Source organism: Gouania willdenowi, chromosome 10 (genome assembly GCF_900634775.1).
Source record: "Gouania willdenowi chromosome 10, fGouWil2.1, whole genome shotgun sequence".
NCBI classification, from domain to species: domain Eukaryota; kingdom Metazoa; phylum Chordata; class Actinopteri; order Blenniiformes; family Gobiesocidae; genus Gouania; species Gouania willdenowi.
The window spans coordinates 2,391,936-2,450,319 of NC_041053.1; the positions used below are offsets into that span (position 1 = coordinate 2,391,936).

Below are 58,384 nucleotides of genomic sequence, written 5' to 3' on the forward strand. Positions count from 1 at the left end.
TCATTTGTAAAAGTGTTGTTGCCATTTGCACCTGGTTTACTGCCCTTTATTTCAGATCTTAGTGAGTCCGCCCCTGAGAGTGGTGTGGGAGCTGTGTGTCAAATAGAGAAGGATGTACATTTAGAACACATCATCAGTGGTGTTCTTTTGAATCAGGAGGTGTTTTGGCCTTTTTAACAATAGTCATCCTCAACAAAGGTGGCCAGCTACAGGGTTATCAAGCTTGAGCTTGCGCCCCATAACTGTTCTCCACTCTCTACTATGTGCAGCTTTGGGCCACTTCACTCTTCTTCTTTCTTGGTCATTGGCGTGTTGTAACCAACTTGAATATGTGCATATCGCCACTTACTGTACATGTTTTATTTAATTAATGAGGATGCATTGGCATCCTCACTAATTAAATAAATATATATCGTAATCGTTAAACTTTATAATAATAATAATAATAATAATTATTATTATTATTATTATTATTATTATTATTATTATTATTATTATTATTATTATTATAGTAGTAGTTATTATTCTGCCAGTGCAAGTAACTCCAACAGTTTTCAACCGATTTTAAACAAGTTTGGTGTCAAAATGTTCAGCTACTTTTTCTGTTTCAACTTTTTTGTAACTTTTTCACTTTGTAAACAATTGAACTTCTTCACTTTTCACCTTCCCATTCACTTTTGAGAAAACTCAACTTTCAACCCTCCAACTTTGAAGTTCCACTGTTCAGCCATTCTTCAACCGATTTAAACCATTCAACTTCTAAAATGTTCACAAATCTGTTGTCTTTTAATTTCTATCTTCACATTTTCTCTATCTTTAACTGTTTTTGACCAATGAAGCTTCAAGCACAACCATTAAATCTTCATGTTCCTCAAATTAGAGTGGAGTACTCGTGAACTAAGAGTGTCTCAAAATTGTCAAACAAATTGTCATAACTTCCAAAATATTGAACACAGAGACCTAATTTTCTCAAAAGTAGTAGATGTGTGTTTAGCTGCTCACAATATTACATTTTTAGTAAAAGGTTTATCAGTTTTTGATTTATCAAGCCTGAAGTGGACATAATCCCACAAATCTACAGGGTTGTTTCCATTGGGGAATCATCAAGTCACTGCTTAAAATCCATGGTTTTTCTCTCGTCCTCCTGGGCACACCTTTTGCCTTAAAAACATGAAATTTAACTCATTTGTAGTCTAAAGCCTTGTGATTCTCACAAACTGCCCAGTTTTTCTGTAAATGATTTAGTTTTCTATTTGTGATGTGTTTTACACAAGTTCCTCCTGGCTGTAACAGGCTAAATTCTGCTTGTCATCCTGTACACAACCTCCCACAGGTGCATGTGATCACTGCAGTTACCATGGTAACTAATTAGCTCGGATGACATTATTTAACCTTTCACCTATGACTTCATCTTTTAAATCTATCTTTCTGTGTGATTTACATGTTCTCTCCACCTTTTCTCCCTTTATAGGAACTTTTAACCCTTTCAGCCATTTTGTAACTGATTTAAACCAACCTTTAACATGTTCAGTTACTACCTGCAACCCATTACAACTTCTTTTTTTCAACTTTTTAACATTTTTCAACTTTTTAAAAACTTTTTTAAAACCTATTTAAACTTTTTCAACCAATTTTAACTTTTTTTTTTTAACCAAATTGTTAATATTAAGCTATTGCTAGGTTATTGCTATTGTTAGGTGAATGCTAATGATTTTTTCAACCTTTTTTTCAACTTTTTTAACCCATTTCTTTTTTTTTCAACCTAATTGCTAATATTAAGCTACAACCTGGCAGGTTATTGCTGTTGCAAAGAAAACATCACACACAATATATATAAACTACAAATGGTGGTGCATCTGTTCTATGTTTTTTTCCTATATATATATATATATATATATATATATATATATATATATATATATATATATATATTTAGAACATTTTGTTTCTGAAAAAAGTAACTTGAATGTAATGATTTATGTTGGGAATACAAACATTTTACTTTTGCCTGTTTCGGTCTTGTCTATGTTTGAAGATTTGGTAACACAAACCATTTTATAATATTTCATTATTTACAGATACTTAGTAGTAAGAAAAACTCCAAAAAGGAACAGGTCACCTGATTGGCTGAGGAGGTTTTAATGAGCTGCAGGTGCAGCTGGGAGGGGCTTAGCTTTCCCACAGGGTCAGAGTGAGGTCACCCAGCTGGGAGGGGCTTAGCTTTCCCACAGGGTCAGAGTGAGGTCACCCAGCTGGGAGGGGCTTAGCTTTCCCACAGGGTCAGAGTGAGGTCACCCCTACACAGCCAGCAGCATCTCTCTCTGAATTTAAAATGAAACATTGCCAGCACAGAAACGGTTTTTCTTTTCCACTTTGATTTTTATTTCTGACTTACCTTTCACTTATTATTATTAATAATTAGATAACTGTTTATTAAATAATATGTGGACTGTGGGAGGACCAAACCTTTCCATTGTTTGGATGATGGCTAAAAGAAAATCTGCATTAAAATGTGACAAAATATGAATTTACCAGAGAACAGACCAACTGGTCAGTTTTATTTTATTACAACACAGACGTGTTTCTATTCAGTCTGTGTCACTAACAGCTCAGTAAAGCCTTCCCACCACAACCCACAGTGTTTATTTCTATACACACAATTTATCCTACTTCTCCGTATGTTTCCATCACCATCAAGCTACCTCAAACGCCAAACAGGAAACAATGTTATCAAAATAAAAGCATGATTTATTTAACCAGTGTCACGGTCTGAGTTTACCTCCGTACTGAGATTCTAACCCTAATCCTAACATAATCCAATGAACAAATAAAACACGTGTCCGTTCACTTTGAAAAAAATAAACAAAAATTTATAAATTTTTCGTTAGTGTGCATGTCCATATTAGGGCTGAATGATTTTGGAAAATAATCTAATTGCAATTTTTTTCCTCAATATTGCAATTTAGATTTAAAATGCGATTATTTTTTCAAGGGCCTCGTCATGTATTTTTCAATGAACACAAGCAATAAATCAATCTGGTTCATAATAAACAATTTCAGATTTATTTAAACTGATCCACTTCATAACTTGGTCCTGACCAGGTTAAGTGTTGCTGAAGTTTAAAACTATGAATAATTAAAATCCATAATTCAGACCAAAAACAACACTGTTGTTACAGAAAAGGCAGGAATGAAAAAACCCAGACAAGAAGCTGCTGACACTGTTAAAGCATAAAGGTGTTATATTATTTATCATATAAATCCATTGTGTTTAGTTCAGTGTTAAATAGCATACCTTTAAACAGATCTCAAGGACAACCTTCTTCCACCTCCGTAATATCTCTAAAATCAGGAATATCTTGGCCCAGAGTGATGCTGAAAAACTATGCATGTATGTGTTACATCTAGACTAAATTATTGTAACTCTACTGTCAGGATGTCCTAGTAACTCACTAAAAAGTCTCCAGTTAATTCAGAATGCTGCAGCTAGAATACTAACAGGTACTAACAGGAGACAGCCTATTTCTACAGTATTGGCTTCCCTTCATTGGCTTCCTGTAAAATCTAGAATAGAGTTTAAAATCCTCCTGTTAGCATACAAAGCTCTACATGATCTAGCTCCTGTATATCTATAGAGACCTGTTAGTGCCCTATTGTCCGGGCAGATCACTCCGCTCTCAGTTTGCTGGTCTTCTGGAAGTTCCTAACGTGTCAAAAAGTAGAACAGGAGGCAGAGCATTCAGCTACCGGGCTCCTCACCTTTGGACCCAGCTTCCAGTCTTAGTACGGGAGGCTGCTACTCTCTCCACCTTTAAGGCTGAACTCAAAACCTACTTACATGCTGAAGCGTATACCGTATAATAGCATTAACGTAACCAATAGAGCGGACATGGGCTCGTTGCATTTTACAGTCCTTGGAGTCGCTGTTAGATTTCAAATAAACGGGAAGAGATTAAAATTCTGATGTAGCTGGTTATGTTATTTACAGTCCGTATAAACAGGACTGAATCATAATATAATCTAATCGCTAGAGCAGACATGGGTTCGTCTGTAAACAGTCGCATTTACAGACCTTGGAGTCGTTGTTAGCTTACCAATAAATAGGAGAATATTCATCACCTTTATAATAAGTGCTGACTAGGCCACTAGGAGTGAGGCCCAAGGCCAAGATAGGCTGACTTGATATTAATGTATCATGTTTTTCTGCAGTCAGTGTCTTCTCCTCGTCCTTCTCTCTCTGCTCTGTTACAGGTGTTGTGAAGCTGATGATAGCAGTTCCTGATCTGTGGTTCACGGCTCAACTAGTCTGAGACACTCTGATGTTCTATCTCTCTGTCCTGTTCTGTTGGTCCTTCTGTCCACTAACCTCAACCAGTCCACGCAGATGGCTGCCACCTCTGAACCTGGTTCTAACGGAGATTTCTTCCTGTTAAAAGGGAGTTGTTTCTTCCCACTGTCACTAAATAGTTGTTCATGTGGATCTTGTTGGGTTTTTACTTTCTTATTATGAATTTTATATTTTGATAAGCGCATTGAGATGACTTTGTTGTAAATTGCGCTATACAAATAAAGTTGAATTGAATTGAAATTACTCTACCAGCTTCTTCCCGGCCGCTCCTTTCACTCTTCCCTCTGTCTTTCTTTTGTCATTATCCTCTTCAAAAGCTCCATACATGAGGCACCAACTATTTAGTCCTCTGTCTTAAGGCTCAAACATACTCAGGCGGACTCCGCGCTCAACGGACTCTCATCTGACCTCAAATACTCGAGCAGACTTGGAGCGGAACGTCACATAGTGGTTGCCTGTGAAATTTCTTTAAAATCCTACATTTCCCAGACGCTTTCCCCACAATCCTACAGTTCCCACAATCCTTTGCACACTGTTTACCTTTTTAGTCATGGCGTCCTATACTGACGATGAGGAAGAGGAGCTGCTTTGGAGCGTATTTGGTCAAATTTGCTCAATCTTTTCTCTGTCCGGGAGCGTGAAACAATTAACTGTGGCTGAGCTGAACACTCCGGAACTGTGAATTACCCGCAGAGCACACATTGTGTTGCAGAGAAGGGTGATGTGTTGACGGAAAACCGTCGTAGGGGCGGAAAACTTTAAACCCTGTGCTATAAGCAACAGCAGGTTTTGCAATGCCACAGTCAGGAAATGTCTTTGCTCCGCTGATGCTGATGGAGGCTTCACGTAGTTCCAGTGTGGTCTGCCTCTGCAGCTTCATCTTCAACTGTCTTGTAGTTGCTTCACAGCAGTCGTTGAGTATGACATGGGACTCCAGTTTAATTCAACAATCTGCAACGTTTATTTGACCAATCACTCAAAAATGGCATACAGCTTATAATTATTCTGTTCAGGTCACACACACTCCCTCACTCTGCGCACTGGTCGAGCGACCAGCGCATTCATTCGCAGTTAAAGGGCCACGCACCCACACACTCACACTGACAATAAATGTTATGTTCAGGTCCTGCATGGAAATTCTTCAATTCTTCCAATTAAAAATACTGAACGCTGGAAAGTTTACACAAAGGACCAGTATGTTTTAATATTCAAAATCAGTTTCATTGTCAAGTAGAGTTTTTAGACAATTTTGACAAGTTTGGTGTCAATCGGCTGAATAATCCATAATATTTCAAATTCTGTTCTTTCTTTCAGTTCTCTCTTTCAAGTTCTCCGAGGCACCGAAAAAAATCTTTCTTTTTCATTACTCTAAACCTAGGTTAGTGCTATATGGGGTGATTGGACGGGGGTCTTGGGTTCCGTTGGGGGGGCTTGCCATCAATGCTGCCTCAGGGTCAGTTGCTTCTGGGTAATTGGCCAGGGTTCTTGGGTGCCGGTGAGGGGGTGTTGCCACCAATGCTACCTCAGGATCAGTTGCTTCTGGAGTGATTGGCCAGGGTTCTTGGGTACCGGTGGAGGGGCTTGCCACCGGTGTTGCCTCAAGATCAGTTGCTTCTGGGGTGATTGGACGAGGTTCTTGGGTGCCGGTGGGGGGGTTTGCCACCAATGCTTCCTCAGGATAAGTTGCTTCTGGAGTGATTGGCCAGGATTCGTGGGTGCCGGTTAGGGGGCTTGCAACCGGTGCTGCCTTGGGATCAGTTGCTTCTGGGCCTAGGGTCTTGCGTCTGCTGGCTCTGGACCTGGCCACTGGAGGGTGCTCGCTGGTTTTTCCCTGGGCGTGGATCTTGGCCCTTCTGCTGGGGCCTTGGATGGAGGGCTCCCTGGGCCCTCTTCGGGGGTTGGGTGTTGGGGCAAGGATAGGTTTGGAAGGATGGCTGCAAGCAGGGGTTCTCGTAGCGGGTGTTCGGGGCGGCAGCGGGGTGTGTTGGGTCTTGGTCCTTCTGCTGGAGTCTCGAATGGGGGGCTCCCTCGGCCCTCCCTGGGGGTTGGATGTTGGGGCATGAATAAGTTTGAGAGGGCGGGTGCTAACAGGATTCTTCGTAGTGGGTGTTCGGGGCGGCAGCGGGGTGTGTTGGGTTTTGGCTCTTCTGCTGATCCCTCCCCGGGGGTTGGGTGTTGGGTCATGAAAAGGTTTGGGAAGTTGGGTGCAAGCAGGGGTTCTAGTGGCGGGTGTTCGGGGAGGCAGCGGGGTGTGTTGGGTCTTGGCCGTTCTGAGGCGGTTGGCTGAAGCCTCTTGGATGTAGCTTTTTATGGAATTGATCAGTTTCCTCTGAGCTGAACCAGGCTCAGCATCCATCTCCTGTATTTTACTTAACCCACCACTCATCACAAACTCTTGGCAAGCTTCACTGTCATGATGCATAACCTTGCTGAACTGGCCAAGCACATGATTTAAGATGTTGCTGGGAGCGTTGCTGAGGAGAGGCTCTAAACTGGGCAGGTGAGTGCACTTCAGCAGGATGTTCTTCAGAGCCTTCTTACTTTTGAGCCGCAGGTCCTCCAAACTGCTTGCTCCCGTGTAAAACTGCAGTAATTTAGGCAGTAGGCCTGCAGTGGCTACAGTGTTGGCGTGCTCTGGTGTGTGATGTCCGATCTGACCAATGGACCATACAGTGGCCTCCTTTATGTGATCCTCATCCTCCTCGGACAGACAGATGGCCAGCTGTTGCAACCCCTTGGAGAGGATGACGGCCATAGCGAGATTTTCACTATGAGAAGCGACGTATCCCAGCATCATGATCCCGGGAAGTCTCATGCTTCCACGGCTTTTATCCAGGTAGTCCACCACCTCCACTAAACCATCACAGTTCACAATCACCTGAGATAACTGTGCACTGTGTTTGACCACCTCCCACATCAAGGTGATGACATCTTTCTTTACATATTCATCCGGGTCCTGGAGGCAGATCATGACATCTGGCAAAATGTACGCCGCGATCACCATCTCAGCCAGTTCTACTGAGTGTTTACTGATCTGAATGAGAGTGAACAGCACCTGCCTTTTCAGTTTGACATCAGGGCTGCGGATCATCTGTTTCAGGAGTGCGATGGTGCCAGTGTTGACCTCCTCCCGATCCAGGTCATTTGTGTGCAGGGACAACAGCAGAGAGGCTGCACCTGCATCCACCACAGCCTGAGAAAGCATTGTATTTTGTTGTGCGATGTAGGCCAGGGCCCAGGCGGCAGCCTCTTTTACCTCAGGGTCAACAGCTCCCAAACAGGAGACCAAAATATCCAACCCACCACTGTCAACCACAGCCTGGGAGAGCTCAGGGGAGTGTTTGGCCACAGCATGCAGCACAAACACTGTAGCTTTCTTATAATGATGAGGCTGTGAAGGAATAGACCAGATCAACTGATGCAGGATGTCTTTCTTCACCACAATCCTAGCCAGCTCTTCACTGTGTTCTACCAGACGGCCCAGAGCCAAAACTGCATTGTGCTGGATGCTGGGATCCTCATCCAACATGAAAAGACGCAACTGGGAAATCATTTTTTCCTTTTGGTGGACCTTCATGTTCTCAGAGTTGATTGACAAATCAGCAACCATCTGCTTAAATTTCATCCTTAATGTCTGGGACTGATCATAGGCTTCAATCATCTGTTGCTGAATCATGGTGGGTTTGTCAGAAGATGACTCCATATCAAGTGTTTGGTTGAAGAGAGTGCTCTCCATTTTGTCTCAAAATTTGTTCCTGTAATTCCTTGTTGAAGTAATGAACTTTTTCTTCTTTCGTTGTTATTGGTGTGATGATGAGTGGCTACTCGAAAGGATCCTGTGACATTAAAAGAACCTATGAAAAAGGAGCTTTCTTTGATTTTGAGAGAACCTGTGACATCATCAACAGCAAAGAAACATGCTGACTCCTGATTGACTGCAGACGACAAGTTGTGACATCATCAAGAGCAGAGGAAAATGCTGACTCCTGATTGGCTGCTGAATAAGATACGTTAGTTCGCACGAGGATGATGCTGGCTGCCCCTTGGTCTCTGCCCATCTGCTGGGGTCTCGGGTGGGGGGGTTCCCTGGACCCAAACCCAGGGCGTTGGGCGTGGGCGGGTGTGTGCTCACGGGGGCCCTCAGGATGAGGTGGCGGCTGTGTGCGTTTGTGCTCCCTGGAGTGCTCAGGTGTGGGAGATGCCGCTTTTTCAGAATCAGAATTCCTTTATTAATCACAGATGGAAATTACTTATGTTACAGCCACAGAAACAAAATCACAAATAAAAGAATAAAACATTTAACAAAGATAAAAGAAAGACGTTCTGCAGCGTCACACACACTTTTCTGACTCAAAATCACAATAGCTGCTTAAACAGCTTTGTTTTACTGTAATGTGCAGTTTTTTGGCTGAAAACAATAATAAATGTGTCGATAGCATTTACAGACGCCTACTCATGAAGTGAGGCGAGCACTGTCTACAGTAGCCCCTCCCATCAGTCAGCTCCGCATGTGGGACGGACAGGCAGCACGACAGTATCAATGCTTGTCTGAGGATTAACGCCACCTTAATAATACCGGTTACAGGGCTGATAAGGATGTAGCTTGTCTGTCCAAAAAAAAAAAAAAAATGATCGCAGCCTTTGCGAGAATAACGCAAATGCGATTAATCGTTCAGCCTTAGTCCATAAATGCGCATATACAATCTCAGTACGATGTGAACTCAAACCATGACACCAGAAGCTAACAACACTTAAGACCTTTTTAAGGTTTTTTTACAAAGACTTTTCAGGATGAAGATAAACTAACATCAGTGATTAATGAGTAGTTCATCACATCCTGCACAGATACATTTGATCCAACATGAACGATATATTAGTTTTTTTACCTGCTGATCTCACAGATTGGAGGAAAAAGTGTGATTTCATTAAACTGGCAAAGAGGGACAAACAGATGTGTGTAATGTGCTCAAAAACATCTGGGTGTGAAAGTGGTGACACATAAAGGAGCAGCTTGAAGAGTCTTAAGGATCAAACCATCTGCTATGCTATGTCTGAAACCTCTGTTCTGATTGACTCAGATCTGACATTCAGCATCAGATCAAATCTATCACAAAAACATCTTCTACCACCTAAAGAACATCTCCAGAGTGAAAGGTTTAATGACTCAAAGATCAGGAGAAACTGGTCCATGCTTTTATCTCCAGCAGACTGAACTATTGTGATGGTCTTCATCAAACATCTACAGCTGGTTCAGAACGCTGCAGCTCAGGTCTGAACCAGAACAAAGAGGTCAGAACACCTTAGTCCAAAATTGGCAGAGCAACCTTTTTTACAGTGGAGGAACAGCTTATAATCTTAAACAAATATAATGCATTTAAACAGTGTAACGCACCAGGAGGCGGAGCTTTTATACTCCCTCAGATCTGATCCACTTCATAACTTGGTCCTGACCAGGTTAAGTGTTGCTGAAGTTTAAAACTATGAATAATTAAAATCCATAATTCAGAACAAAAACAACACTGTTGTTACAGAAAAGGCAGGAATGAAAAAACCCAGACAAGAAGCTGCTGACACTGTTAAAGCATAAAGGTGTTATATTATTTATCATATAAATCCATTGTGTTTAGTTCAGTGTTAAATAGCATACCTTTAAACAGATCTCAAGGACAACCTTCTTCCACCTCCGTAATATCTCTAAAATCAGGAATATCTTGGCCCAGAGTGATGCTGAAAAACTATGCATGTATGTGTTACATCTAGACTAAATTATTGTAACTCTCTACTGTCAGGATGTCCTAGTAACTCACTAAAAAGTCTCCAGTTAATTCAGAATGCTGCAGCTAGAATACTAACAGGTACTAACAGGAGAGAGCCTATTTCTACAGTATTGGCTTCCCTTCATTGGCTTCCTGTAAAATCTAGAATAGAGTTTAAAATCCTCCTGTTAGCATACAAAGCTCTACATGATCTAGCTCCTGTATATCTATAGAGACCTGTTAGTGCCCTATTGTCCGGGCAGATCACTCCGCTCTCAGTTTGCTGGTCTTCTGGAAGTTCCTAACGTGTCAAGAAGTAGAACAGGAGGCAGAGCATTCAGCTACCGGGCTCCTCGCCTTTGGACCCAGCTTCCAGTCTTAGTACGGGAGGCTGCTACTCTCTCCACCTTTAAGGCTGAACTCAAAACCTACTTATATGCTGAAGCGTATACCGTATAATAGCATTAACTTAACCAATAGAGCGGACATGGGCTCGTTGCATTTTACAGTCCTTGGAGTCGCTGTTAGATTTCAAATAAACGGGAAGAGATTAAAATTCTGATGTAGCTTGTTATGTTATTTACAGTCCGTATAAACAGGACTGAATCATAATATAATCTAATCGCTAGAGCAGACATGGGTTCGTCTGTAAACAGTCGCATTTACAGACCTTGGAGTCGTTGTTAGCTTACCAATAAATAGGAGAATATTCATCACCTTTATAATAAGTGCTGACTAGGCCACTAGGAGTGAGGCCCAAGGCCAAGATAGGATGACTTGATATTAATGTATCATGTTTTTCTGCAGTCAGTGTCTTCTCCTCGTCCTTCTCTCTCTGCTCTGTTACAGGTGTTGTGAAGCTGATGATAGCAGTTCCTGATCTGTGGTTCACGGCTCAACTAGTCTGAGACACTCTGATGTTCTATCTATCTATCCTGTTCTGTTGGTCCTTCTGTCCACTAACCTCAACCAGTCCACGCAGATGGCTGCCACCTCTGAACCTGGTTCTAACGGAGATTTCTTCCTGTTAAAAGGGAGTTGTTTCTTCCCACTGTCACTAAATACTTGTTCATGTGGATCTTGTTGTGTTTTTACTTTCTTATTATGAATTTTATATTTTGATAAGCGCATTGAGATGACTTTGTTGTAAATTGCGCTATACAAATAAAGTTGAATTGAATTGAAATTACTCCACCAGCTTCTTCCCGGCTGCTCCTTTCACTCTTCCCTCTGTCTTTCTTTTCTCATTATCCTCTTCAAAAGCTCCATACATGAGGCACCCACTATTTAGTCCTCTGTCTTAAGGCTCAAACATACTCAGGCGGACTCCGCGCTCAACGGACTCTCATCTGACCTCAAATACTCGAGCAGACTTGGAGCGGAACGTCACATAGTGGTTGCCTGTGAAATTTCTTTAAAATCCTACATTTCCCAGACGCTTTCCCCACAATCCTACAGTTCCCACAATCCTTTGCGCACTGTTTACCTTTTTAGTCATGGCGTCCTATACTGACGATGAGGAAGAGGAGCTGCTTTGGAGCGTATTTGGTCAAATTTGCTCAATCTTTTCTCTGTCCGGGAGCGTGAAACAATTAACTGTGGCTGAGCTGAATACTCCGGAACTGTGAATTACCCGCAGAGCACACATTGTGTTGCAGAGAAGGGTGATGTGTTGACGGAAAACCGTCGTAGGGGCGGAAAACTTTAAACCCTGTGCTATAAGCAACAGCAGGTTTTGCAATGCCACAGTCAGGAAATGTCTTTGCTCCGCTGATGCTGATGGAGGCTTCACGTAGTTCCAGTGTGGTCTGCCTCTGCAGCTTCATCTTCAACTGTCTTGTAGTTGCTTCACAGCAGTCGTTGAGTATGACATGGGACTCCAGTTTAATTCAACAAGCTGCAACGTTTATTTGACCAATCACTCAAAAATGGCATACAGCTTATAATTATTCTGTTCAGGTCACACACACTCCCTCACTCTGCACACTGGTCGAGCGACCAGCACATTCATTCGCAGTTAAAGGGCCACGCACCCACACACTCACACTGACAATAAATGTTATGTTCAGGTCCTGCATGGAAATTCTTCAACTCTTCCAATTAAAAATACTGTACGCTGGAAAGTTTACACAAAGGACCAGTATGTTTTAATATTCAAAATCAGTTTTATTGTCAAGTAGAGTTTTTAGACAATTTTGTCAAGTTTGGTGTCAATCGGCTGAATAATCCATAATATTTCAAATTCTGTTCTCTCTTTCAGTTCTCTCTTTCAAGTTCTCCGAGGCACCGAAAAAAATCTTTCTTTTTCATTACTCTAAACCTAGGTTAGTGCTATCTGGGGTGATTGGATGGGGGTCTTGGGTTCCGTTGGGGAGGCTTGCCATCAATGCTGCCTCAGGGTCAGTTGCTTCTGGGTAATTGGCCAGGGTTCTTGGGTGCCGGTGAGGGGGTGTTGCCACCAATGCTACCTCAGGATCAGTTGCTTCTGGAGTGATTGGCCAGGGTTCTTGGGTACCGGTGGAGGGGCTTGCCACCGGTGTTGCCTCAAGATCAGTTGCTTCTGGGGTGATTGGACGAGGTTCTTGGGTGCCGGTGGGGGGGTTTGCCACCAATGCTTCCTCAGGATCAGTTGCTTCTGGAGTGATTGGCCAGGATTCGTGGGTGCCGGTGAGGGGGCTTGCCACCGGTGCTGCCTTGGGATCAGTTGCTTCTGGGCCTAGGGTCTTGCGTCTGCTGGCTCTGGACCTGGCCACTGGAGGGTGCTCGCTGGTTTTTCCCTGGGCGTGGATCTTGGCCCTTCTGCTGGGGCCTTGGATGGAGGGCTCCCTGGGCCCTCTTCGGGGGTTGGGTGTTGGGGCAAGGATAGGTTTGGAAGGTTGGCTGCAAGCAGGGGTTCTCGTAGCGGGTGTTCGGGGCGGCAGCGGGGTGTGTTGGGTCTTGGTCCTTCTGCTAGAGTCTCGAATGGGGGGCTCCCTCGGCCCTCCCTGGGTGTTGGATGTTGGGGCATGAATAGGTTTGAGAGGGCGGGTGCTAATAGGGTTCTTCGTAGCGGGTGTTCGGGGTGGCAGCGGGGTGTGTTGGGTTTTGGCTCTTCTGCTGGTCCCTCCCCGGGGGTTGGGTGTTGGGTCATGAAAAGGTTTGGGAAGTTGGGTGCAAGCAGGGGTTCTAGTGGCGGGTGTTCGGGGAGGCAGCGGGGTGTGTTGGGTCTTGGCCGTTCTGAGGAAGTTGGCTGAAGCCTCTTGAATGCAGCGTTTTATGGAATTGATCAGTTTCCTCTGAGCTGAACCAGGCTCAGCATCCATCTCCTGTATTTTACTTAACCCACCACTCATCACAAACTCTTGGCAAGCTTCACTGTCATGATGCATAACCTTGCTGAACTGGCCAAGCACATGATTTAAGATGTTGCTGGGAGCATTGCTGAGGAGAGGCTCTAAACTGGGCAGGTGAGTGCACTTCAGCAGGATGTTCTTCAGAGCCTTCTTACTTTTGAGCCGCAGGTCCTCCAAACTGCTTGCTCCCGTGTAAAACTGCAGCAATTTAGGCAGTAGGCCTGCAGTGGCTACAGCGTTGGCGTGCTCTGGTGTGTGATGTCCGATCTGACCAATGGACCATACGGTGGCCTCCTTTATGTGATCCTCATCCTCCTCGGACAGACAGATGGCCAGCTGTTGCAACCCTTTGGAGAGGATGACGGCCATAGCGAGATTTTCACTATGAGAAGCGACGTATCCCAGCATCATGATCCCGGGAAGTCTCATGCTTCCACGGCTTTTATCCAGGTAGTCCACCACCTCCACTAAACCATCACAGTTCACAATCACCTGAGATAACTGTGCACTGTGTTTGACCACCTCCCACATCAAGGTGATGACATCTTTCTTTACATATTCATCCGGGTCCTGGAGGCAGATCATGACATCTGGGAAAATGTACGCCGCGATCACCATCTCAGCCAGTTCTACTGAGTGTTTACTGATCTGAATGAGAGTGAACAGCACCTGCCTTTTCAGTTTGACATCAGGGCTGCGGATCATCTGTTTCAGGAGTGCGATGGTGCCAGTGTTGACCTCCTCCCGATCCAGGTCATTTGTGTGCAGGGACAACAGCAGAGAGGCTGCACCTGCATCCACCACAGCCTGAGAAAGCATTGTATTTTGTTGTGCGATGTAGGCCAGGGCCCAGGCGGCAGCCTCTTTTACCTCAGGGTCAACAGCTCCCAAACAGGAGACCAAAATATCCAACCCACCACTGTCAACCACAGCCTGGGAGAGCTCAGGGGAGTGTTTGGCCACAGCATGCAGCACAAACACTGTAGCCTTCTTATAATGATGAGGCTGTGAAGGAATAGACCAGATCAACTGATGCAGGATGTCTTTCTTCACCACAATCCTAGCCAGCTCTTCACTGTGTTCTACCAGACGGCCCAGAGCCAAAACTGCATTGTGCTGGATGCTGGGATCCTCATCCAACATGAAAAGACGCAACTGGGAAATCATTTTTTCCTTTTGGTGGACCTTCATGTTGTCAGAGTTGATTGACAAATCAGCAACCATCTGCTTAAATTCCATCCTTAATGTCTGGGACTGATCATAGGCTTCAATCATCTGTTGCTGAATCATGGTGGGTTTGTCAGAAGATGACTCCATATCAAGTGTTTGGTTGAAGAGAGTGCTCTCCATTTTGTCTCAAAATTTGTTCCTGTAATTCCTTGTTGAAGTAATGAACTTGTTCTTCTTTCGTTGTTATTGGTGTGATGATGAGTGGCTACTCGAAAGGATCCTGTGACATTAAAAGAACCTATGAAAAAGGAGCTTTCTTTGATTTTGAGAGAACCTGTGACATCATCAACAGCAAAGAAGCATGCTGACTCCTGATTGACTGCAGACGAAAAGTTGTGACATCATCAAGAGCAGAGGAAAATGCTGACTCCTGATTGGCTGCTGAATAAGATACGTTAGTTCGCACGAGGATGATGCTGGCTGCCCCTTGGTCTCTGCCCATCTGCTGGGGTCTCGGGTGGGGGGGTTCCCTGGACCCAAACCCAGGGCGTTGGGCGTGGGCGGGTGTGTGCTCACGGGGGCCCTCAGGATGAGGTGGCGGCTGTGTGTGTTTGTGCTCCCTGGAGTGCTCAGGTGTGGGAGATGCCGCTTTTTCAGAATCAGAATTCCTTTATTAATCCCAGATGGAAATTACTTATGTTACAGCCACAGAAAAAAAATCACAAATAAAAGAATAAAACATTTAACAAAGATAAAAGAAATAATAAACTTTAAATAATTGTATAATTAAGTAAAACACTGTTAAAAAATATGGATCAGATACACACACACATTACAATAGTAGAAAATAAAGTAGGATAGATACTACTACTACTACTACTACTACTACTACTAATAATAATAATAATAATAATAACAATAATAATAATAATAATAATAACAATATTCAAATGATATACAAATATGATACAGATATTTACAACAATCAAGCTGTGAAGTTACAGTGATGAATTATACAGTTTGATCTCCACAGGCAGGAATAATTTCCTGTGGCGTTGTGTGGAGCACTGTGGTTGGATCAGCCTGGTGCTGAAGGTTCTAAAGGTCCTAAAGGTGCTTCTGTGACTGACCAGCACATCATGGAGTGGGTGGGACTTATTGACCAAGATGGCCTTCATCCTTGGACAGGCTCCTCCTCTCTGTCACCACTGTCAGAGAGTCCAGTTTAATCCCCACAACATCACTGACCTTGTGGATGAGTCTGTTGAGTCTGTTGGTGTCTGTGACCCTCAGTCTGCTCCCCCAGCAAACAACAGCATAGAGGATCACACTCACCACCACTGACTCATAAAACATCCTCAGCATTTTCCTGAAGATGTTGAAGGACCTCAGCCATCTCAGAAAATAGAGACGGCTTTGGCCCCTTCTGTAGAGGGAGTCAGTGTTCCTCCTCCAGTCCAGTTTATTGTCAATCACCACTCCCAGGTATTTGTACTCCTCCACAATGTCCACACTGACCTCCTGGATGGAGACATTGCTGACTGGCCTCTTGGTTCTCCTCAGGCTCTTTTTGGCGTGGCATCTCTGGAGAGTCGGGTTTCCTCACTTTTTGCAAGTGACACTACCCTTGATGTATGTTAATGGTACTAAAAACTCAAATTTCTTAAATCATTTGTAATTACTTTTTCAAAATTGGCTCTGTAGCACCCCCTTTATATTTTCAAATAAGCAGCCCCTCGCGCACATTTGCAGTTTATATTTCAACATTTATAAAAAGACTGTTAAATCTGATTTCAGGGACTCACATTTTAGCCTCTAGCTCTAAGAGGAATTATTATAGAGTCCTGACACTTGTGCACATCACTAAAGGACTGATAAGACTCAATGGATCTTAAAAGTATTTCCATATCTCATACAGTGTGGGCATGGCAAGCCTTCAACTCTGGTCAAGATCACCATTTTAACCCTTAAAACAGTAAATCTTATCGATCTGAAACTTCACACAAATTATCACTGTACGACAGCTAACACATACCAATAACAATAACTGACTGTAGACACAGCGCCACCTACTTGTGAACATGAGATGTTTTTTTCACAAAACTTCATAAACAATTAATAAATTCATAAACAATCATAGGAAGGTCAGAAACCTGCCTTTCTGTAATCAGCTTTCTATGGCCAACATTTCAGACACTGCAACCTATGGTTTACAGACGTCAATCACTCTAAAGGTGTGTTCACACTGAACGCAACTGAAGAGACTAATCAGGCAGAAAGGGCAATATGACAGAATATTCCATTGATACGTTAATTTTTACCTAAACGGGTGGTTTGGTTGGAATGCATAAGAAAGAGACATAAATGTCAAATCTGGGGCCAAATCTTTTGATAGAAAATGCTGGACTTCAGCTCCATATGACATGGACTAAAACCATCACCAACATGTTTTCATACAATATTATGCATTTTCATTATGTCTTTCACCGGAAAAAGTATTCTAGTGTTATTTAAGCATGACGTTGCCTTCCCCCGTCTGGAAGTTTTTTAAATAGTATGGCCTAGAAATGGGAAATTATATGATTTTTACAATTCCGATTCTGCTTAACAATTCAGTTCTTTATTGATTTTTGTTTGTAAAACAGGAGAACAAACATGTGGATTAGATCACAAACTTAATCTGTGACTCACTGATTGATCATATTCCTCTTTCCTGTCTCGGTGAATGGACAATCTAGAGACAGACGACATGAACTGGAGCGAGTACTGCAGCCTCTGAGCCAACCACACTCCGTCCCTTGGTTGGTTGGTTGGTTGGTTAGTTGGTTATCAGCTGCAGTATGAGCATGATAACTGCTGCTGGGTTGAGATTAATTCTGGAGCTTTTGAAAACATAATGTGTGCAAATGTTTCTACATATTTGTAGCATTTCCTCCATTTGATGAAATTTCCACTAACAAAGTGTCATCCTTCAAACAAAAGAGGTTCAAATCAACATCTTTAATCTACATCTTTAACTTTTCCTTGTATTTTAGAGCAACCAAATGCAGCACAAGTTGTCATTTTGACCTAAAAAGCTGTTAAATGATCTAAAAAGCTGTGAAATGATCTAAAAATCAGGCTGAATGTTTTACTCCAATAGAAAACAATGAGATGTTCACAGGCAGTGGGGCCATGTGACATCATCAATCATGTGATTTCAAGATGGAGGAACACAGGCTCTAAAACTGTAAAGTAGTTTCATTTTTAAAATGTTCCAAGACAACTGTTGAATTCTCAGCTCTGTCAAAGAAAACGCAATAGGGAGACCTGATCTTAGATACAAAGATGTGGCAAAAAGCAACACGGAAACACAAGAAATAGACTTAAAAAGTTGGCAACAAAACCTCAATAAATAAGGCTGGATGAAGAAATATCATTAAACCCAAACCCATATCATAGCACAGTCCTTGTTGTTATTGACCGACTGCAAATAAAGAAAGAGAGAGAGATAATGCCTATTAAATCTAAATGCTTCACTACTTTCAGCTCTCCATGTTTATACCAGGATAAAGTATGAAAATACCTTTTCCAACATTAATGCTCACCTAAGTGAACTTCCAAAAAAACATTAAAAAACAATAATCATTGACCTGTTGCTTGTGAAATATCTTAGATTGTAGGTGATTAAACGGTTTGACGTGGCAGCCGAAGAACTAGTAGTCGCAATAGTAGCAGTAGTAGTAGAAGTAGTAACAGTAGTAATAGCAGTAGTAGTATTGGTAACAGTAGTAGTAGTAATAGTAGTAGTAGTAATAGCAATAGTAATAGTTGGCTGAGAAGTGCAATACACATTTACAATTTTGAAAACAAATGCAAATAACAAAACACTTTTACAAATGTTGAGAGAGATTTACAAATATTTTGTAAAAGTGTTGTTGCCTTTTGTAAAAGTGTTGTGTCCTTTTGCCAAAGTGTTGTGTCCTTTTGTAAAAGTGTTGTGGCCATTTGTAAAAGTGTTGTGGTCATTTGTAAAAGTGTTGTTGCCATTTGTAAAAGTGTTGTGGTCATTTGTAAAAGTGTTGTGGCCATTTGTAAAAGTGTTGTTGTCATTTGTAAAAGTGTTGTTGTCATTTGTAAAAGTGTTGTGGTCATTTGTAAAAGTGTTGTGGCCATTTGTAAAAGTGTTGTTGCCATTTGTAAAAGTGTTGTGGTCATTTGTAAAAGTGTTGTGGTAATTTGTAAAAGTGTTGTTGTCATTTGTAAAAGTGTTGTTGTCATTTGTAAAAGTGTTGTTGTCATTTGTAAAAGTGTTGTGGTCATTTGTAAAAGTGTTGTGGTCATTTGTAAAAGTGTTGTGGTCATTTGTAAAAGTGTTGTTGCCATTTGTTAAAGTGTTTTTGCCATTTGTAAAAGTGTTGTGGTCATTTCAATCAATCAATCAATCAATCTTTTATTTGTATAGCGCCAAATCAGAATCAGAATCAGAATCAGAAGAGCTTTATTGACCAGGTACAGTTTAGAACAATACGAGGAATTTGACTAGGTAGTTGCAGTGAAAGGAGACACATCAACACACCGGAGCAGCCATTTGCGGCGCCCACATATTTAGGTGAAAAAAGGGATCAATAACAGGAGGAGAGGAGGGGTGAGGGGAAAAAAAACTGCCAGTTTGAAACTGATTTCCCTAAACAGAGAAAGCAGTGTGAAACCAGGAAAAAAACCGCCTCTGCAAACATAAATGTAAGCATGACACAGTCAAACAACTCGAGACAAGGCATGTAGGAAGGGTTGGGTGGGAGGTTGGCTGGGGGAGGGGGTCAGGTGGGAAGAACAACAGGAGTCCAGCCGTTTGGGGACATGGGCGTGCTGCCAGTCGGCGCTGCAACCACGCCTCCATGCAGCTGGGGATGGGAGGTGGGGAAAGATGGCCGACGAGGCATTTGAAGTTGAAGACCTGTAGCTGCGTTACTGACAACCAGATGACGTGTGGAAAAGTTCAGCATCAACAGTTCCAGGAGGAATGTAGGGAAGGAGCGGGGGGAGGGAGTGGGGGGTAAGAGCCGCAGTCTGCAGAAACTTCCTGGTGATAAGAGTTGAGACAACCTTGGCTTTAGCCTTGGCTGGCTGGGGAGCCGAAAGGGAGATAAGCAATGTGATTTGATACAGGCTATGTTAATTTCCAATAGCCTTCTGTCCTGGGTCTCTCTGCTGTAATCCAATGAATGGCCTAGTTTCCACTTCCAAGCCGGGTCTCGAACTTCTCCCAGTTGTTATCCATAACGCGTAGACGATCCAAAAGCAGCTCTTGCTTGCTTTTGATATCGATCAACACATGAGTCTGAGTGTTCAGAGCCCTGCTACATCCTTCAGAAATCACTGGCAGCTTTTCCAAAACAGTCGCCAGCGTAGTACGGACTTTTCGATAGATTAGGAAGCCACCAGCTCCGATCAGCAGCATGCCTACTATCATTATTCCAATCATGTAGATGTCCTCCACGTCTTCCACGGAAAGGATGGACAGACACACAACTCGCCACTTGTTCCAAGGGTCAAGTGTGTATCCAGCCGCAAACGTCCCGCTTGGACATGCGGGGTCACCACCCCTGGTTCTTTGCGTCGAAAAAATCTGATCGATAGCACTGAGAGACCAACTAATTAATTCCATTATTCCGGTTTTGGATGAGTTGCAGAGAGAGGCTCTTGTTAGTTTCCCAGACCTGACAAAGCAGCAGCTGGGGAAGAGATAAGGCGGAAGGGAGGGAGAAACAGAGAGTGCGACTGACCTCGTCGAGAGAAGCAAGAAGAAGATAACCAATGGTATCTCAAGACACTTTACAGTAGAGCAGTCTTAAGGACGGACTCTTCATTTTATGGATACACACATATGCATATATACGTATATACACATACATATGTATCCCACACCCAACATGAATTCATCATGGCGGCAAGGAAAACCTTCTGTTAAGCAGCAGGAACCTTGTGTGGATCCCATTCCTATGATGAACAGCCATCCACGTTATGCTGTGTTGGGTGTGTGCAGAGGAAAGGGTGGAGACAGAGTTGTTGAGACTCTGTAACTCCACACTGAGGATCCCACGGACCTGCAAGACAAAAGCCAGAAGGAGTACAGGAGCAAACACACAAGGGAAGAAGCAGACATAGAGGGAGTGTTTGAGAGAGGAATGGGACCCTCTCCAGTCCCTCTCTAGCCTAAATGACCTCTCTCTTAACGCCCTCTCCAACCTCTCTCCAACCGAGCATGCCAGACCCCCCCCCCCCCCCCCCCCCCCCCGGCAGTCTATGCCTATTGCATCTTAATTATGAGCTATGAGCTGGTTCCTAACTAAAAGCTTTACCAAAGAGGAATGTTTTGAGCCTAACCTTAAAGGTAGAGAGGGTGTCTGGCCCCCGAACCGTGGTTGGTAGATGGTTCCAGAGAAGTGGGGCCTGATAACTGAAAGCTCTTCCTCCTATACTACTTTTAGAAACAAATGGAACAACAAGTAGTCCAGCATTTTGAGAGCGTAGTGTTCTGGGGGGATTGTATGGCACTACAAGCTCCTTGAGATAGACTGGTGCCTGTCCATTTAGGGCTTTATAAGTGAGAAGAAGAATCTTGAATTCTATTCTATATTTTATGGGAAGCCAATGCAGAGAGGCTAATACAGGAGTAATGTGATCTCTTCTCCTAGTTTTAGTCAGTACACGTGCTGCAGCATTTTGAACCAGCTGAAGTGTCTTAAGCGACTTGCTCGGGCAGCCTGCTAAAAGAGAATTACAATAATCCAGTCTAGAGGTAACAAAAGCATGGACTAGTTTTTCGGCGTCGCCCTGAGACAGGATAGATCTGATTTTAGCAATGTTACGGAGATGAAAGAAGGCAGTTCTTGAAGTTTGTTTTATGTGAGAGTTGAAGGATAAATCCTGATCAAATAGAACCCCAAGGTTTCTAACAGTTGTGCTTTGTGCCAGAGTAATGCCATCTAGGGCAGTTAGGCTAGCATAGGTTTCTCTAAGGTGTCGTGGGCCCAGTACAATGACCTCAGTCTTGTCTGAGTTGAGAAGAAGAAAATTTTGGTCCATCCAGGCCCTAATGTCCTTTAGACAGGCCTCAAGTTTAGATAGCTGATTTGTCTCACCTGGCTTCATTGATACATACAGTTGGGTATCATCAGCATAGCAGTGGAAGTTAACAGAGTATTTTCTCATAACATTACCAAGGGGGAGCATATAGATACAGAAGAGGATTGGACCTAGCACAGAGCCCTGAGGAACCCCGTAGCTTACTTTAGTGTACACAGAAGACTTATTATTCACGTGTACAAACTGGTACCTATCAGATAGGTAGGACTTAAACCAGTTTAGGGCAGTCCCTGTGATTCTAAGTAATTTCTCTAATCTCTCTAGTAGAATATAGTGATCTATAGTGTCAAAAGCTGCACTAAGATCTAATAAAACCAGCACTGAGAGTCGTCCTTCATCTGAAGCCCAGAGTAGATCATTAGTTACTTTAACTAAAGCAGTCTCTGTGCTGTGTTGAGCTCTAAAACCTGACTGGAAGTCCTCGAACAAGCTGTTGTTTTGAAGAAATTCACAGAGCTGAGCCGCCACAACTTTCTCAAGAATCTTTGAAATAAAAGGAAGATTAGATATAGGCCTGTAGTTTGCTAAAGTGCTGGAATCAAGAGTAGGTTTTTTGAGAAGGGGTTTGATTACAGCTACTTTAAAGGACTGTGGCACGTAGCCTATTGATAGGGATATATTTATTGTCTCCAACAAAGATGGGCAGACTAGGGGAATAATTTCTTTAAACAGCTTAGTTGGGATCGGATCTGAAAGGCAGGTCGATGGTTTGGAGGATGAAATAATAGAGTTAAGTTCCTGAAGTCCTATATGTGTGAAACAGTTTAGGTTAGGCCTATTTACATTTAATGGTACAGCAGGCCCAGGTGAAGGCAGGGAGTGGCTAATTTTATCTCTAATCTTGTGAATTTTATGGTTAAAAAATGTCATAAAGTCCTCACAGCTGAGGGCTAGAGGAATCATGGGCTCAATAGAGCTCTGACTTTGTGTTAGCCTGGCTACAGTGCTGAAAAGGTACCTCAGATTATTTTTATTTTCTTCAATTAGTGAGGAATAGTATGTAGATCGACTATGTCGTAAGGCTGTCATGTATTTACTATGGCTTTCTTGCCAAAGTATTCGTGACTCCTCTGTTTTATTGGAGCGCCACATTCTCTCTAATTTACGGGTTGTTTGTTTGAGTGTGTGAGTTTCAGAGCTAAACCACGGAGCTTTCCTCTGACGTTTAATAGTTTTTTCCCTCAATGGGGCAATTGAGTCCAAGGTGGATTTTAGTAGACTAGCAGAGCTATCGACAAGCAGATCCAGTTGAGAGGGGTTATAATTAATATCATAGTTATTTATTGGATGGTGCACTGAGTTTAAGGCAGCAGGAATGGCCTCTTTAAATTTAGCCACAGCACTATTGGACAGATTTCTACTCCTAACTATTTTATTGCACAGTGCGAGATCCTCTAGGATAATGTTAAAAGATATTAAAAAGTGATCTGATAGCAGAGGATTTTCAGGGTAGACTTTTAGTTCATTAATATCAAGGCCATATGTTAGAACAAGATCAAGAGTATGATTTAAACGATGAGTAGCTTCATTAATAGTTTGAAAAAAGCCAACTGAGTCTATTAGGGACATAAAGGCTGAGCTCAGGCTATCACTATCTTTGTCCACATGGATATTAAAATCTCCTACTATCAGTATTTTATCAGAACTGAGGACTAAGTTTGATATAAACTCAGAGAATTCTGATAGAAATTCAGAATAAGGGCCTGGAGGACGGTAAATTATCGCAAATAAGACTGGCTGGCAGGTTTTTGATTCGATATGAGATAAATTTAGAACCAGGCTTTCAAAGGAAGTGTAACTGGCCTCTGGTTTAGGATAGATTAGGAGAGAGGAATGATAAATAGCTGCTACACCACCTCCACGGCCTATGTCTCGTGGCATATGAGTATTTAAATGACTGGGAGGAGTGGCTTCATTTAAACTAACATATTCATCTTGATACAGCCATGTTTCAGTTAAACAGAATAAATCAAAGTTATTTTCTGAGATAAGGTCATTTACTAGTAGAGATTTGGATCTCAGTGATCTAATATTTAATAGAGCACATCTAATGCTTTTATGTTTTGGTGTTTCTAGATTTGAGATTTTAATTTTTTTCAGATTTTTATAATTGATAGCTCTTTTATTTGATTTTATGTTAAAATCATTGTGAAATTTGGGTCGGGGGACTGACACCGTCTCCATAAAATAATATTCATCACCATCACAGCAGTTGCCATGGCGATGAACACAGCTATCCTGATAGCAATGGGAGGGAAACTGTCCTAAGGCAAGCGCAGAGGGGCGTGGAGGACTCCCCCTCTGTAACATGGTCTCATTCATGAGATGTCATAACAGTAACTGTGCCATGTTTTCTGATAGTAGAGATGCTCCCTCCAAAGTAGGATGGATTCCATCTCTTCCTATCAGGTTGTAAAAGTGTTGTTGTCATTTGTAAAAGTGTTGTTGTCATTTGTAAAAGTGTTGTTGCCATTTGCACCTGGTTTACTGCCCTTTATTTCAGATCTTAGTGAGTCCGCCCCTGAGAGTGGTGTGGGAGCTGTGTGTCAAATAGAGAAGGATGTACATTTAGAACACATCATCAGTGGTGTTCTTTTGAAGCAGGAGGTGTTTTGGCCTTTTTAACAATAGTCATCCTCAACAAAGGTGGCCAGCTACAGGCTTATCAAGCTTGAGCTTGCGCCTCATAATTGTTCTCCACTCTCTACTATGTGCAGCTTTGGGCCACTTCACTCTTCTTCTTTCTTGGTCATTGGCGTGTTGTAACCAACTTGAATATGTGCATATCGCCACTTACTGTACATGTTTTATTTAATTAATGAGGATGCATTGGCATCCTCACTAATTAAATAAATAAATATCGTAATTGTTAAACTTTATAATAATAATAATAATAATTATTATTATTATTATTATTATTATTATTATTATTATTATTATTATAGTAGTAGTTATTATTCTGCCAGTGCAAGTAACTCCAACAGTTTTCAACCGATTTTAAACAAGTTTGGTGTCAAAATGTTCAGCTACTTTTTCTGTTTCAACTTTTTTGTAACTTTTTCACTTTGTAAACAATTGAACTTCTTCACTTTTCACCTTCCCATTCACTTTTGAGAAAACTCAACTTTCAACCCTCCAACTTTGAAGTTCCACTGTTCAGCCATTCTTCAACCGATTTAAACCATTCAACTTCTAAAATGTTCACAAATCTGTTGTCTTTTAATTTCTATCTTCACATTTTCTCTATCTTTAACTGTTTTTGACCAATGAAGCTTCAAGCACAACCATTAAATCTTCATATTCCTCAAATTAGAGTGGAGTACTCGTGAACTAAGAGTGTCTCAAAATTGTCAAACAAATTGTCATAACTTCCAAAATATTGAACACAGAGACCTAATTTTCTCAAAAGTAGTAGATGTGTGTTTAGCTGCTCACAATATTACATTTTTAGTAAAAGGTTTATCAGTTTTTGATTTATCAAGCCTGAAGTGGACATAATCCCACAAATCTACAGGGTTGTTTCCATTGGGGAATCATCAAGTCACTGCTTAAAATCCATGGTTTTTCTCTCGTCCTCCTGGGCACACCTTTTGCCTTAAAAACATGAAATTTAACTCATTTGTAGTCTAAAGCCTTGTGATTCTCACAAACTGCCCAGTTTTTCTGTAAATGATTTAGTTTTCTATTTGTGATGTGTTTTACACAAGTTCCTCCTGGCTGTAACAGGCTAAATTCTGCTTGTCATCCTGTACACAACCTCCCACAGGTGCATGTGATCACTGCAGTTACCATGGTAACTAATTAGCTCGGATGACATTATTTAACCTTTCACCTATGACTTCATCTTTTAAATCTATCTTTCTGTGTGATTTACATGTTCTCTCCACCTTTTCTCCCTTTATAGGAACTTTTAACCCTTTCAGCCATTTTGTAACTGATTTAAACCAACCTTTAACATGTTCAGTTACTACCTGCAACCCATTACAACTTCTTTTTTTCAACTTTTTAACATTTTTCAACTTTTTAAAAACTTTTTTAAAACCTATTTAAACTTTTTCAACCAATTTTAACTTTTTTTTTTTAACCAAATTGTTAATATTAAGCTATTGCTAGGTTATTGCTATTGTTAGGTGAATGCTAATGATTTTTTCAACTTTTCACATTTTTCAACCCATTTCTTTTTTTTTCAACCTAATTGCTAATATTAAAATATTAAGCTATAACCTGGCAGGTTATTGCTGTTGCAAAGAAAACATCACACACAATATATATAAACTACAAATGGCAGTGCATCTGTTCTATGTTTTTGTCCTATATATATATATATATTTTGAACATTTTGTTTCTGAAAAAAGTAACTTGAACGTAATGATTAATGTTGGGAATACAAACATTTTACTTTTGCCTGTTTCGGTCTTGTCTATGTTTGAAGATTTGGTAACACAAACCATTTTATAATATTTCATTATTTACAGATACTTTAAAAAAACATTGCCAGCACAGAAAAGGTTTTTCTTTTCCACTTTGATTTTTATTTCTGACTTACCTTTCACTTATTATTATTAATAATTAGATAACTGTTTATTAAATAATATGTGGACTGTGGGAGGACCAAACCTTTCCATTGTTTGGATGATGGCTAAAAGAAAATCTGCATTAAAATGTGACAAAATATGAATTTACCAGAGAACAGACCAACTGGTCAGTTTTATTTTATTACAACACAGACGTGTTTCTATTCAGTCTGTGTCACTAACAGCTCAGTAAAGCCTTCCCACCACAACCCACAGTGTTTATTTCTATACACACAATTTCTCCTACTTCTCCGTATGTTTCCATCACCATCAAGCTACCTCAAACGCCAAACAGGAAACAATGTTATCAAAATAAAAGCATGATTTATTTAACCAGTGTCACGGTCTGAGTTTACCTCCGTACTGAGATTCTAACCCTAATCCTAACATAATCCAATGAACAAATAAAACACGTGTCCATTCACTTTGAAAAAAATAAACAAAAATTTATGAATTTTTCGTTAGTGCGCATGTCCATATTAGGGCTGAATGATTTTGGAAAATAATCTAATTGCAATTTTTTTCCTCAATATTGCAATTTAGATTTAAAATGCGATTATTTTTTCAAGGGCCTCGTCATGTATTTTTCAATGAACACAAGCAATAAATCAATCTGGTTCATAATAAACAATTTCAGATTTATTTAAACTGATCCACTTCATAACTTGGTCCTGACCAGGTTAAGTGTTGCTTAAGTTTAAAACTATGAATAATTAAAATCCATAATTCAGACCAAAAACAACACTGTTGTTACAGAAAAGGCAGGAATGAAAAAACCCAGACAAGAAGCTGCTGACACTGTTAAAGCATAAAGGTGTTATATTATTTATCATATAAATCCATTGTGTTTAGTTCAGTGTTAAATAGCATACCTTTAAACAGATCTCAAGGACAACCTTCTTCCACCTCCGTAATATCTCTAAAATCAGGAATATCTTGGCCCAGAGTGATGCTGAAAAACTATGCATGTATGTGTTACATCTAGACTAAATTATTGTAACTCTCTACTGTCAGGATGTCCTAGTAACTCACTAAAAAGTCTCCAGTTAATTCAGAATGCTGCAGCTAGAATACTAACAGGTACTAACAGGAGACAGCTTATTTCTACAGTATTGGCTTCCCTTCATTGGCTTCCTGTAAAATCTAGAATAGAGTTTAAAATCCTCCTGTTAGCCTACAAAGCTCTACATGATCTAGCTCCTGTATATCTATAGAGACCTGTTAGTGCCCTATTGTCCGGGCAGATCACTCCGCTCTCAGTTTGCTGGTCTTCTGGAAGTTCCTAACGTGTCAAGAAGTAGAACAGGAGGCAGAGCATTCAGCTACCGGGCTCCTCGCCTTTGGACCCAGCTTCCAGTCTTAGTACGGGAGGCTGCTACTCTCTCCACCTTTAAGGCTGAACTCAAAACCTACTTATATGCTGAAGCGTATACCGTATAATAGCATTAACTTAACCAATAGAGCGGACATGGGCTCGTTGCATTTTACAGTCCTTGGAGTCGCTGTTAGATTTCAAATAAACGGGAAGAGATTAAAATTCTGATGTAGCTGGTTATGTTATTTACAGTCCGTATAAACAGGACTGAATCATAATATAATCTAATCGCTAGAGCAGACATGGGTTCGTCTGTAAACAGTCGCATTTACAGACCTTGGAGTCGTTGTTAGCTTACCAATAAATAGGAGAATATTCATCACCTTTATAATAAGTGCTGACTAGGCCACTAGGAGTGAGGCCCAAGGCCAAGATAGGCTGACTTGATATTAATGTATCATGTTTTTCTGCAGTCAGTGTCTTCTCCTCGTCCTTCTCTCTCTGCTCTGTTACAGGTGTTGTGAAGCTGATGATAGCAGTTCCTGATCTGTGGTTCACGGCTCAACTAGTCTGAGACACTCTGATGTTCTATCTCTCTATCCTGTTCTGTTGGTCCTTCTGTCCACTAACCTCAACCAGTCCACGCAGATGGCTGCCACCTCTGAACCTGGTTCTAATGGAGATTTCTTCCTGTTAAAAGGGAGTTGTTTCTTCCCACTGTCACTAAATAGTTGTTCATGTGGATCTTGTTGGGTTTTTACTTTTTTATTATGAATTTTATATTTTGATAAGAGCGTTGAGATGGCTTTGTTGTAAATTGCGCTATACAAATAAAGTTGAATTGAATTGAAATTACTCCACCAGCTTCTTCTTGGCCGCTCCTTTCACTCTTCCCTCTGTCTTTCTTTTCTCATTATCCTCTTCAAAAGCTCCATACATGAGGCACCCACTATTTAGTCCTCTGTCTTAAGGCTCAAACATACTCAGGCAGACTCCGCGCTCAACAGACTCTCATCTGACCTCAAATACTCGAGCAGACTTGGAGCGGAACGTCACATAGCGGTTGCATGTGAAATTTCTTTAAAATCCTACATTTCCCAGACACTTTCCCCACAATCCTACAGTTCCCACAATCCTTTGCGCATTGTTTACCTTTTTAGTCATGGCGTCCTATACTGACGATGAGGAAGAGGAGCTGCTTTGGAGCGTATTTGGCCAAATTTGCTCAATCTTTTCTCTGTCCAGGAGCGTGAAACAATTAACTGTGGCTGAGCTGAACACTCCGGAACTGTGAATCACCCGCAGAGCACACATTGTGTTGCAGAGAAGGGTGATGTGTTGACGGAAAACCGTCGTAGGGGCGGAAAACTTTAAACCCTGTGCTATAAGCAACAGCAGGTTTTGCAATGCCACAGTCAGGAAATATGTCTTTGCTCCGCTCATGCTGATGAAGGCTTCACGTAGTTCCAGTGTGGTCTGCCTCTGCAGCTTCATCTTCAACTGTCTTGTAGTTGCTTCACAGCAGTCGTTGAGTATGACATGGGACTCCAGTTTAATTCAACAAGCTGCAACGTTTATTTGACCAATCACTCAAAAATGGCATACAGCTTATAATTATTCTGTTCAGGTCACACACACTCCCTCACTCTGCACACTGGTCGAGCGACCAGCACATTCATTCGCAGTTAAAGGGCCACGCACCCACACACTCACACTGACAATAAATGTTATGTTCAGGTCCTGCATGGAAATTCTTCAACTCTTCCAATTAAAAATACTGAACGCTGGAAAGTTTACACAAAGGACCAGTATGTTTTAATATTCAAAATCAGTTTTATTGTCAAGTAGAGTTTTTAGACAATTTTGGCAAGTTTGGTGTCAATAGGCTCAATAATCCATAATATTTCAAATTCTGTTCTCTCTTTCAGTTCTCTCTTTCAAGTTCTCCGAGGCACCGAAAAAAATCTTTCTTTTTCATTACTCTAAACCTAGGTTAGTGCTATCTGGGGTGATTGGACGGGGGTCTTGGGTTCCGTTGGGGAGGCTTGCCATCAATGCTGCCTCAGGGTCAGTTGCTTCTGGGTAATTGGCCAGGGTTCTTGGGTGCCGGTGAGAGGGTGTTGCCACCAATGCTACCTCAGGATCAGTTGCTTCTGGAGTGATTGGCCAGGGTTCTTGGGTACCGGTGGAGGGGCTTGCCACCGGTGTTGCATCAAGATCAGTTGCTTCTGGGATGATTGGACGAGGTTCTTGGGTGCCGGTGGGGGGGTTTGCCACCAATGCTTCCTCAGGATCAGTTGCTTCTGGAGTGATTGGCCAGGATTCGTGGGTGCTGGTGAGGGGGCTTGCCACCGGTGCTGCCTTGGGATCAGTTGCTTCTGGGCCTAGGGTCTTGCGTCTGCTGGCTCTGGACCTGGCCACTGGAGGGTGCTCGCTGGTTTTTCCCTGGGCGTGGATCTTGGCCCTTCTGCTGGGGCCTTGGATGGAGGGCTCCCTGGGCCCTCTTCGGGGGTTGGGTGTTGGGGCAAGGATAGGTTTGGAAGGTTGGCTGCAAGCAGGGGTTCTCGTAGCGGGTGTTCGGGGCGGCAGCGGGGTGTGTTGGGTCTTGGTCCTTCTGCTGGAGTCTCGAATGGGGGGCTCCCTCGGCCCTCCCTGGGGGTTGGATGTTGGGGCATGAATAGGTTTGAGAGGGCGGGTGCTAACAGGGTTCTTCGTAGTGGGTGTTCGGGGCGGCAGCGGGGTGTGTTGGGTTTTGGCTCTTCTGCTGATCCCTCCCCGGGGGTTGGGTGTTGGGTCATGAAAAGGTTTGGGAAGTTGGGTGCAAGCAGGGGTTCTAGTGGCGGGTGTTCGGGGAGGCAGCGGGGTGTGTTGGGTCTTGGCCGTTCTGAGGCGGTTGGCTGAAGCCTCTTGGATGTAGCTTTTTATGGAATTGATCAGTTTCCTCTGAGCTGAACCAGGCTCAGCATCCATCTCCTGTATTTTACTTAACCCACCACTCATCACAAACTCTTGGCAAGCTTCACTGTCATGATGCATAACCTTGCTGAACTGGCCAAGCACATGATTTAAGATGTTGCTGGGAGCGTTGCTGAGGAGAGGCTCTAAACTGGGCAGGTGAGTGCACTTCAGCAGGATGTTCTTCAGAGCCTTCTTACTTTTGAGCCGCAGGTCCTCCAAACTGCTTGCTCCCGTGTAAAACTGCAGTAATTTAGGCAGTAGGCCTGCAGTGGCTACAGCGTTGGCGTGCTCTGGTGTGTGATGTCCGATCTGACCAATGGACCATACGGTTGCCTCCTTTATGTGATCCTCATCCTCCTCGGACAGACAGATGGCCAGCTGTTGCAACCCCTTGGAGAGGATGACGGCCATAGCGAGATTTTCACTATGAGAAGCGACGTATCCCAGCATCATGATCCCGGGAAGTCTCATGCTTCCACGGCTTTTATCCAGGTAGTCCACCACCTCCACTAAACCATCACAGTTCACAATCACCTGAGATAACTGTGCACTGTGTTTGACCACCTCCCACATCAAGGTGATGACATCTTTCTTTACATATTCATCCGGGTCCTGGAGGCAGATCATGACATCTGGCAAAATGTACGCCGCGATCACCATCTCAGCCAGTTCTACTGAGTGTTTACTGATCTGAATGAGAGTGAACAGCACCTGCCTTTTCAGTTTGACATCTGGGCTGCGGATCATCTGTTTCAGGAGTGCGATGGTGCCAGTGTTGACCTCCTCCCGATCCAGGTCATTTGTGTGCAGGGACAACAGCAGAGAGGCTGCACCTGCATCCACCACAGCCTGAGAAAGCATTGTATTTTGTTGTGCGATGTAGGCCAGGGCCCAGGCGGCAGCCTCTTTTACATCAGGGTCAACAGCTCCCAAACAGGAGACCAAAATATCCAACCCACCACTGTCAACCACAGCCTGGGAGAGCTCAGGGGAGTGTTTGGCCACAGCATGCAGCACAAACACTGTAGCCTTCTTATAATGATGAGTCTGTGAAGGAATAGACCAGATCAACTGATGCAGGATGTCTTTCTTCACCACAATCCTAGCCAGCTCTTCACTGTGTTCTACCAGACGGCCCAGAGCCAAAACTGCATTGTGCTGGATGCTGGGATCCTCATCCAACATGAAAAGACGCAACTGGGAAATCATTTTTTCCTTTTGGTGGACCTTCATGTTCTCAGAGTTGATTGACAAATCAGAAACCATCTGCTTAAATTCCATCCTTAATGTCTGGGACTGATCATAGGCTTCAATCATCTGTTGCTGAATCATGGTGGGTTTGTCAGAAGATGACTCCATATCAAGTGTTTGGTTGAAGAGAGTGCTCTCCATTTTGTCTCAAAATTTGTTCCTGTAATTCCTTGTTGAAGTAATGAACTTTTTCTTCTTTCGTTGTTATTGGTGTGATGATGAGTGGCTACTCGAAAGGATCCTGTGACATTAAAAGAACCTATGAAAAAGGAGCTTTCTTTGATTTTGAGAGAACCTGTGACATCATCAACAGCAAAGAAACATGCTGACTCCTGATTGACTGCAGACGACAAGTTGTGACATCATCAAGAGCAGAGGAAAATGCTGACTCCTGATTGGCTGCTGAATAAGATACGTTAGTTCGCACGAGGATGATGCTGGCTGCCCCTTGGTCTCTGCCCATCTGCTGGGGTCTCGGGTGGGGGGGTTCCCTGGACCCAAACCCAGGGCGTTGGGCGTGGGCGGGTGTGTGCTCACGGGGGCCCTCAGGATGAGGTGGCGGCTGTGTGCGTTTGTGCTCCCTGGAGTGCTCAGGTGTGGGAGATGCCGCTTTTTCAGAATCAGAATTCCTTTATTAATCCCAGATGGAAATTACTTATGTTACAGCCACAGAAAAAAAATCACAAATAAAAGAATAAAACATTTAACAAAGATAAAAGAAAGAATAAACTTTAAATAACTGTATAATTAAATAAAACACTGTTAAAAAATAGGGATCAGATACACACACATTACAATAGTAGAAAATAAAGTAGGATAGATACTACTACTACTACTACTACTACTACTACTACTACTACTACTACTACTACTAATAATAATAATAATAATAATAATAATAATAATAACAATATTCAAATGATATACAAATATGATACAGATATTTACAACAATCAAGCTGTGAGGTTACAGTGATGAATTATACAGTTTGATCTCCACAGGCAGGAATAATTTCCTGTGGCGTTGTGTGGAGCACCGTGGTTGGATCAGCCTGGTGCTGAAGGTTCTAAAGGTCCTAAAGGTGCTTCTGTGACTGACCAGCACATCATGGAGTGGGTGGGACTTATTGACCAAGATGACCTTCATCCTTGGACAGGCTCCTCCTCTCTGTCACCACTGTCAGAGAGTCCAGTTTAATCCCCACAACGTCACTGACCTTGTGGATGAGTCTGTTGGTGCCTGTGACCCTCAGTCTGCTCCCCCAGCAAACAACAGCGTAGAGGATCGCACTCACCACCACTGACTCATAAAACATCCTCAGCATTTTCCTGAAGATGTTGAAGGACCTCAGCCATCTCAGAAAATAGAGACGGCTTTGGCCCCTTCTGTAGAGGGAGTCAGTGTTCCTCCTCCAGTCCAGTTTACTGTCAATCACCACTCCCAGGTATTTGTACTCCACAATGTCCACACTGACCTCCTGGATGAAGACATTGCTGACTGGCCTCTTGGTTTTCCTCAGGCTCTTTTTGGCGTGGCATCTCTGGAGAGTCGGGTTTCCTCACTTTTTGCAAGTGACACTACCCTTGATGTATGTTAATGGTACTAAAAACTCAAATTTCTTAAATCATTTGTAATTACTTTTTCAAAATTGGCTCTGTAGCACCCCCTTTATATTTTCAAATAAGCAGCCCCTTGCGCACATTTGCAGTTTATATTTCAACATTTATAAGACTGTTAAATCTGATTTCAGGGACTCACATTTTAGCCTCTAGCTCTAAGAGGAATTATTATAGAGTCCTGACACTTGTGCACATCACTAAAGGACTGATAAGACTCAATGGATCTTAAAAGTATTTCCATATCTCATACAGTGTGGGCATGGCAAGCCTTCAACTCTGGTCAAGATCACCATTTTAACCCTTAAAACAGTAAATCTTATCGATCTGAAACTTCACACAAATTATCACTGTACGACAACTAACACATACCAATAACAATAACTGACTGTAGACACAGCGCCACCTACTTGTGAACATGAGATGTTTTTCTCACAAAACTTCATAAACAATTAATGAATTCATAAACAATCATAGGAAGGTCAGAAACCTGCCTCTCTGTAATCAGCTTTCTATGGCCAACATTTCAGACACTGCAACCTATGGTTTACAGACGTCAATCACTCTAAAGGTGTGTTCACACTGAACGCAACTAAAGAGACTAATCAAGCAGAAAGGGCAATATGACAGAATATTCCATTGATACGTTATTTTTTACCTAAACGGGTGGTTTGGTTGGAATGCATAAGAAAGAGACAAAAATGTCAAATCTGGGGCCAAATCTTAGAAAATGCTGGACTTCAGCTCCATATGACATGGACTAAAACCATCACCAACATGTTTTCATACAATATTATGCATTTTCATTATGTTTTTCACCGGAAAAAGTATTCTAGTGTTATTTAAGCATGACGTTGCCTTCCTCCGTCTGGAAGTTTTTTAAATAGTATGGCCTCGAAATGGGAAATTATATGATTTTTACAATTCCGATTCTGCTTAACAATTCAGTTCTTTATTGATTTTTGTTTGTAAAACAGGAGAACAAACATGTGGATTAGATCAAAAACTTAATCTGTGACTCACTGATTGATCATATTCCTCTGTCCTGTCTCGGTGAATGGACAATCTAGAGACAGACGACATGAACTGGAGCGAGTACTGCAGCCTCTGAGCCAATCACACTCCGTCCCTTGGTTGGTTGGTTGGTTGGTTGGTTGGTTGGTTGGTTGGTTGGTTGGTTGGTTATCAGCTGCAGTATGAGCATGATAACTGCTGCTGGGTTGAGATTAATTCTGGAGCTTTTGAAAACATAATGTGTGCAAATGTTTCTACATATTTGTAGCGTTTCCTCAATTTGATGAAATTTCCACTAACAAAGTGTCATCCTTCAAACAAAAGAGGTTCAAATCAACATCTTTAATCAACATCTTTAACTTTTCCTTGTATTTTAGAGCAACCAAATGCAGCACAAGTTGTCATTTTGACCTAAAAAGCTGGTAAATGATCTAAAAAGCTGTGAAATGATCTAAAAATCAGGCTGAATGTTTTACTCCAATAGAAAACAATGAGATGTTCACAGGCAGTGGGGCCATGTGACATCATCAATCATGTGATTTCAAGATGGAGGAACACAGGCTCTAAAACTGTAAAGTAGTTTCATTTTTAAAATGTTCCAAGACAACTGTTGAATTCTCAGCTCTGTCAAAGAAAACACAATAGGGAGACCTGATCTTAGATACAAAGATGTGGCAAAAAGCAACACGGAAACAAAAGAAATAGACTTAAAAAGTTGGCAACAAAACCTCAATAAATAAGGCTGGATGAAGAAATATCATTAAACCCAAACCCATATCATAGCACAGTCCTTGTTGTTATTGACCGACTGCAAATAAAGAAAGAGAGAGAGATAATGCCTATTAAATCTAAATGCTTCACTACTTTCAGCTCTCCATGTTTATACCAGGATAAAGTATGAAAATACCTTTTCCAACATTAATGCTCACCTAAGTGAACTTCCAAAAAAACATTAAAAAACAATAATCATTGACCTGTTGCTTGTGAAATATCTTAGATTGTAGGTGATTAAACGGTTTGACGTGGCAGCCGAAGAACTAGTAGTCGCAATAGTAGCAGTAGTAGTAGTAGTAGTAGTAACAGTAGTAATAGCAGTAGTAGTATTGGTAACAGTAGTAGTAGTAATAGTAGTAGTAGTAGTAGTAGTAGTAGTAGTAGTAACAGTAGTAATAGCAGTAGTAGTATTGGTAACAGTAGTAGTAGTAATAGTAGTAGTAGTAGTAGTAGTAGTAGTAGTAGTAGTAGTAACAGTAGTAATAGCAGTAGTAGTAGTAATAGTAGTAGTAGTAGTAGTAGTAGTAGTAGTAGTAGTAGTAGTAACAGTAGTAATAGCAGTAGTAGTATTGGTAACAGTAGTAGTAGTAATAGTAGTAGTAGTAGTAGTAGTAGTAGTAACAGTAGTAATAGCAGTAGTAGTATTGGTAACAGTAGTAGTAGTAATAGTAGTAGTAGTAGTAGTAATAGTAATAGTAATAATTGGCTGAGAAGTGCAATACACATTTACAATTTTGAAAACAAATGCAGCATACCGGACACACTGGACCCCCTGCAGTATGCCTACCGTCCCAACAGGTCCACCTCGGACGCCATTGCTGCTGCCCTTCACTTCTCCCTCTCCCACCTGGAAAATAAAGACTCCTACATCAGGATGCTCTTTATAGACTACAGCTCTGCCTTCAACACGGTCATCCCCCACAAACTCACCCACAAACTGTTTTCCCTTGGACTCCACCCCTCCCTCTGTGACTGGCTCCAGGACTTTCTTACTGGCAGGCCCCAGTCTGTCAGGATTGGGTCCAGGACTTCAGCCAGCCTTATCACGAACATTGGCACTCCTCAGGGTTGTGTCCTCAGCCCCATCCTCTACACCCTCTTCACCCACGACTGTGTCGCCTCCCACAAGGACAACACCATCCTGAAGTTTGCGGACGACACCGCAGTGATAGGACGTATCACTGGCGGAGACGAAGCGGCCTACAGGGGGGAGGTGTCCAGTCTGGTGACGTGGTGTGAAGACAACAACCTCACCCTCAACACGGAAAAGACGAAGGAGCTGATAGTGGACATGAGGAAGGAGAGGCGTCCTCATCAGCCACTGTCTATCCAGGAGCTGGAAGTGGAAAGGGTGAGCAGTTTCAAATATCTTGGGGTCCACATCAGAGACGACCTCACCTGGACCCTCAACACCACACAGCTGGTGAAGAAAGCTCAACAGCGGCTGTACTTCCTGAAGAGGCTGAGGAAATTTGGGATGTCCTCAAAGATCCTCAGCAACTTCTACAGCTGCATTGTTGAGCCCATCCTGACCAGCTGCATCACCATGTGGTACGGCAACACCACTGTCATGGACCGCAAACGCTTGCAGAGAGTAGTGAAGACTGCTACGAAGATCACCAGGTCTCCGCTGCCCTCTCTGCAGAGCATCTACAAGCGCAGAGTCCACAGGAGAGCTGTCGCCATCATCAAGGACTCCACTCACCCCCAACACGGACTGTTCACACTTCTACCCTCAGGCCGGAGGTACAGAAGTGTGAAATGCAGGACCAGCAGACTCAAAAACTCCTTCTTCCCCTCAGCCATTAGACTCCTAAATGAGTGATCGGAGTCTAATGAACTATTCATTCACCCCCCCCCCCCCCCCCCCCCTTCTCCACTGTACTTTGCACACCACCTGCATTCGCACTTTAGATGCGCCCATGCACAGCTAACACCATGTCTCTCTATTATGAAACAGCTTTTATGCACATACCATTGCATATATCACCTCTCCTCTGTATAGATAATATATTTGTATTTTTAATTGTACAGGTGTTTTGTATTTAATGTTCAGGTTTTGTTGAATAACAGTGTTGCATGCCACTGTATTTATTATAGTTCTTTTATCTCGATTTATTCCTTTATTATTTATTCCTTTATTACGTAGGCATTCACTGGCGGTCGGCAAAGCAAGAATTTCATTGTACAGGGAAACGTGTTTCTAACTGTACAGATGACAATAAACACTTTGACTTGACTTGACTTGACTTGACTTGTCATTTGTAAAAGTGTTGTTGCCATTTGTAAAAGTGTTGTTGCCATTTGCACCTGGTTTACTGCCCTTTATTTCAGATCTTAGTGAGTCCGCCCCTGAGAGTGGTGTGGGAGCTGTGTGTCAAATAGAGAAGGATGTACATTTAGAACACATCATCAGTGGTGTTCTTTTGAAGCAGGAGGTGTTTTGGCCTTTTTAACAATAGTCATCCTCAACAAAGGTGGCCAGCTACAGGGTTATCAAGCTTGAACTTGCGCCCCATAATTGTTCTCCACTCTCTACTATGTGCAGCTTTGGGCCACTTCACTCTTCTTCTTTCTTGGTCATTGGCGTGTTGTAACCAACTTGAATATGTGCATATCGCCACTTACTGTACATGTTTTATTTAATTAGTGAGGATGCATTGGCATCCTCACTAATTAAATAAATAAATATCGTAATCGTTAAACTTTATAATAATAATAATAATTATTATTATTATTAAACTTTATATTATTATTATTAATAATAATAATAATAATAATAATAATAATAATAATAATAATAATAATAATAATTAAAGCTGCGAGCGGCGTCATAGGGTCCGATGAAGCGGCCGGGGGTGGTAACCACCACTGTTGGGGATTTGGGAATTGGCCTGGAGTTGTAAGCGTTTTCGTATAACGGCGTAGTTATGGCGAAGGATTTTACTGTGTCATGATAGGCCCCTCCCACTTTTCACAGCCTGCTCTATTTGCCATAGCAATGTGCTATCTACTAAGATTCAACCTACAGTGTTTTGAAGTCAACACGACATGTCGTCTTGCCGCTAGGGCTGCTGGCGTAGGACGGCCCAAGAAGCGGCGCCCTCTGAGAGCGCAAGGCATTGTGGGTGTTTTTGGTTATCGTTTGTTGTTTGGGGCTGTACGGTCATCATGTGTATCAAATATGAAGCACTTTGAACTTTGCATTCTAGAGTTGTAAGCGTTTTCGTATAACGGCGTAGTTATGGCGAAGGATTTTCCTGTGTCATGATAGGCCCCTCCCACTGGCCATGATGGGTAATTTGGTCATCGAGCGTTGTTCATGGATGGACAATCATCGTGTGTATCAAATATGAAGCAGTTTGAACTTTGCATTGAAGCGTTATAAGCATTTTCCTATTATAGCGTGCTGATGGCGAAGGATTCTCCCGTGTCATTATAGGCCCCTCTCACTGATCACAGCCTGTTTTTTCTTCCATAGCAATTTGCTACCCTCTGTGTAGGTTCATCCTACAGTGTTTTGAAGTCAACACGACATATCGTCTGTCCGCTACAGCTGCTCGTGTTGGACGACCACAGAAGCGGCACCCTCTGAGAACGCAAGGCATTATGGGTAAATTGGTTCTCGAGTTTTGTTAATGGCTGTACGGTCATCATGTGTATCAAATATGAAGCAGTTTGAACTTTGCATTCTAGAGTTATAAGCTTTTTCCTAGCACGGCGTCCTGTAAATGCTAACCGTGTACATGACCTTAAATGACACCGGTCGAAAACACAAGGCATGATGGGAAATGTTTCAAAGCAGTCATGACCAAGCTTGGGCACATGTCCTTTGTGTGAAATTTGAAGCTGATCGAAGTATATGTGTCAGAGTTATGGAGATTTGGAATTTTTTGCGTGCTAACGAAAATTAGCATTGCATTTTTGTGGCGGCGCCACGACCAAACCGTGACAGATACAAAAATTCTTTCGATAACTTTTCATCTTCAATGGGTCCTATGTGGTGTTGCCAAGTTTTAAGCGAATCGGAAGAATCCCCTCAGACTAGATAGCGCAGATGCGTTTCGAGGGCGAAACGCCATTTTTGACCTTTGACCCAAGATGGCTGACTTCCTGTTTGGTTTTGGGCGGGGTCACATTGTAACTTTTTGCTCATTCTGGGGCGAAGACTACATGTGGCGATTTGTGGCGGTCGTGTGGTTCCATCGTTTGTTTTGGCCGTTTTTTTTCACGTCACCAAATTATCAAATTTTTCGCCAGGCCTGAGGTGCGTGCAAATTTTGGTGAGTTTTCGGGCATTTTTAGGGGGTCGAATTAGCGATCAAAGGCGGGCGGGGTATAATAATAATAATAATAATAGGAAATAAAAGCGAAAACAATAGGTTCCTCTGTCCCATTCTGGGACATCGGACCCTAATAATAATAATAATAATTAAAGCCGCGAGCGGCGTCATAGGTTCCGATGAAGCGGCCGGGGGCGGTAACCCACGGTCACGTATACCACTGTTGGGGATTTGGGAATTGGCCTGGAGTTGTAAGCGTTTTCGTATAACGGCGTAGTTATGGCATAGGATTTTCCTGTGTCATGATAGGCCCCTCCCACTTTTCAAAGCCTGCTCTATTTGCCATAGCAATGTGCTTCCATCTAATAAGATTCATCCTACAGTGTTTTGAAGTCAACACGACATATCGTCTGTCCGCTACAGCTGCTCGTGTAGCACGACCACAGAAGCGGCGCCCTCTGAGAACGCAAGGCATTGTGGGTAAATTGGTTATCGTTTGTTGTTTAGCTCTGGACAGTGATCGTGTGTATCAAAAATGAAGCAGTTTGAACTTTGCACTCTAGAGTTATAAGCGTTTTCGTATAACGGCGTAGTTATGGCGAGGGATTTTGGTTTGTCATTATAGGCCCCTCCCACTGGCCATGATGGGTAATTTGGTCATCGAGCGTTGTTTATGGATGGACAATCATCGTATGTATCAAATATGAAGCAGTTTGAACTTTGCATTGAAGCGTTATAAGCATTTTCCTATTATAGCGTGCTGATGACGAAGGATTCTCCCGTGTCATTATAGGCCCCTCCCACTGATCACAGCCTGTTTTTTCTTCCATAGCAATTTGCTCCCCTCTGTGTAGGTTCATCCTACAGTGTTTTGAAGTCAACATGACATATCGTCTGTCCGCTACAGCTGCTCGTGTAGGACGACCACAGAAGCGGCGCCCTCTGAGAATGCAAGGCATTGTGGGTAAATTGGTTATCGTTTGTTGTTTAGCTCTGGACAGTGATTGTGTTTATCAAATATGAAGCAGTTTGAACTTTGCACTCTAGAGTTATAAGCGTTTTCGTATAACGGCGTAGTTATGGCGAGGGATTTTGGTTTGTCATTATAGGCCCCTCCCACTGGCCATGATGGGTAATTTGGTCATCGAGCGTTGTTTATGGATGGACAATCATCGTGTGTATCAAATATGAAGCAGTTTGAACTTTGCACTCTAGAGTTATAAGCATTTTCGTATAACGGCGTAGTTATGGCGAGGGATTTTCGTGTGTCATTATAGGCCCCTCCCACTTTTCACAGCCTGCTCTATTTGCCATAGCAATGTGCTTCCATCTAATAAGATTCATCCTACAGTGTTTTGAAGTCAACACGACATATCGTCTGTCCGCTACAGCTGCTCGTGTAGGACGACCACAGAAGCGGCGCCCTCTGAGAACGCAAGGCATTGTGGGTAAATTGGTTATTGATTGTTGTTTAGCTCTGGACAGTGATTGTGTGTATCAAATATGAAGCAGTTTGAACTTTGCACTCTAGAGTTATAAGCGTTTTCGTATAATGGAGTAGTAATGGCGAGGGATTTTCCTGTGTCATGATAGGCCCCTCCCACTTTTCACAGCCTGCTCTATTTGCCATAGCAATGTGCTTCCATCTAATAAGATTCATCCTACAGTGTTTTGAAGTCAACACGACATGTCGTCTTGCCGCTAGAGCTGCTGGCATAGGATGGCCCAAGAAGCGGCGCCCTCTGAGAGCGCAAGGCATTGTGGGTGTTTTTGGTTATCGTTTGTTGTTTGGGGCTGTACGGTCATCATGTGTATCAAATATGAAGCACTTTGAACATTGCATTCTGGAGTTGTAAGCGTTTTTGTATAACGGCGTAGTTCAATCAATCAATCAATCAATCTTTATTTGTATAGCGCCAAATCATAACCAATGGTATCTCAAGGCACTTTACAGTAGAGCAGTCTTAAGGACGGACTCTTCATTTTATGGATACACACATATGCATATATACGTATATACACATACATATGTATCCCACACCCAACATGAATTCATCATGGCGGCAAGGAAAACCTTCTGTTAAGCAGCAGGAACCTTGTGTGGATCCCATTCCTATGATGAACAGCCATCCACGTTATGCTGTGTTGGGTGTGTGCAGAGAAAAGGGTGGAGACAGAGTTGTTGAGACTCTGTAACTCCACACTGAGGATCCCACGGACCTGCAAGACAAAAGCCAGAAGGAGTACAGGAGCAAACACACAAGGGAGTAAGCAGACATAGAGGGAGTGTTTGAAAGAGGAATGGGACCCTCTCCGGTCCCTCTCTAACCTAAATGACCTCTCTCTTAACGCCCTCTCCAACCTCTCTCCAACCGAGCATGCCAGACCCCCCCCCCGGCAGTCTATGCCTATTGCATCTTAATTATGAGCTATGAGCTGGTTCCTAACTAAAAGCTTTATCAAAGAGGAATGTTTTGAGCCTAACCTTAAAGGTAGAGAGGGTGTCTGCCCCCCGAACCGTGGTTGGTAGATGGTTCCAGAGAAGTGGGGCCTGATAACTGAAAGCTCTTCCTCCTATACTACTTTTAGAGATGAATGGAACAACGAGTAGTCCAGCATTTTGAGAGCGTAGTGTTCTGGGGGGATTGTATGGCATTACAAGCTCCTTGAGATAGACTGGTGCCTGTCCATTTCGGGCTTTATAAGTGAGAAGAAGAATCTTGAATTCTATTCTATATTTTATGGGAAGCCAATGCAGAGAGGCTAATACAGGAGTAATGTGATCTCTTCTCCTAGTTTTAGTCAGTACACGTGCTGCAGCATTTTGAACCAGCTGAAGTGTCTTAAGCGACTTGCTCGGGCAGCCTGCTAAAAGAGAATTACAATAATCCAGTCTAGAGGTAACAAAAGCATGGACTAGTTTTTCGGCGTCGCCCTGAGACAGGATAGATCTGATTTTAGCAATGTTACGGAGATGAAAGAAGGCAGTTCTTGAAGTTTGTTTTATGTGAGAGTTGAAGGATAAGTCCTGATCAAATAGAACCCCAAGGTTTCTAACAGTTGTGCTTTGTGCCAGAGTAATGCCATCTAGGGCAGTTAGGCTAGCATAGGTTTCTCTAAGGTGTCGCGGGCCCAGTACAATGACCTCAGTCTTGTCTGAGTTGAGAAGAAGAAAATTTTGGTCCATCCAGGCCCTAATGTCCTTTAGACAGGCCTCAAGTTTAGATAGCTGATTTGTCTCACCTGGCTTCATTGATACATACAGTTGGGTATCATCAGCATAGCAGTGGAAGTTAACAGAGTATTTTCTCATAACATTACCAAGGGGGATCATATAGATACAGAAGAGGATTGGACCTAGCACAGAGCCCTGAGGAACCCCGTAGCTTACTTTAGTGTACACAGAAGACTTATTATTCACGTGTACAAACTGGTACCTATCAGATAGGTAGGACTTAAACCAGTTTAGGGCAGTCCCTGTGATTCCAAGTAATTTCTCTAATCTCTCTAGTAGAATATAGTGATCTATAGTGTCAAAAGCTGCACTAAGATCTAATAAAACCAGCACTGAGAGTCGTCCTTCATCTGAAGCCCAGAGTAGATCATTAGTTACTTTAACTAAAGCAGTCTCTGTGCTGTGTTGAGCTCTAAAGCCTGACTGGAAGTCCTCGAACAGGCTGTTGTTTTGAAGAAATTCACAGAGCTGAGCTGCCACAACTTTCTCAAGAATCTTTGAAATAAAAGGAAGATTAGATATAGGCCTGTAGTTTGCTAAAGTGCTGGAATCAAGAGTAGGTTTTTTGAGAAGGGGTTTGATTACAGCTACTTTAAAGGACTGTGGCACGTAGCCTATTGATAGCGATATATTTATTGTCTCCAACAAAGATGGGCAGACTAGGGGAACAACTTCTTTAAACAGCTTAGTTGGGATCGGATCTGAAAGGCAGGTCGATGGTTTGGAGGATGAAATAATAGAGTTAAGTTCCTGAAGTCCTATATGTGTGAAACAGTTTAGGTTAGGCCTATTTACATTTAATGGTACAGCAGGCCCAGGTGAAGGCAGGGAGTGGCTAATTTTATCTCTAATCTTGTGAATTTTATCGTTAAAAAATGTCATAAAGTCCTCACAGCTGAGGGCTAGAGGAATCATGGGCTCAATAGAGCTCTGACTTTGTGTTAGCCTGGCTACAGTGCTGAAAAGATACCTCGGATTATTTTTATTTTCTTCAATTAGTGAGGAGTAGTATGTAGATCGACTATGTCGTAAGGCTGTCATGTATTTACTATGGCTTTCTTGCCAAAGTATTCGTGACTCCTCTGTTTTATTGGAGCGCCACATTCTCTCTAATTTACGGGTTGTCTGTTTGAGTGTGTGAGTTTCAGAGCTAAACCACGGAGCTATCCTCTGACGTTTAATAGTTTTTTCCCTCAATGGGGCAATTGAGTCCAAGGTGGATTTTAGTAGACTAGCAGAGCTATCGACAAGCAGATCCAGTTGAGAGGGGTTATAATTAATATCATAGTTATTTATTGGATGGTGCACTGAGTTTAAGGCAGCAGGAATGGCCTCTTTAAATTTAGCCACAGCACTGTTGGATAGATTTCTACTTGTAACTATTTTATTGCACAGTGCGAGATCCTCTAGGATAATGTTAAAAGATATTAAAAAGTGATCTGATAGCAGAGGATTTTCAGGGTAGACTTTTAGTTCATTAATATCAAGGCCATATGTTAGAACAAGATCAAGAGTATGATTTAAACGATGAGTAGCTTCATTAATAGTTTGAAAAAAGCCAACTGAGTCTATTAGGGACATAAAGGCTGAGCTCAGGCTATCGCTATCTTTGTCCACATGGATATTAAAATCTCCTACTATCAGTATTTTATCAGAACTGAGGACTAAGTTTGATATAAACTCAGAGAATTCTGATAGAAATTCAGAATAAGGGCCTGGAGGACGGTAAATTATCGCAAATAAGACTGGCTGGCAGGTTTTTGATTCGATATGAGATAAATTTAGAACCAGGCTTTCAAAGGAAGTGTAATTGGCCTTTGGTTTAGGATAGATTAGGAGAGAGGAATGATAAATAGCTGCTACACCACCTCCACGGCCTATGTAGTTATGGCGAGGGATTTTCGTGTGTCATTATAGGCCCCTCCCACTGGCCATGATGGGTATTTTGGTCATCGAGCTTTGTTTATGGATGGACAATCATCGTGTGTATTAAATATGAAGCAGTTTGAACTTTGCATTGAAGCGTTATAAGCATTTTCCTATTATAGCGTGCTGATGGCGAAGGATTCTCCCGTGTAATTATAGGCTCCTCCCACTGATCACAGCCTGTTTTTTCTTCCATAGCAATTTGCTCCCCTCTGTGTAGGTTCATCCTACAGTGTTTTGAAGTCAACACGACATATCGTCTGTCCGCTACAGCTGCTCGTGTAGGACGACCACAAAAGCGGCGCCCTCTGAGAACGCAAGGCATTGTGGGTAAATTGGTTATCGTTTGTTGTTTAGCTCTGGACAGTAATCGTGTGTATCAAATATGAAGCAGTTTGAACTTTGCACTCTAGAGTTATAAGCGTTTTCGTATAACGGCGTAGTTATGGCGAGGGATTTTCCTGTGTCATGATAGGCCCCTCCCACTTTTCACAGCCTGCTCTATTTGCCATAGAAATGTGCTTCCATCTAATAAGATTCATCCTACAGTGTTTTGAAGTCCACACGACATATCGTCTGTCCGCTACAGCTGCTCGTGTTGGACGACCACAGAAGCGGCGCCCTCTGAGAACGCAAGGCATTATGGGTAAATTGGTTCTCGAGTTTTGTTTACGGCTGTACGGTCATCATGTGTATCAAATATGGAGCAGTTTGAACTTTGCACTCTAGAGTTATAAGCGTTTTCGTATAACGGCGTAGTTATGGCGAGGGATTTTCGTGTGTGATTATAGGCCCCTCCCGCTGGCCATGATGGGTAATTTGGTCATCGAGCGTTGTTTATGGATGGACAATCATCGTGTGTATCAAATATGAAGCGGTTTGAACTTTGCATTGGAGCGTTATAAGCATTTTCCTATTATAGCGTGCTGATGGCGAAGGATTCTCCCGTGTCATTATAGGCCCCTCCCACTGATCACAGCCTGTTTTTTCTTCCATAGCAATTTGCTACCCTCTGTGTAGGTTCATCCTACAGTGTTTTGAAGTCAACACGACATATAGTCTGTCCGCTACAGCTGCTCGTGTAGGACGACCACAGAAGCGGCGCCCTCTGAGAACGCAAGGCATTATGGGTAAATTGGTTATGGAGTTTTGTTTATGGCTGGACAGTCGTCGTGTGTATCAAATATGAAGCAGTTTGAATTTAGCATTCTAGAGTTATAAGCTTTTTCCTATTACAGCGTGCTGATGGCGAAGAATTCTCCTGTGTCATGATAGGCCCCTCCCACTTTTCACAGCCTGGTATATTTTCCATCGCAATGTGCTTCCATCTAATAAGATTCATCCTACAGTGTTTTCAAGTCAACACGACATATCGTCTTTCCACTACAGCTGCTCGTGTAGGACGACCACAGAAGCGGCGCCCTCTGAGAACGCAAGGCATTGTGGGTAAATTGGCTATCGTTTGTTGTTTAGCTCTGGACAGTGATCGTGTGTATCAAATATGAAGCAGTTTGAACTTTGCACTCTAGAGTTATAAGCGTTTTCGTATAACGGCGTAGTTATGGCGAGGGATTTTCTTGTGTCATTATAGGCCCCTCCCACTGGCCATGATGGGTAATTTGGTCATCGAGGGTTGTTTATGGATGGACAATCATCGTGTGTATCAAATATGAAGCAGTTTGAACTTTGCATTGAAGCATTATAAGCATTTTCCTATTATAGCGTGCTGATGGCGAACGATTCTCCCGTGTAATTATAGGCCCCTCCCACTGATCACAGCCTGTTTTTTCTTCCATAGCAATTTGCTACCCTCTGTGTAGGTTCATCCTACAGTGTTTTGAAGTCAACACGACATATCGTCTGTCCGCTACAGCTGCTCGTGTTGGACGACCACAGAAGTGGCGCCCTCTGAGAACGCAAGGCATTATGGGTAAATTGGTTCTCGAGTTTTGTTAATGGCTGTACGGTCATCATGTGTATCAAATATGAAGCAGTTTGAACTTTGCATTCTAGAGTTATAAGCTTTTTCCTAGAACGGCGTCCTGTAAATGCTAACCGTGTACGTGACCTTAAATGACACCGGTCGAAAACACAAGGCATGATGGGAAATGTTTCAAAGCAGTCATGACCAAGCTTGGGCACATGTCCTTTGTGTGAAATTTGAAGCTGATCGAAGTTTGTGTGTCAGAGTTATGGAGATTTGGACATTTCTGCGTGCTAACGAAAATTAGCATTGCATTTTTGTGGCGGCGCCACGACCAAACCGTGACAGATACAAAAATTCTTTCGATAACTTTTCATCTTCAATGGGTCCTATGTGGTGTTGCCAAGTTTTAAGCGAATCGGATGAATCCCCTCAGACTAGATAGCGCAGATGCGTTTCGAGGGCGTTTTCTGTCCGTTTTTTTTCACGCCACCAAATTATCAAATTTTTCGCCAGGCCTGAGGTGCGTGCAAATTTCGGTGAGTTTTCGGGCATTTTTAGGGGGTCGAATTAGCGATCAAAGGCGGGCGGGGTATAATAATAATAGGAAATAAAAGCGAAAACAATAGATTCCTCTGTCCCATTCTGGGACATCGGACCCTAATAAAAGCGAAAACAATAGGTTCCTCTGTCCCATTCTGGGACATCGGACCCTAATAATAATAATAATAATTAAAGCCGCGAGCGGCGTCATAGGTTCCGATGAAGCGGCCGGGGGCGGTAACCCACGGTCACGTATACCACTGTTGGGGATTTGGGAATTGGCCTGGAGTTGTAAGCGTTTTCGTACAACGGCGTAGTTATGGCGAAGAATTCTCCTGTGTCATGATAGGCCCCTCCCACTTTTCACAGCCTGCTCTATTTGCCATAGCAATGTGCTTCCATCTAATAAGATTCATCCTACAGTGTTTTCAAGTCAACACGACATGTCGTCTTGCCGCTAGAGCTGCTGGCGTAGGACGACCACAGAAGCGGCGCCCTCTGAGAACGCAAGGCATTGTGGGTAAATTGGTTATCGTTTGTTGTTTAGCTCTGGACAGTGATCGTGTGTATCAAATATGAAGCAGTTTGAACTTTGCACTCTGGAGTTGCAAGCGTTTTCGTATAACGGCGTAGTTATGGCGAGGGATTTTCGTGTGTCATTATAGGCCCCTCCCACTGGCCATGATGGGTAATTTGGTCATCGAGCATTGTTTATGGATGGACAATCATCATGTGTATCAAATATGAAGAAGTTTGAACTTTGCATTGAAGCGTTATAAGCATTTTCCTATTATAGCGTGCTGATGGCGAAGGATTCTCCCGTGTCATTATAGGCTCCTCCCACTGACCACAGCCTGTTTTTTCTTCCATAGCAATTTGCTCCCCTCTGTGTAGGTTCATCCTACAGTGTTTTGAAGTCAACACGACATATCGTCTGTCCGCTACAGCTGCTCGTGTTGAACGACCACAGAAGCGGCGCCCTCTGAGAACGCAAGGCATTGTGGGTAAATTGGTTATCGTTTGTTGTTTAGCTCTGGACAGTGATCGTGTGTATCAAATATGAAGCAGTTTGAACTTTGCACTCTAGAGTTATAAGCGTTTTCGTATAACGGCGTAGTTATGGCGAGGGATTTTCCTGTGTCATGATAGGCCCCTCCCACTTTTCACAGCCTGCTCTATTTGCCATAGCAATGTGCTTCCATCTAATAAGATTCATCCTACAGTGTTTTCAAGTCAACACGACATATCGTCTGTCCGCTACAGCTGCTCGTGTAGGACGACCACAGAAGCGGCGCCCTCTGAGAACGCAAGGCATTATGGGTAAATTGGTTATGGAGTTTTGTTTATGGCTGGACAGTCGTCGTGTGTATCAAATATGAAGCAGTTTGAATTTAGCATTCTAGAGTTATAAGCTTTTTCCTATTACAGCGTGCTGATGGCGAAGGATTCTCCTGTGTCATGATAGGCCCCTCCCACTTTTCACAGCCTGCTCTATTTGCCATAGCAATGTGCTTCCATCTAATAAGATTCATCCTACAGTGTTTTGAAGTCAACACGACATATCGTCTGTCCGCTACAGCTGCTCGTGTAGGACGACCACAGAAGCGGCGCCCTCTGTGAACGCAAGGCATTGTGGGTAAATTGGTTATCGTTTGTTGTTTAGCTCTGGACAGTGATCGTGTGTATCAAATATGAAGCAATTTGAACTTTGCACTCTCGAGTTATAAGCGTTTTCGTATAACGGCGTAGGTATGGCGAGGGATTTTCCTGTGTCACGATAGGCCCCTCCCACTTTTCACAGCCTGCTCTATTTGCCATAGCAATGTGCTTCCATCTAATAAGATTCATCCTACAGTGTTTTGAAGTCAACACGACATATCGTCTGTCCGCTACAGCTGCTCGTGTAGGACGACCACAGAAGCGGCGCCCTCTGAGAACGCAAGGCATTGTGGGTAAATTGGTCATCGTTTGTTGTTTAGCTCTGGACAGTGATCGTGTGTATCAAATATGAAGCAGTTTGAACTTTGCACTCTAGAGTTATAAGCGTTTTCGTATAATGGCGTAGTTATGGCGAGGGATTTTCGTGTGTCATTATAGGCCCCTCCCACTGGCCATGATGGGTAATTTGGTCATCGAGCGTTGTTTATGGATGGACAATCATCGTGTGTCTCAAATATGAAGCAGTTTGAACTTTGCATTGAAGCGTTATAAGCATTTTCCTATTATAGCGTGCTGATGGCGAAGGATTCTCCCGTGTCATTATAGGCCCCTCCCACTGATCACAGCCTGTTTTTTCTTCCATAGCAATTTGCTCCCCTCTGTGTAGGTTCATCCTACAGTGTTTTGAAGTCAACACGACATATCGTCTGTCCGCTACAGCTGCTCGTGTAGGACGACCACAGAAGCGACGCCCTCTGAGAACGCAAGGCATTATGGGTAAATTGGTTCTCGAGTTTTGTTTATGGCTGTACGGTCATCATGTGTATCAAATATGAAGCAGTTTGAACTTTGCATTCTAGAGTTATAAGCTTTTTCCTAGAACGGCGTGCTGTAAATGCTAACCGTGTACATGACCTTAAATGACACCGGTCGAAAACACAAGGCATGATGGGAAATGTTTCAAAGCAGTCATGACCAAGCTTGGGCACATGTCCTTTGTGTGAAATTTGAAGCTGATCGAAGTTTGTGTGTCAGAGTTATGGAGATTTGGAATTTTTTGCGTGCTAACGAAAATTAGCATTGCATTTTTGTGGCGGCGCCACGACCAAACCGTGACAGATACGAAAATTCTTTTGATAACTTTTCATCTTCAATGGGTCCTATGTGGTGTTGCCAAGTTTTAAGCGAATCGGATGAATCCCCTCAGACTAGTTCGCGCAGATGCGTTTCGAGGGCGAAACGCCATTTTTGACCTTTGACCCAAGATGGCTGACTTCCTGTTTGGTTTTGGGCGGGGTCACAATGTAACTTTTTGCTCATTCTGGGGCGGAGACTACACGTGGCGATTTTCGTACATATCGGTCAAACCTGGCGGTCGTGCGGTTCCATCGTTTTTTTGGCGGCGAAAACGCACGCTACGCGTGCGTTTTCTGTCCGTTTTTTTTCACGCCACCTAATTATCAAATTTTTCGCCAGGCCTGAGGTGCGTGCAAATTTCGGTGAGTTTTCGGGCATTTTTAGGGGGTCGAATTAGCGATCAAAGGCGGGCGGGGTATAATAATAAAACGATATAATAGCGAAAACAATAGGTTCCTCTGTCCCATTCTGGGACATCGGACCCTAATAATAATAATAATAATAATAATAAACTGGTCTTATAGCGCTTCTGTTTTGTAATGTTTTCATTTACTTCAATACATTTTTAAGATCATTTTAAAAGCTTTAAAATTAGAAGATTATTTTAAAAATCTACGTTTATGTATAAAATGTATCTTCTTCAAAATAAAATTAAAAATTAACAAAATTAAAATCAAACCCAGGTTTCACAATTTCTTTCCCAAAACCACTTCACACAGTACATTAAAAATAAACATGTTCCTTGACTTTAAATACAATTATTTACTTGATATACGTAATTCATTGGTTTAAAGTAAATCTCTTTCATTTTCGGTAATAAATAAAATGATACATTTGTTTGTCCTCATTTTGAAAAAATCCTTTTTGAAAAGTTTTAAGAAAATATTTGTATCTTTACTTGAAGAGGAAAACATTCTTTTGAAAATAAAGTCTAAAAAAACATAATAAAACACATTAAGATGTGTTTTATTATTCCATATGAAATGATAAATATCAATCAATCAATCAATCAATCAATCAATCTTTTATTTGTATAGCGCCAAATCATAACCAATGGTATCTCAAGGCACTTTACAGTAGAGCAGTCTTAAGGACGGACTCTTCATTTTATGGATACACACATATGCATATATACGTATATACACATACATATGTATCCCACACCCAACATGAATTCATCATGGCGGCAAGGAAAACCTTCTGTTAAGCAGCAGGAACCTTGTGTGGATCCCATTCCTATGATGAACAGCCATCCACGTTATGCTGTGTTGGGTGTGTGCAGAGGAAAGGGTGGAGACAGAGTTGTTGAGACTCTGTAACTCCACACTGAGGATCCCACGGACCTGCAAGACAAAAGCCAGAAGGAGTACAGGAGCAAACACACAAGGGAAGAAGCAGACATAGAGGGAGTGTTAGAGAGAGGAATGGGACCCTCTCCGGTCCCTCTCTAGCCTAAATGACCTCTCTCTTAACGCCCTCTCCAACCTCTCTCCAACCGAGCATGCCAGACCCCCCCCACCGGCAGTCTATGCCTATTGCATCTTAACTATGAGCTATGAGCTGGTTCCTAACTAAAAGCTTTACCAAAGAGGAATGTTTTGAGCCTAACCTTAAAGGTAGAGAGGGTGTCTGCCCCCCGAACCGTGGTTGGTAGATGGTTCCAGAGAAGTGGGGCCTGATAACTGAAAGCTCTTCCTCCTATACTACTTTTAGAGACAAATGGAACAACGAGTAGTCCAGCATTTTGAGAGCGTAGTGTTCTGGGGGGATTGTATGGCATTACAAGCTCCTTGAGATAGACTGGTGCCTGTCCATTTAGGGCTTTATAAGTGAGAATTAGAATCTTGAATTCTATTCTATATTTTATGGGAAGCCAATGCAGAGAGGCTAATACAGGAGTAATGTGATCTCTTCTCCTAGTTTTAGTCAGTACACGTGCTGCAGCATTTTGAACCAGCTGAAGTGTCTTAAGCGACTTGCTCGGGCAGCCTGCTAAAAGAGAATTACAATAATCCAGTCGAGAGGTAGCAAAAGCATGAACTAGCTTTTCGGCGTCGGCCTGAGACAGGATAGATCTGATTTTAGCAATGTTACGGAGATGAAAGAAGGCAGTTCTTGAAGTTTGTTTTATGTGAGAGTTGAAGGATAAATCCTGATCAAATAGAACCCCAAGATTTCTAACAGTTGTGCTTCGTGCCAGAGTAATGCCATCTAGGGCAGTTAGGCTAGCATAGGTTTCTCTAAGGTGTCGTGGGCCCAGTACAATGACCTCAGTCTTGTCTGAGTTAAGAAGAAGAAAATTAACTAATGTCCTTTAGACAGGCCTCAAGTTTAGATAGCTGATTTGTCTCACCTAGCTTCATTGATACATACAGTTGGGTATCATCAGCATAGCAGTGAAAGTTAACAGAGTATTTTCTCATAACATTACCAAGGGGGATCATATAGATACAAAAGAGGATTGGACCTAGCACAGAGCCCTGAGGAACCCCGTAGCTTACTTTAGTGTACACAGAAGACCTATTATTCACGTATACAAACTGGTACCTATCAGATAGGTAGGACTTAAACCAGTTTAGGGCAGTCCCTGTGATTCTAAGTAATTTCTCTAATCTCTCTAGTAGAATATAGTGATCTATTGTGTCAAAAGCTGCACTAAGATCTAATAAAACCAGCACTGAGAGTCGTCCTTCATCTGAACCCCAGAGTAGATCATTAGTTACTTTAACTAAAGCAGTCTCTGTGCTGTGTTGAGCTCTAAAACCTGACTGGAAGTCCTCGAACAGGTTGTTGTTTTGAAGGAAGTCACAGAGCTGAGCCGCCACAACTTTCTCAAGAATCTTTGAAATAAAAGGAAGATTAGATATAGATATAATCAAGAGTAGGTTTTTTGAGAAGGGGTTTGATTACAGCTACTTTAAAGGACTGTGGCACGTAGCCTATTGATAGGGATATATTTATTGTCTCCAACAAAGATGGGCAGACCAGGGGAACAACTTCTTTAAACAGCTTAGTTGGGATCGGATCTGAAAGGCAGGTCGATGGTTTGGAGGATGAAATAATAGAGTTAAGTTCCTGAAGTCCTATATGTGTGAAACAGTTTAGGTTAGGCCTATTTACATTTAATGGTACAGCAGGCCCAGGTGAAGGCAATGAGTGGCTAATTTTATTTCTAATCTTATGAATTTTATGGTTAAAAAATGTCATAAAGTCCTCATAGCTGAGGGCTAGAGGAATCATGGGCTCAATAGAGCTCTGACTTTGTGTTAGCCTGGCTACAGTGCTGAAAAGGTACCTCGGATTATTTTTATTTTCTTCAATTAGTGAGGAGTAGTATGTAGATGGACTATGTCGTAAGGCTGTCATGTATTTACTATGACTTTCTTGCCAAAGTATTCGTGACTCCTCTGTTTTATTGGAGCGCCACATTCTCTCTAATTTACGGGTTGTTTGTTTGAGTGTGTGAGTTTCAGAGCTAAACCACGGAGCTTTCCTCTGACGTTTAATAGTTTTTTCCCTCAATGGGGCAATTGAGTCCAAGGTGGATTTTAGTAGACTAGCAGAGCTATCGACAAGCAGATCCAGTTGAGAGGGGTTATAATTAATATCATAGTTATTTATTGGATGGTGCACTGAGTTTAAGGCAGCAGGAATGGCCTCTTTAAATTTAGCCACAGCACTATTGGACAGATTTCTACTCCTAACTATTTTATTGCACAGTGCGAGATCCTCTAGGATAATGTTAAAAGATATTAAAAAGTGATCTGATAGCAGAGGATTTTCAGGGTAGACTTTTAGTTCATTAATATCAAGGCCATATGTTAGAACAAGATCAAGAGTATGATTTAAACGATGAGTAGCTTCATTAATAGTTTGAAAAAAGCCAACTGAGTCTATTAGGGACATAAAGGCTGAGCTCAGGCTATCACTATCTTGTCCACATGGATATTAAAATCTCCTACTATCAGTATTTTATCAGAACTGAGGACTAAGTTTGATATAAACTCAGAGAATTCTGATAGAAATTCAGAATAAGGGCCTGGAGGACGGTAAATTATCACAAATAAGACTGGCTGGCAGGTTTTTGATTCGGTATGAGATAAATTTAGAACCAGGCTTTCAAAGGAAGTGTAACTGGCCTTTGGTTTAGGATAGATTAGGAGAGAGGAATGATAAATAGCTGCTACACCACCTCCACGGCCTATGTCTCGTGGCATATGAGTATTTAAATGACTGGGAGGAGTGGCTTCATTTAAACTAACATATTCATCTTGATACAGCCATGTTTCAGTTAAACAGAATAAAGTGTCCACTTTTTCAATTCCCCGTAGCTACGCAAATGATCAATTATTTCACCCTCTGCTTGAGTGTTTGTTACACCAGAAACAATTACAGAATTGACAATATCAATGCTAGTTTTCAAAAAGAAATCCATCTTTGAACTTAAGAGAATGTTTTTTTTTTTTTTTATTTTTATTTTTTTTTTTATAGTTAATATTTACACACTATACAAAACGTATTAGATTTCTATCATTGTTACGGCTGGTGCCTTATTGTGTTTAATGTGTTGGTGGAGGAGTGAGAGCTCTTCCACAATGTAATATTTATCCAAATGAGCAGGACAGCAGGAAGTGGCCATCACCAAGGATGCTGATTGGGTCTCCCCAGGGTGTGGCCCTACATAAGGAATGTCTACCCCAGAAGCTGGTGGAGAGCAGTAGTGGCTGTGTGACTCTCCCTTGCTTGCTGTCCACCAATTGTGTATCTGGCTGTGGGAAGTGTGTGTGTGTATTCAGTGTTCCTGGTTTAACCAGCGTTTTGAGTTTGAACTGCACCTGGAATTATTGTTTGTATTTTGTAAAGAAGCTGTAGGGATGAGCTGCCATTTCATTTCCTGTTAGCTAGTGTTTTTGTGTATAGGCCTAATATAGGAGTTTATTTATTATTTTGGCCTTGGTTCACCCTGACGTTTATGCTTCTGTTTTTGTGTTTAATTGTTGGGCAATAAATGACCTTTGCTTTATTCAATTCTCTGTGTTTCTTTTAAATGTGTTTGTTCCTACCCTAGACTAGGGACGTAACAATCATCAACATATCAGGCTCCTAGCTAGCTCACCACTTGTAACATAGATTAAGTTAGTTGGGTTTAGGTGCACTGACTGCGGCTACAGTGATTAGCGGCAACAGACGATGGTTCGTTATAGGAGCCCGAGATGTGAATGAAAACCAACAGACCAGTAGTATAGTTAAGTTTGTATTGTTATATAAGCTCTACTAAACAAATCACAGTCATCAAACATTGAACATCAAACACACAGCAGAGCACGTTTTAGTAAAAACAACAGCTAGCATCTCAATGCTAAACATATAGCAGCTACTACCTCAATGCTAAACATGTAGCAGCTAGCACATCAATGTTAAACATGTAGCAGCTAGCACCTCAATGCTAAACATGTAGTTACTAGCACCTCAATCCTAAACATAGAGCAGCTAGCATCTCAATGCTAAACATATAGCAGATAGCACCTCAATGCTAAAAATGTAGCAGCTAGTACCTCAATGCAAAACATATAGCAGCTAGCACCTTAATGCTAAACATATAGCAGCTAGTACCTCAATGCTAAAAATGTAGCAGCTAGCACCTCAATGCTAAACATGTAGCAGCTAGCACCTCAATGCTAAACATGTAGCAGCTAGCACCTCAATGCAAAACATGTAGCAGCTAGCACTTCAATGCTAAACATGTAGCAGCTAGCACCTCAATGCTAAACATGAAGCAGCTAGCACCTCAATGCTAAACATGTAGCAACTAGCACCTTAATGCTAAACATGTAGCTGCTAGCACCTCAATGCTAAACATATAGCAACTAGCACCTCAATGCTAAACTCAGAGTTTCCCTCATTTGAGCCTGAACATACTCAGAGTTTGAACATCACCTGCTTTATGGAATACCACTCTGATCACTTCTCAGCTAAGAAATTCATTCCACCTTAACTTTTTTGTACAACATTTTTATCTTTGGCCTAATGTTTAATATTATCACCAAACTTGCTGCAGTTGATGTTCATACATCAGTTCAACTATTTCTGCTTTTATAGCCTTCACTAATGAGAATTGGCTTAAAATTTGATGTAAATCTCAAGGTTTTTTTAGGCAAACTACAGATCTCTGTATTTAAAACATGATTTATTGTCACTCAGTATCATATATTTCCTAAATTTAATGTCTGTAACCACTAAGGTTCCTATTTCAATATGAACATAATTAGCCATGTAGGTCATGTAGAAACTTAGAAAAACCTTATTTTTTATGAGTATGTGGTTTTCAGAGAAAAATGGCTGGGGTTCAAGAGGTTAAATAAATGAGAATAAATCACTTTACCTGGATCATCAACATAAAAATATTTCATACACTTTCACACGATTCCAATGTAAATAGACGGAAAATGAAAGTAAAAGTTCATTCTACAAACAAATACAACTTCATTCCATTATTAACAAAATGATCATAGAGGAATAAACACAGTGCTCTTAACAGTAGATGTATGTTGATTATTAAAGTGTTTTGGTTTATTTTCATATCTATTGTTGAGGTTTCCCTGGTGAGAGATTCACTGCAACAATAAAAATAGATGAAATAGTTTTAGGATTCTCATTTGTTCCTCTTTGCTCTGAGGCCCAGGGTCAGCTCGTATCATGTGGTGAGACGCTGCTACACAGCACATGATTTGTGGTCAACATTCAGGTTATTAGCTGTGGTCTGAGTTCTGTGATGAAGAGGAAGAGAGCAGAGCTGCACCAGATAAAACACAGTGTGTGAGCAGAGATAATAAAAGAGAAGCAGAACCAGTGTGAAATTAGACTCAGCTTTATGAGCCCAGAGAGAGGAAGAGGAAGAGGAAGAGGAAGAGGAACAGGAAGACGAAGAGGAAGGGGACAGGAGAGGAAAAGGAGGGGAAGACAAAGAGGAAGAGGAAGAGGAAGCGGATGATGAAGATGAAGAGGAAGATGAAGACAGTTAGATTAGATATGTCCTATCCATATGCAAACGTTGCGTACGCTGCTTAATTTGACCTACTTTACTTTCTCATTCTTTAAATTACAACAGGTTGCTGAACATTTCAAACTGCATTTAGGATTTATTTTGGCAGGTCCATAATACAGCTTTAGAAATGTCTATGTTACAGAAATGAGAAATAATAATAATAAAAACAGTTAGATTGTTACATGTGTTTTCACGGCTTGTTTGTGAAGAGAAACTGGAGACGTTCTATATATTTATTTATTTTTGCTGCCCCCCCTGGCAAAAATCTGAAACTCCGCCTATGATCCTGTCATATAAATAATCTAATGTGATACATTTAATACACATTATGTTTATGAATACATCAACTTGTTTCTATAGAACTGTCAGTGTAAACCTTCACCACAGAAACATATTTATGATCATTTAAAGTGTGATAAACGTGTAACAGAGATAAAACAATGCACTGGCTTTCCAACTATTATACTGGTGGAGGGGCTGGTAATGACACCATAGGGACTGGTGTGTAGAAGAGCCTTTACATTATATACACTGTTCACTATGTAAACAGGGATTCAGTGGATCAGAGGTAGAATAATAGAAAATAATAAGATCTCCATTAAAAGAAGAATGGATCAGTTACCAGTTAACGTTCATCATGGAGTAATGTCATTTAAAAAGTAGGAATAATTAGTTAAACTGGCAAATAATGGGCATGAGAAATGGTGAATGTGGTTAAATTGGCCAAAATAAGCATAAAATATGGTGAAAAGTGATGGAAAGGGTTTATAAATGCTGAAAATGTTTTGAAAGTGGAAAAATTGTGCAAGTGTCAGAAATTGTAGTAATGAAGAAAAAATGCATTAAAAGAAGCAAAAAATATGGGAAGAAAAAGTGATGAAATCAGATTAAAATATGATAAGTTTGGTGTAGTTGCAGAAAAAGGGTAAAAATAAGCACAAATTGTCTCAAATTGTTAAAAAAAGATATTTATAGTTTCTTGAAGACATGGAGACCCCTCCCAGTGACTCATGACCTCAAATAGAAACATTTCTGACCACCCTAAGGCACACAGTAGTTTTTATATATGAACACTTTTGTTCCAATTACCGCCTCATATTTAACGTAGAAACAAATACGATGGTTTATTGTTGAAGTTCCTTCAGCTCTGACTGTTATTAAAGGATGAGGAACATTAGTCCAAATATACACTCACTATAAATATAGGATCATGTATGTGTTATTACACAACAAACACGGTTCCCTATAGAATGAATAGATAAAGCTCCTCTGGATGAGAGCCATGTGACAGACATGCTTTCTGTAATTAGACCCTGTGGAGGAACAAAGATACAGTGTTTGATTCATTTTCATATTTTCCATTATAGGATTAATTTCCCTCACGCTTCCTTCCAGT

The 58,384-nt window shown here is 41.9% G+C and overlaps 1 protein-coding gene and 2 pseudogenes across 2 annotated transcripts; all 3 read right to left on the minus strand.

The window, feature by feature from the left end:
* Positions 1-5,711: 5,711 nt before the first annotated feature.
* Positions 5,712-8,180, minus strand: LOC114471526 (sperm-associated antigen 6 pseudogene; annotated as a pseudogene).
* Positions 8,181-12,413: 4,233 nt separating this feature from the next.
* LOC114471527 (sperm-associated antigen 6 pseudogene) lies at positions 12,414-14,879 on the minus strand (annotated as a pseudogene).
* Positions 14,880-29,503: 14,624 nt separating this feature from the next.
* On the minus strand, positions 29,504-32,069 carry LOC114471055 (sperm-associated antigen 6-like). Of its 2 annotated transcripts, XM_028459593.1 has the most exons (2): positions 30,117-32,069; positions 29,504-30,056 (listed from the first exon to the last, which is right to left on the minus strand). In XM_028459593.1, the coding sequence occupies exons 1-2, from the start codon at positions 31,971-31,973 to the stop codon at positions 29,601-29,603; spliced, it is 2,313 nt and encodes a 770-aa protein (XP_028315394.1). In that variant the 5' UTR covers positions 31,974-32,069; the 3' UTR covers positions 29,504-29,600. The 2 variants fall into 2 exon arrangements, with proteins under 2 accessions (XP_028315394.1, XP_028315393.1); XM_028459592.1 differs by having other exon boundaries at positions 29,504-32,069.
* Between the last annotated feature and the right edge of the window lie 26,315 nt (positions 32,070-58,384).

What these genes read in the sequence shown, in the direction of transcription:
- LOC114471055 (XM_028459592.1), bottom strand. Translation starts at nt 31,973, where the DNA reads ATGGAGAGCACTCTCTTCAACCAAACACTTGATATGGAGTCATCTTCT.